Here is a 72089-nt window from a genome sequence, read left to right as displayed (position 1 = left end):
ATCTGCATCTCCTTCTCTTCTACCTGTGATGCTGATGGAAAGAGCACCAAGATAATAGGGTTTCTGTGGGGTGTAATTGGTACAAACGTTGCAGATTAATCCCTTAGTCACAGTGGGGGCCCAAACAAATAGCTTTAGTTACTATTATAATGTCCTGTCCAATTGATGGGACTCAGGGCTTTGTAAAACCCTTCCAGCGCATAGATTCTGGGCCTCTCTCCTTCCCTCTCCCTTTGCCTTTCTGCCTTAAATTCCTCAGACATGATTCCCTGCGTGTGAGTCACGCTCACCATCCCTTCAGCCTCCATGGATTTGTCTCAGTGATGCCGTACCTTGCTATTTACTTTCTTTCATTATCCAGCTGTACACTGGTCTTGTGATCATTCAGCAGTTTCTTTTATCAAAAGATTGAGAATTAGAATGACTAGCCACACACATCCCCCCAAAGGCCGCAAAGTGTTTCCAACCAGATCCAGATTATGATGTCAAACAGAGGGGGCTTCAATTGTCCTGATCACTTTATTAACTTCCATGCATCATCTGTGCCTGTGATTAAAAAAAAAAAAAAAAAAAAAGGCCAGAGAGAGAGAGGACAGGGACCAAAAAGGGTTCCAGGAGAGAAAGAATTCTGCCTTCTCCTCTACATAAACCCAGGATCATCGGGCCAGCTTCCCATCTGTGTTTTAGGGCTGCTTCACATTCCATTGGCTCTCTTGGAACCTAATTGTTTTGTAGGGTCCCATCAGCTCTACCCCAAGCAGAGAAATAAGTGGAAGCTGAAGGGTGCATGCTTTCTGTGGAGCTCCAGAATGACTCGAGTCTCCTGAATGGAATTTCATACATGTGTTGGGTGAGGTGATTTATTATGGGAGGTAATGGAAATTAATTTCACTTTGAACCCTGGGGCACCAGAAAATGCCTAAGTGCTGAGCCATTTTCTGTAAGTAGGCTTTAACACTGCTACTAGCTTCTGACTGGGCGCGAGGTGGCGATGACCACTTGTAAAACAATGAGCTGGAAAAGGAGGTTAATGGGCCCTGGCCGTCAGGCAGCCTCCAGAGCATGCCCTACCAGCCCTTGCTGTCACAGGACTCTTAGACTTCTTGGCGCCACAGATAACAGGGATGTTGGAACAGTCCCTGTAATGCAGAAGGAGAGCCAAAGGAGAAGCGAGGGGAACATTCTTCAGGGGCCAATGACCGTGTTTGACCAGGGGCATTTGGCTGAGTGGGGTGGCCCCATCCTGGGAGTTCCCTTAGTAGGAAGCAGAATGGCTCAGAGCTATAACTGGGCCCTGAGGAAATTCTGTTTCTAAAGATGGCCTCTGTTCAGGCTCCCACTGTTTAATTTGAGAAGGACAGGGTTTCCCGAGACAGCTTCTGGGCTCCAACATCTCCCACCCCACAGTCTTCTGATTTAGGATTTTCAAAAGACATCCCAGCCACTATCAGAAGGCACAAAATCCAGGGACCATTCTAAGGCCTCCAGTGAAGCCATTCCCCAGATCCTGTTGTCATATCACAATTGTGAGGCCTTGGTTAGAAGACCCTCCAGGGTTTTCTGGAGGAAGGGCTCCTCTTGGAATTCATACGGAATTCAAATATGTGCTCACTATATTAAAGGATCACTCACTGTCTGACATACTATATAAATATAAATATATACATCTATATACAAATTATCTCATTTATTGTTTGTTTCTTCATTAGAATGTTTTGTTCACTATCGCATTCCTAGAGCCTAGAACAATGCCTGGCGCGTAGTAAGCCCTCAAGAACTGCTTGCTGAATGAAAGAATGAACCATAGTAAGCATTTTGGGGAATATAAAGATGAATGAGGCACAGGACAGGCCTTTAAATAATTTTCAACTTATTAGAGAAAGCAAACACTGATTTCATGCATCCATTTATTCATTTTCCCAACAAATATTTAATGAGTGTTTACTAAGTACCAGGCACCGCTCTGGAATTTAAACAGTGAATGAAATATATCCTGAACCCTATCTCAGAACCAGGAATAGCTGAGCTTCTGAAAAATAGTGATGGTTTGATCTGCTCATTTGTGTGTATCTTATAACTAATCAGGTTTCCCTTTTTATATTTTTCACAAAGAAGTTCAGAGTTCACTAACCCAGATGTGGTCATCATGTTTGCATTTCTGCTTTTCTATGTACAAACTTTGCCCTCTGACCATTCTACACCATTTCCTTTCCCTCCAAGTTTTATTTTTCACTTTTGGTTCTAGTTTTTTTTTCTATTTGTAAGAGAACAGCATTAAAAAAATTATAACCATACAAGTGCCTCAAATCCTTTACTTGCATGAAACCATACAAGTAAAAGTATTTCTGGTTTATTCATAAATATATCACATGGGGAATTCCCTGGTGGTCCAGTGGTTAGGACTCGGCGCTTTCACTGTCATGGCCCGAGTTCGATCCCTGGTTGGGGAAGCCACAGGGTGAGGCAATAAATAAATAAATAAATAAAAATCACATGACAACAACTGTCCAGATTTTCACCAGATTTGGAGATTCTGTTTGGGATCACTAGACTCATATAGGCAATGTGTTGTACATGCAATTCACTTTTGGGAGTCATGAGGGACACTGCAAAGAGATGGGCCGTCACCCTCTTGAGTAGCTGAAAATGAGGTACCTGAGGTCTAAATTACTGACCAACCAGAAAAGATGTACCATAAATATTAAGACGCCATGGTCAGAGATAACAAACTTTAGTTTTAGATTGAAGTTCCAAATTGAAAGTCACAAACGCAAGGCCCTTCAAATCGCTGTTTCTCCCACGGCAACTCTCTGTAATATGCATTCGGGTAAAGCACAGCAGGGAGATTCATTATTTAAATAACAATTAGGGCTTCCCTGGTGGCGCAGTGGTTGAGAATCTGCCTGCTAATGCAGGGGACACGGGTTCGAGCCCTGGTCTGGGAAGATCCCACATGCCGCGGAGCAACTGGGCCCGTGAGCCACGACTACTGAGCCTGCGTGTCTGGAGCCTGTGCTCCGCAACAAGAGAGGCCGCAATAGTGAGAGGCCCGCGCACCGCGATGAAGAGTGGCCCCCGCTTGCCGCAACTAGAGAAAGCCCCTCGCACGGAAACGAAGACCCAACACAGCCATAAATAAATATAAAAATAAATTAAAAAAATAAAATAAAATAAAATAAATAAATAACAATTAAATGACTAATGATCTATCTCAGCAATCTAGGAAGTCCATCTCATAAAGAAAGTAAAATCAAGAAATATATGAGCACCTTTAAAGACACTATGAACACTAAAGAGAAATAGACCGTGAAGAAAAAGAAATTCACACACCCCAAATGCAAGGCAGAGACAGGTTGGGAAGCTAATGAAGTTTAAGTTTTATGGCTTATTTGCATCAGTGACTTCCAAGACTGTGGGGAGAACTCTAGCAACGTGTTCACGCGGTCATTTCTCTTGTAAGATTTGCAGTATGTTACACTCAACTGCACTTAGTTAAAACGGCCCCTTCCGCCTCACCCTCCTCTCTTTCACACTCTCCTGCATGTCGAGTAGTATTGGAATGATCATAGGCATTTTGGAGATCTTAAGGGGAAATTGAATCGGGGACACAACGAACTTGGGACTGGTGGTATATATTCCCATAGACGAAGGTCACTTCCCTATACGGCTAGCCATCCTGGTGCAGAGATAACTTCCAGGAATAATCAGTCCTGTGGCCCTCTGTGCTGACTTACCTGGCGTCGTGACCTGACGGTTCGAGGCCAGAGGTCATATTGGGATATGAATGTTTCCTGTGGCACCAGAAGTTTGTGGATCGTGGAGAATATGTGGAAACAAGGTTTGGGATGTATGGAGCCAGAAGCTGGTCTGTGAAGACTCTTTCCAAACCTTACAGCTTGATAAAGTTTTTGCTAAATTTGACAGTTATAAGAATGTACAGGACATTACCTAAAATTAGCTGTAAAGCTGAAACTTTTTTAAACTATCAATAATTTTAAAATTTTTATGTTAACTGTACTCCACAAAAACCACATCTGACCTTAACAATATGGTGAAACCCCTGGAAGAAATATTAGGTGGCCCTTACCCTGCATTGTAGCGGAAGCTGGAAGAGCCTAGTCATGGCGGAATTAGGCTCTCAGCCTCTAGGAGTCCCTAGGGAACGCTGCGAAGGAGGAGGGAATGGGCATTTTCACAAAAGTGGTCTCTGTATTTGGGGACTGGGCTTTCTGAAAATTGAGCAACTAGGAGTGTTTTGTTGTTGTTGATTTAAAGATTTTTTTGATGTGGGTGTTGAGCCAAAAGACATAAGCAAACCAAAGATCGGGAGAAGGAGGGATTTATTATTACTTACAGCAAGTAAGGAGAACACCGGGAATCCTTCCCAAAGCAGTGTCTCCCCTAACAGCAAAATTGGGGACTTTTTTTTTTTTTTAAAGTCTTTATTGAATTTGTTACAATATTGCTTCTGTGTTAAGTTTTGGTTTTTTGGCTGCAAGGCATGTGGGATCTTAGCTCCCCGACCAGGGGTCGAACCCGCACCCCCTGCATTGGAAGGCAAAATCTTAACCACTGGACAGCCAGGGAAGTCCCCCCTAGGGGTGTTTTAACTCTAACTTGTCATGTGAATGTTTGAGGATTATAGGTTTAGCGTATAGCTTTCTAGTGGAGAAGAACCAGTAAAATGCAAAAACTTGGGTGGAGGGAGAGGGAGGCATTGGTCCTTATGCTTTCTTCCATCACCCACTCTATTCTGGGAGAAAAGGATTCTCCTAGCAGTAAGACATGGACACCTCCACTTCCTTAGCAGAAAATGACATGTAAACTGAGGAAGGAAAAGCCTATTTTTCCCAGGCATATTTGGATCTACAACTATTTGAGGTCGTGAACCCACTTATGAAAATAAATGGCAGTAGTTCTTCCTTAACATAGTTGGGTTAAGGAAAGAAAGAAGCTCCTGGCAGAAATGCTCCTCCAGCTTGAGCTGCAGCTAGAACTGTCAGAATGCTGAGAGCCAGCCCTCTAGCTGACTCTGAGAGTGTTAACCATATTAATCAGGGTTGTCTAGAGAAACAGAACCCAAAAGACATATATACATATATATATGTATATATATATAGTACTAGTAAGAGATTTATTATAGTGAGGTATTATAAGCAGCTAGGGTAGGGGGTCCCTGGAGAAAGAGAACCAGGCATGGCTTTCTTGACATAAGCCATTTTTGGCCTAAGCCATTTAGTGAGCTAAGCCTGGCCACAATGCTTGCCCTTGAACAGGTCTCAGTAATTAATTATCTTAAGCGGGGTGGGGCCGGGGGGGCGGGAAATAATGCAGAAACAAACAACTGTTATCAGGCAAGAGAAGTAACAATAGCAAAGATAATCAGTTGTAAAGACTCCCAGTTCTGTTTCAATAGTAAAGATTAGCCTGAACCACCAGATCGACAGGAACCTAAGGGATGATGATGACCTTTTCTGACCCTCCTGACTTGAATCAACTAAAGATTGGACTCTGCCAATCGCCCAAGCCCTTTCACGGATATGCATGTACCCTTAGCTTAAAACGTCCCCAATTTTGCTGTTAGGGGAGACACTGCTTTGGGAAGGATCCCCGGTGTTCTCCTTACTTGCTGTAAGTAATAATAAATCCCTCCTTCTCCCGATCTTTGGTTTGGTTATGTCTTTTGGCTCAACACCCACCAAGAGGCAAACCCAGTTTTTGGGTGACAGTATTGGCTCTCACAGCTGTGGAGGCTAAGTCCCATGATCTGTCGTCTGTGAGCTGGAGCCCCAGGAAAACCAGTAGTGTAGTTAAAAGGCCCGAGAGCCAGTCTGGGTCTGAAAGCCCAAGAACCAGGATCACTGAAGGCAGAAGATGGCTGTCTCAGCTCAAGCAGTGAGAGAAAATTTACCCTTCCTCTGCCTTTCTGTTCTATTCAGGCTCAGTGGGTTAGAGGATACACACACACATTGGGGAGGGCCATCTGCTTTACTCAACGCCCACCAATTCAAATGCTAATCTCTTCTGGAAACACTCTGGAATCACGTATAACTAGCTATCTGGGCATCCCATAACCCAGTCTAGTTGACACATAAAATTAACCATCCAAGTACCCGATCCTACAGGCCTCGTCCCTCTGTGGATCAGAAGCCAGGAAGTGCTCAGAGAGGCCCTTCTGGTCTTGCCATGCCAATAAGGCTTGTGTTCTGGAACTCCTGGGCAGGGGTTCTAGTCACAGGCCTTCCTCTCCGAGCTGGCCTGTGGCTTTCAGGGCCAAAGCGATAGTGCAAGATGATCAGCCTGGAGCCAGGCAGCCTGGGTGCGAGCCCCGGCTCTGCTACTTTCTAGTGCTGTGGCTGTAGGCAAGTTATTATCTTCCCTGAGCCTCAGTCTCCTCATCTGAAAAGTGGAGAATAAGGCCCTCAAACGACAGATCTGTTATGAAGGCGGTGTCTGGCACTTAAAGGAACTCAAACGCTTGTTGGTTCTGCATCATCCAACCCACCTCTGGCTCTTCATTTTTCTTCCACCATAGGTACTTAATCTCTTCTAGGTGTTCCTTTTCCCAGTTTCCTACCTGGATCCTAAATCTGGTGCCTGAGCCTCCCTGATTTAGGAGCTTCAGAGTGGCCACCACTGGTTCCCTCATGGCTGGCCTTGGACAGAAATGACCTGTCTCCTGTCTTTTCCACTTACAGCTACTACCAGGGATAGTGCTTCATTAGGACTGGCCTTGCTCTATCAATAGTTCTCAAATTTGAGTAATGCATGGACCTACTTTAAAAGGAAAAATTGTCTCATGGACTTTCACTGTTGACAAATTATCTTCAGTAGCATGTTATTTAAATGTGTACGACATAAAACTAAACATAAACTCCACTTGCTTCTAGTCTTTATGACGTATAAATAGAAAACCAATTGAAAATTAAATATAAGCAAACTATAAAAGCAGTAACACTTAAATGAACATTAATATGACAAACATTAATGTGATATTATTTTAGTGAAACTAAATTGCTACTCTCTGTGTTGTGGGGTATGTTTACAGTACCTTGTACCATATAATTACTTGATTCTCTTACTACTTTATATACTGCAAGTACTATGAATCCTTTGTTCAATGTGCTTTGATGTTTAGTGTTCACTTAAACATAATGATTAAGGTATATATGAATTCTGTCTTCTGTTAATAGCTGGCAATAATTAAGCTAATACTGTCTAGTGATACCACCAAACATTTATATAGCACTTACCATGTGTCAGGCATTGTTCTAATATATTAAATCATTTAATCCTCACAACAATCCTATCAATGAGATAGTTTATCTCCATTTTATACACGAGGAAACTGAGACACAGATAGGCAACATAATTTGCCCAAAGTCACACATATAGTGAGTTGCTGATCTTGAAATCCAACCAGGCCCCCTGATCCAGTGTCTTTGTTCTTAACTAATAATAATCTCTCAAGTAGATTGTAAATACAAACACAAAGTGAACACGGGCATTGAAAATGTGTGGCTACTCTGTTAAAGCTCTTTATGGTCATGGAAATCATCCTACCTATATTATTTTTTAAGACTTCTATAGAAATAAATTTTTAAAAATGTTTTTCCATGAATAACTCATGGAATCCAGAGAGTAGGTCCATAGCGTTTGCAGAACCCAGCAAACAAAAACAAAAACACTGAAACAGATTAAACGGTGGATAATAGCCTTTTAGCACTGCTCAGGAAAGCTAAAGCACCAACCATAACAGCATCTCTTCTTAACCTTGATTTCCTTAACTTCTTTGTATTTGCAGGAAGTACTGGGTTCAATGTCTCAAGTGATTTCAAGCCTAACATGGATGACCGTTTGACAGAACTACTGTAGCAAGGATTCATGCATTGGCTGGAAGCTTATACTAAATGATCTCTAAGGTATTTTCAGCTCTGAGAAACCGTGATTTTTTGAAAGCTCCATGAGCCCTAGGGCTGGGAGGAGAAAAGGAGGAGGTGGGATTACCAGAAATTAGCTACCCAGAGAACTGACCCTGAGTACTTGGCCCTCAGACCTCTGAGAAGGGCCTGCATACTTCGGGGTCTCAGAGGAAAAGTCCCTGCTGAGCTGGTGCTCAGACTTCTGAGGAAGGTGCTCCACTCAGCTGTTGCTGGTCCCTTTGATGAGGCAGCACAAAGCTGGTCGGGACTTCCAATAGGAGCTGACTTTATCTAAGAAATTCAAGTTTGGTTTAACATTTGAAAATCAATCAAATTTATTTGTCACATTAGCAAACTAAAGGGGAAAAAATCATTGGATAATCTCAATAGATTTTTTTTTTTAAAAAAGCACTTGACAAAATTTAACACGTATTCATGGTAAAAGCCATGAACAAACTAGGAGTAGATGGGGAAATTCCTCAACCTGGTAAAGGACATCTGTGGAAAAACTTAGGCTAACATCAAAGTTAATGTCAAAATGGTGAATGCTTTTACACTCAGAACAGAAAAAAATAAGAATGTCTCTTCTCATCATTTCTATTCAACATTGTACTGGAAACCTAACATGTGCACTAGGCAATAAAAAGAAATAAAGATCATATAGATTGGAAAGGAAGTAGTGAAACTATTTTTATTCACAGACGCATAATTGTGTGCATAGAAAATTCTAAGAATCTACCATAGAACTATTGGAACTAGTAGGGGTTTTAACAAGGCCTCAGAAAACAATGTCAATATATAAGACAATTGTAATTCTATGTGCTAGGAACAAACAATTAGGAAATAACATTTTAAAAATATCATTTACCAACATCAACAAATATTGAATACTTAGGGATAAATTTAACAAAATGTATACAAGACCTGTACAGTGAAAACCAAAATACATTGCTGAGACATTGAAGACCTAAAAAATTGGAAAGAAAACATATGTTCATGCATAAGAAGATTCATTATTAAAATGCCCATTCTTCTGAAATTGATCCATAGATTTAACACAAGCCCAATTAAAATCCTGGCAGATTCTGGAGAAATTGATAAGCTGATACTAAAATTTATACAGAAATGTAAAGGACCTAGAATAGCCAAAACAATTTTGAAATAGAGGAACAAAGTTGGACCTGAAGTCTTACTATAAAGCTACAGTAATTAAGAGGATGTGGTCTTGACGTAAGAACAGACATACAGAGCAATTGGACACTAGCGAGTCCAGAAATAGACTCACAGAAATATGGTCAATAAATTGTTGACCAAGATGCCAAGGTAATTCAATGGGAAAAGAAGAGTCTTTACAACTAATAGTGCTAGGACAATTGAACAGCCACATGAGTACATAAAAACAACACTGACCCTTACCTTATACCATATACATACAAAAGGAAATCTTAAAATTAATCATATACTTAAAAGTAAAAACTAAACTACAAAGCTTTTAGAAGAAAACATAGGAGAAATTTTTTGTAACTTGTAGATATCTTTGAACACAAAAATCAACAATTATTAAAAGGAAAAATGGATAAATATGGACATCATTAAAGTTAAAATCTTCTGCTTGTCAAAAGACACCATCAAGAAAATGAAAAGGTAAGCCATAGAGTGATAAAAAATCTCAATACATATATCAGGCAAGAGATTGTTCCCAGTATGTTTCATAGTATGTTCCTTCTGTGTGTGTCTGTGTCCTAATCTATTCTCCTCATAAGGACACTAAATCATATTGGATTAGAACCCACCTAATGATCTCATTTAATTTAGTCACCTCTTCAAAGGCCCTATTTCCAAATGTAGTCACATTCTGAGATACTGGAGGTTAGGACTTAGACATATGAATTCTGAGGGGACACAATTCAGCCTATCACATTTATTCGGCCAAACATACATTTTTATGTAATAAATGTATGGTGACTGTAATATTGGTGACGCTGAATTGGGACGCTACAGGACTCTCAAAAAATGATTGATCAAAAAACTTTGTGTCCACTTTGTGGATCCTAGCCCAATTTAAAAAAGAAAAAAAAAATAAAGTAAGGAAGACTGGTATAGAGGGAGAGAAGAGTGGGAAGATAGTTGCTTGAATGGTAACCTTCAAACAAAATTATTAAGTGATAAAAAAATTGTGAGAGCTTAAGATTAGGCTTCCCACTCTTGTCCTATTGTAAGGGAAGACTTGAAGGACACCCTTGCTGAGCCATAAATTTCCCAAGTGCTTAAGGCTGACACTACTGAGGTTACACCCCCTTGAAGCTGTTTTTTTTCAGAAGGAACCAAAAAGGTTATACTTGTGTTTCCTGGCATAAATAGAACTCTTCAAAAAGGTGGTTCTTGTTCAAGAAAAATAATACGAAGATAAAAATCATTTCAGATGTCAAATGGGAAACCCAGTGAGTTGATTTTCTGTGACCACATTCCCATGGAGGGAAGAGGGATAGCATCTGAGGGGGAAAAAAAAGGTGGTGGGGTGGGGGGGGTGGGTAGCTCATAGCAGGATAAAGGAAATCTCTCTTTTATTGATAGTCTTTTCAAAAAAGGTAAGAATGATTTCACCCTCTTAGAAGAATAGTTTGGGCTGAGCAATTACCTTTATAGCAAAGGTTAAACAATAGTGAACTCTACCTTTAGAATGAAATCATTAATAAAATCCCTTCTGAACTCTGAAATATGCTATTTAAGGCCAATTAAGATTTCTCAGCCAGTGACACCAATCCTCTGGCACCTTTGAAAGAGCATTAGCACACATGGATGTGCGGGGGTAGGTGTTCAGTGCTTCCCGATAGCTGTTGGAAAGTAAAGAAAAATCAATCCACTTACAGACAGAGCAAGGATACCAGAGACACCTTCATCGCTGTTCCCATTCCCACTCCAAACCTTGGCGTCCTAAGACAGCTCACTAAAAATCAAATTGGAATAATGACCACCTAGGCTTCATAGCAGAGAAAGAGTATGAGGAACTTCACAACTGTTATTTGGGTTCACAGACACTGAGATTAGAAATATTATTTGGGAAACAGAGCTAGAGCAGGGAAGGGCTGACCTTTCTCTTGGAAGTGCTGGGAAGCTACCGTAAGGAGGGAGAGAATGGAGATGCATGAGATTCATATTAAGGAACTGGTTTGAGGTGGCAGTATTAGAAGTTTTAAGTGTGTGACACTGCATAAGACCAACCAAATGTCTTCTTATTCAGTCTCAAGTGGGATGACTTTGAGTCCTGGTTTGCCTGAGACTGTTCCATTTACTCCAGTTGTCCTAGTATAATTATTAATTTAACCCCCTTTCATGTTCAATGCAGATGATAAGGTATTATATAGTCACAGTAGTGCTAACAGACTTTTCCCAAATTCTACGATTCAGAGTATAGAAGAAATGCAAAGGCCACACCTTCTAGAACATAATAAGTGACACATAATCACCTGTAGGAAGAGAGCCCTTCTTACCCGTCTGGGTCAGGGAGACAGCAACAGTAGTTGCAGCAGCACTAGAGGCTGCAGAATGGAGTACAGCACCAGGGACCACAGAGGAAATTCTCCTGACTTCCAGGGAGATCACGGAAGCCATCTGGACATTGGCCGTAGGAAGTTAGAAGGCTTGGGTTGGGGTGGGGGGGTGGATGGGGACCTTAGCATTCCTCAGATTACTGGGTGGTAATCTGTTTAAAGCCATTGCTACTGGGATTTGCATATTCTCAGGGCTGGTTTCATGAGCGTGCAACCAGGACCCTGCCCTTAAAAGAACCCTGCTTTGGGGGTTTAATGTTCTGTGGTCACCACCTTGAAATTCTTAATAATGTTATCTTTGATACTGTATTTCATAAGTCATGTTTTGACTTAACGAAAATAGAGTATGTTCCAGGGACTTGGAGGCTCAGCTCACATTTGTTCTTCCTCCTGCTGCCTTCCTGCCTCCCCGGGATGGGTTCTCAGTAGCCCACTCCCCTGTCCCCAAGTACCAACCTGCTTGACCTCCCCACCCCTGCCCTCTGCCTCTGGCGGGGGCCCGGGTGCAAGCACAGCGGGATCGAAGCTGAGGTGAGCATGGCAGCATGGTGGCAGCCATTCCTGACGGGGCTGGCATTACCTTGACTGCCCCCATCCCAGTACCACGCGCATCCTGGGACAGAGGTTGCCATCCCTTGGACATCAGCCGTGCGCTGTGAGTGAGTTGGGACCGTGGGCCTGTGGGAAGGGGAGGATGACTTCCTCGCCCCCCAGCCTGGGCACTGTGCTTCATGGCAGGAGGGGGCGCCCTGCAGCTGGTGGGCTGCTTGCACACCTGACAAATTGCAGAGCCAGAGCGGAACCTCAGATGCCTGTGAGGGCTGCACTCACCTGGTGAGAATTCCCATGCCTGAGGGAGTGCAACATTAAATAGCAAATAAAAATACAAGGACAGATTGAGAAAGAGAACCAAAGGCGGGGAAAAGTGTTATATTCTAATACCTTTAACACCTTTTTTCTGCTTTTTGGACAAGTGGCCCACATTTTCCTTTTGCACTGGGACCCTCTAATTATGTAGTCATCCCTGTGTGTTCCCCTTAAGAAGCTGAGGTAGTAAATGTCTTTCAGAGAACAACCTGTATCCCTCGGCTGCCAGACAAGTGTGAGTCTGTCTTGATAGTCCTGTGACATCTCTCTGCAGTGGACCCCACCTCTGAATCCAGTCCCCTTTCTAGACCCAACGTCATCTGCATGCCTTGGAGATGCCTGCCTTTCTGTACTCCCGCTCTGCATCCTTGGTACCTCCCCGGCTCATTTCCAGTTATTGGCACCCACTATCAGTCTTATCTGTTCAGTTGATTCACATCTGTCTTGCAATTTGGGAACCCAGAATTCTCGCCCCTCTTCAGACATTTGTAAAACATTTTGTGTAATGCAAAGGATATGATATTTAGAGTCACATGTCCTGGATTTAATCCTGGCTCTGTTATTCACTAGATGTATAAACTTGGGTGATTTGTTTCTCCTCCCTCAGCCTCAGTTTCCTTATCTGTAAAATGGGGAGCTAAATCCTGCTCTCCAGTTCCTTGATTCCCCAGGTGGGTGGGGCATCCAGAATCAGATCCTGGTATCTTGGCGAGTCAGGTCAGTACTTCTTTAGCTGCTTTACTGGACGTACTCAAAGCCTTCATCCCCTTGTTCTTTATTTAGGTCAGAAAGCTTATCCAGGCTTCCTATCCTCTCTGTCAATTCTTTAAAAACTCCTAACCAGTTTCTTAGTCTCTGTCCCAGGGCTTAGCATATAGAGTCTCTCTCTTTGTCTACTCTTTTCCAAAAGACCTTGGAAAGTCAGTCTGGCATTGTATGGATTTTGGTTTGACCCCATCCTTAGACAGCCACTCTGTTCCACGAATTGGAAGGAGGCAATAGGCAAATGAAGTCCCCCACCAGCCCCCGAACCACCCCTCTCACTCCAACCCCCTTGCCTAGCTCAGATTCCCAGACCCTGCCAGGAGCCAAGACCCTGAGTCTTCCCTTTTCACCAAGGGAGATTCAGCATCTTTGCTATGTTTTGCTTTTTGCATTCTTTGCCCAACATCCTTTGGCCTGTGTGGATGTTTAATTACATGGTCAGCTAATCATTGTAAAAATAAAGTTTGAAAAGAAGCATTGTTTTTGCACGAGAAGACATCACATTTCCAAGAAACACCCTCTGCTAATGAGCTCAGAGCTAGAAACCGTGGAAGCATCCACACAGGCATCTATCTCCCTCCTCCCCTGGGAAGAAGACAGCAACAGCCAGCAGGCTGTCCCCATCGCTTTATAGGTGGGGAACCACAGGCATTCAGATGCTGAGCGACGCTTCTGGCGATCAGAGGGGTTTTGTGAACGAGGCACTCAAACATGGGCTGGGCTACTTCCCGCATGGTTTTACAAGGGACAGGATTTATGTCTTGGCTTTTCCTGTCAGAAACCTCCCAGTCACCATATGATGATGAGCCTAATCCCCAGGGATTTGAGTGTGAAAACAGAATGGTTTTGGCTGCCCTCTTCTCCCCTCACGTCTCTACTTTACCGCAAAGGCAGTGTTCTTGAGTCAGGCAGGATTCCGAAATGAGGTCTGCACCTGGTTGTAAAACCAGCCTGGAGGAAATCTGCCTGATTATGGGTTTTAAGAAATGACCTTCCTGTGGTTCTGGCTCTCAGCTGGAAAAACCCACAAGTTACTGGGTCAAGATTATTTGTGGTCTTTTGACTATATACAATGAGATAATCCCAGGAGAGAACAGTCGCGCTCTTCACTTGTATTGCCTAGCACAGGGCCTGCCACAGTGTAGGAACTCACAAATTTGAGTTCAAAGGATGAATCTGCTCAGTCTTATCTGAGAGACAAGACGGGGAGCTGCTTACAACGAGGGCCAAGGGCCCTGTCATGGGCAGAGGAATCCAAGAGCACTCAGCTATGTGGGTGCTTTTATGATATCCCTCATCCATCTACTCCACCATAAAGGCTGTGCCCCCTCCTCTCCATCTCCATGACCACTCCCTTTATTAAAGCCCTAATAATCGCTAGCCTGGACCATTGCAAAGTTCTTCTATTCATCTGCTTCCAGCACTCACCAGCTTCTTCTACCGTCCAGTGCATCCTTCAGACTGACACCAAAGTCCTCTTTCCCAAATGCAAGGCTCATCATGACTCTCGCCTGACTGCAACCCTTCAGTGCCTCCCTATGTCCCACTCCAACGTTCTCAGCCCCTCACATCCCCAGAGTTTAAAAAAGTCTCATTCTTGCCGAGCTTTGGATCTGCCCCATTGCCTTGCCTTTCTCTGAAGCGGCAGATCCCACTCTGAAGACAGAGTGCCTTGTGTGTCAAGAAGAGTTTGCCTGCCCTTGAGTTTGCTAGTGTGCATTATCAAAACAGTGGGGATGTATAATGTCAAATACGCTTTGAACAAAATATACTGCCTACCCAGTGATTCTGATATTTCCTTCCAGAGACACATCATGGTGAAGAATAACTACCCTAGGAGAGAAAATCCATGCCTTGCATACAAGCTTTTTCTCGATCGGGTTCCTGCTGTCATCTGTGACTTCATCTCCCACTGCTTGCCAGCTCACTGCGTCCCTTGCGTCCCCATCAACTCCCCGTGCTAGTCATTGTGAACTGCCAGCAGCTCACCCACTCTACTGTGCTCTTTCTCGCCTTTATACCTTTGCAGGGGCAATCTTCTCTGTCAGAGCCAACATTTACTGCATGCTTGCAATGTACTAGACACTATTTTAAGAGATTTACATCTTTTAACTCTTTTAGCCATCAGAACAATCCTATAAAGTACCACAACTGTTGCTCCTATTATAGAAAATGAAACTGAGGATCAGAGAGGTTAGGTAACTTATCCTAGTCTACAAAGCTAATGGTGACAGAACTAAGAATGGACCACAGGCACTTTGCTTCCAGACTGCATGTATGTAACACCTGAGCTACAGCTGCCTCTCCTACGGCTTCCTGGTGAACCCCTGCTCATTCTTCAATACTCCACTGATGCACCACCTCCTCCCTGAGGTCTCGCCCGACCTCTTCGGGAAAAGTTGAGCATACCCTCTCGTGCCCCGCTGAACCCTGCACATAACCTCTGCGATAGCTCTCAACATAATGGAAAATAATGATTGGTCCCACGCCCCACCCATGCACCCATGGGGATTTTTTTCTTTAAATAACTTTATTGGAGTATAATTGCTTTACAATATTGTGTTAGTTTCTGCTGTATAACAAAGTGAATCAGCTATATGTATACATATATCCCCATATCCCCTTCCTCTTGCATCTCCCTCCCTCCCACCCTCCCTATCCCATCCCTCTAGGTGGACACAAAGCACCTAGCTGATCTCCCTGTGCTATGCGGCTGCTTCCCACTAGCTATCTATTTTGCATTTGGTAGTATATATATGTCAATGCTACTCTCTCACTTCATCCCAGCTTACACTTCCCCCTCCCCGTGTCCTCAAGTCCATTCTCTACCTCTGCGTCTTTATTCCTGTCCTGCCCCTAGGTTCATCAGAATCATTTTTTTTTTTTTTTTAGATTCCATATATATGTGTTAGCATACGTTATTTGTTTTTCTCTTTCTGACTTACTTTACTCTGTATGACAGACTCTTAGGTCCATCCACCTCACTACAAATAGTTCAATTTCATTTCTTTTTATGGCTGAGTAATATTCCATTTTATATATGTGCCACATCTTCTTTATCCATTCATCTGTAGATGGACACTTAGGTTGCTTCCATGTCCCGGCTATTGTAAATAGTGCTGCAGTGAACATTGTGGTACATGTCTCTTTTTGAAATATGGTTTTCTCAGGGTATATGCCCAGTAGTGGGATTGCTGGGTCATATGGTAGTTCTATTTTTAGTTTTTTAAGGAACATCCACACTGTTCTCCATAGTGGCTGTATCAATTTACATTCCCACCAACAGTGCAAGAGGGTTCCCTTTTCTCCACACCCTCTCCAGCATTTATTGTTTGTAGATTTTTTTTTATACCTGTTTCTTTTTTGTTTGTTTTGTTTTAACATCTTTATTGGAGTATAATTGCTTTACAATGGTGTGTTAGTTTCTGCTTTATAACAAAGTGAATCAGTTATACATATACATATGTTCCCATATCTCTTCCCTCTTGCATCTCCCTCCCTCCCACCCTCCCTATCCCACCCCTCTAAGTGGACACAAAGCACGAAGCTGATCTCCCTGTGCTATGCGGCTGCTTCCCACTAGCTATCTATTTTACGTTTGGTAGTGTATATATGTCCATGCCACTCTCTCACTTTGTCATAGCTTACCCTTCCCCCTCCCCATATCCTCAAGTCCATTCTCTAGTAGGTCTGTGTCTTTATTCCCATCTTGCCCCTAGGTTCTTCATGACCTTTTTTTTTTTCTTCTTAGATTCCATATATATGTGTTAGCATACAGTATTTGTTTTTCTCTTTCTGACTTACCTCACTCTGTATGACAGCCTCTAGGTCCATCCACCTCACTACAAATAATTCAATTTTGTTTCTTTTTATGGCTGAGTAATATTCCATTGTATATATGTGCCACATCTTCTTTATCCATTCATCTGTTGATGGACACTTAGGTTGCTTCCGTGTCCTGGCTATTGTATACTGTTATGCATTTCTAAGAATTTGTCCATTTCTTCCAGGTTGTCCATTTTATTGGCATATATTTGCTTGTAGTAATGTCTCATGATCCTTTTTATTTCTGCAGTGTCAGTTGTTACTTCTCCTTTTTCATGTCTAAGTCTGTTGTTTTGAGTCTTTTCCCTTTTTTTTCTTGATAAGTCTGGCTAATGGTTTATCAATTTCATTTATCTTCTCAAAGAACCAGCTTTTAGTTTTATTGATCTTTGCTATTGTTTCCTTCATTTCTTTTTCATTTATTCCTGATCTGATCTTTATGATTTCTTTCCTTTGGCTAAACTTGGGTTCTTTTTTTTTTATTCTTCTTTCTCTAATTTCTTTAGGTGTAAGTTTAGGTTGTTTATTTGAGATTTTTCTTGTTTCTTGAAATAGGATTGTATCACTATGAACTTCCCTCTTAGAAGCAGTTTTGCTGCATCCCACAGGTTTTGGGTTGTCGTGTTTTCATTGTCATTTGTTTTTAGGTATTTTTTTATTTCCTCTTTGATTTCTTCAGTGATCTCTTGGTTATTTAGTAGCATATTGTTTAGCCTCCATGTGTTTGTATTTTTTACAGTTTAGTCTCATAGTGTTGTGGTCAGAAAAGATACTTGATATGATTTCAATTCTCTTAAATTTACCAAAGCTTGATTTGTGACCCAAGATATGATCTATCCTCGAGAATGTTCCATGAGCACTTCCATGAGAAGAAAGTGTATTCTGTTGTTTTTGGCTGGAATGTCCTACAAATATCAATTAAGTCCATCTTGTTTAATGTGTCATTTAAAGCTTCTGTTTCCTTATTTATTTTCATTTTGGTTGATCTGTCCATTGGTGAAAGTGTGGTGTTAAAGTCCCCTACTATTATTGTGTTACTGTTGATTTCCCCTTGTATGGCTGTTAGCATTTACCTTATGCATTGAGGTGCTCCTGTGTTGGGTGCATAAATATTTACAATTGTTACATCTTCTTCTTGGATTGATCCCTTGATCATTATGTAGTGTCCTTCTTTGTCTCTTGTAATAGTCTTTATTTTAAAGTCTATTTTATCTGATATGAGAATTGCTCCTCCAGCTTTCTTTTGCTTTCCATTTGCATGGACTATCTTTTTCCATCTCCTCACTTTCAGTCTGTATGTTTCCCTAGGTCTGAAGTGGGTCTTTTGTAGACAGCATATATATGGGTCTTGTTTTCATATCTAGTCAGCCAGTCTATGTCTTTTGGTTGGAGCATTTAATCCATTTACATTTAAGGTAATTATTGATATGTATGTTCCTATTACCATTTTCTTAATTGTTTTGGGTTTGTTATTGTAGGTTTTTTCCGTCTCTTGTGTTTCCTGCCTAGAGAAGTTCCGTTAGTATTTGTTGTAAAGCTGGTTTGGTGCTGCTGAATTCTCTTAGCTTTTGCTTGTCTGTAAAGGTTTTAATTTCTCCATCAAATCTGAATGCAATCCTTGCTGGGTAGAGTAATCTTGGTTGTAGGTTTTTCCCTTTCATCACTTTAAATATGTCTTGCCACTCCCTTCTGGCTTGCAGAGTTTCTGCTGAGAGATCAGCTGTTAACCTTATGGGGATTCCCTTGCATGTTATTTGTTGCTTTTCCCTTGCTGGTTTTAATATTTTTTCTTTGTATTTAATTTTTGATAGTTTGATTAATATGTCTCTTGGTGTGTTTCTCCTTGGATTTATCCTCTATGGGACTCTCTGCGCTTCCTGGACTTGATTGACTACTTTCTTTCCCATGTTAGGGAAGTTTTCAACTATAATCTCTTCAAATATTTTCTCAGACCTTTTCTTTTTCTCTTCTTCTTCTGGGACCCCTATAATTTGAATGTTGGTGCGTTTAATGTTGTCCCACAGTTCTCTGAGACTGTCCTCAATTCTTTTCATCCTTTTTTCTTTATTCTGCTCTGCAGTTGTTATTGCCACTATTTTATCTTCCAGGTCACTTATTTGTTCTTCTGCCTCAGTTATTCTGCTATTGATTCCTTCTAGAGAATTTTTAATTTCATTTATTGTGTTGTTCATCATTGTTTGTTTGCTCTTTAGTTCTTCTAGGTCCTTGTTAAAGGTTTCTTGTATTTTCTCCATTCTGTTTCCAAGATTTTGGATCATCTTTACTATCATTACTCTGAATTCTTTTTCAGGTAGACTGCCTATTTCCTCTTCATTTGTTTGGTCTGGTGGGTCTTTACCTTGCTCCTTCATCTGCTGCATATTTCTCTGTCTTCTCATTTTGTTTAACTTACTGTGTTTGGGGTCTCCTTTTCGCAGGCTCCAGGTCTGTAGTTCCCTTTGTTTTTGGTGTCTGCCCCCAGTGGGTGAGGTTGGTTCAGTGGCTTTTGTAGGCTTCCTGGTGGAGGGGACTTGTGCCTGTGTTCTGGTGGGTGGGGCTGGATCTTGTCTTTCTGGTCAGCAGGGCTGCATCAGGCGGTGTGTTTTGGGGTGTCTGTGAACTTAGTATGATTTTACGCAGCCTCTCTGCTAATGGGTGGGGTTGTGCTCCTGTCTTGCTAGTTGTTTGGCATGGGCCATCCAGCACTGGAGGCTGCTGGCCGTTAGGTGGAGCTGGGTCTTAGCGTTGAGATGGAGATCTCTGGGAGAGCTCTCGCTGATTGATAAGTGGGGCTGGGAGGTCTCTGGTGGTCCAATGTCCTGAACTCGGCTCTCCCATCTTGGAGGCTCAGGTCTGACACCAAACTGGAGTACCAAGACCCTGTCAGCCACATGGCCAGGTACGTGGGGATTTTCTTGTCTTTTGGGAAGTCTGAGGTCTTCTGCCAGCATTCAGTAGGTGTTTCTGTAGGAGTTGTTCCACATGTAGATGTATTTTTGATGTATTTGTGGGGAGGAAGGTGATCTCCACGTCTTACTCCTCCTCCATCTTGAAGGTCCCCCTGCAATAGGAGACTCCACTGAAGATCCCAACCTCCACAGGAGCTAGAGGTGCAGAGGCATTTTTTTCAGAGGGTTTGCAGCTTGCTTTTTTTTTTTCTTTTCCTTTGTGCTTCATGCTTATTCACAGTGTGCTTCATGCCAAGGCATCACACCTGGCACTCCAGATTAGTGTGCCTAGTGAGAAATGGCTGTGCTGACACCTCAGCTCAGTGGGCCAGGCACCCATGGGGATTTTATCTGTATGTCTCTAGTACCTAGGCTGGCACATCCTAGATGTACAATAAAGTTTTGTTGAATGGAATTTCACACTCTTAACATATGAATCATTTCCTTTTTTAGCCTCAGCTTTGTGAATCAGCTCTGCCTCTCAGTTATCCTCAGCACCCTTCTTCTGGAATATGTTTTCAACTGTAGAGAACACAAGAGCAAACTTTCCAGCAATGGGAGGACTCTTCACATTCAACTCTAGTTAAATCAGCAACATGTAAGTGGACCTTGGAATTACTGAGGCCAGCGTCACCCAGCTTCACAAAATGTGCTTTATTTCTTCAATCAGGACATCCATAACATGTTATAGGCATAGCTCCAGTCTCCCAGAGAAGGAGCTGCTTCCCTGAGTTTATAAATTTCTGTTCCCCTTATCTATCACTACGAATCAAACCACCCTAAACCTTACTAATCTCTCGTGCTCGTAAATCTACAACTGAGGCCAGGCTCAGCAGGGACAACTCATCTTACTCCATGTGAAGCCTGGGGCATCTGGTGAGACTGGCTGCGGGGTGCTGTCCAGGTACATCTCCCTCCTCCTGCATCTCAGGGCCACTCTGTGTGGCCTCTGCCTGTGCTCTTTCTAGCCTGGTAGGCTCACAGTTGTTAGACATCTTCCATGGCAATTGGCTTCGCAGGGTGAGTGCTCCAAGACTCCCAGGCCGAAGCTCCATGTCTTCTTATCACTTGGTCTCAGACTTGCAGAACACCATTGCCACTGCATTCTATTGATCAAGCAAAACACTAAGCTCAGCCCAGATTCAAGGGAATAGAAATTAGACTCTCTGTCTCAATAAGATAAGTAGCAAAGAATTTGAAGCCATTTTTAATTTACCACAATACCCAAAGCCAAAGAACAAGTCAAGCATCAATGAAAACGGACATTGGGGTACAGAATGTGGTAATTTAGAAACTTAGGACAATAGAAGACCCATATGATGTGAGAAGACCTGAACACAGAAGAAGGGACACAGCAAGAGTCCAAGGAAAGAGCTTAAGGGCTACTCCTCTGGGCTTCACATTTTCTGTGAGATTTTCTCATAATGAGAAAAACAATGAGAGCCAACATTTACTAAGTATTTGCTATACATTTTCTCTTTCAAGAGGTTTACATCTACTAACTCATTTAATCCTCTTAATTGAAAACTGGAGCCCTATGAGGTCAAATAACATAAGCCACATAGCTAGAAAGCTGTGGAGCTAGAATTCCAGCTTTGACGGTCTATCTCCAGAGCTGATGTGTTTAAGGCCATTCCATATACCTTTCTATCAATATTTCTAAGATCGAGGGCATTTTCTCCACACGTGGGCAGATGTGTGGAGAGAGCATCTTCTCAAGCTTTGGGTCAGGTCTTAGTCTTTAACTTAAACAGATATTTTTATCACATTTATCTGGGATAAGGCCTGAGCATATATACTTCCCGGATGATTCTAAAGGGTGGCCAAGGTGAAAGATAACTGGGCTAAGCCATGCTCTCTGAGACCCCACATTCTGAAAGTTAGCCCTGGTTTTGATTTGATTTGATCATGACACCGAGGGCACTAACTTAGGTTAGGCTTACTAGGTGAGTGAAGCCAGTGCTGTCCTTGCATGTGAATGAGTGAATCTCTCCCCCCACCTCTCCTCCTCTGCCTTGCAGCAGTTCATTTCTTGCTCAGCACCTTCTCCAGAGCCTGGAAGCCCCATGAGAACAGGGACTGTGTCTGACTTGTTCTGCACTCCACCCCCAAGCATCTGACACACTTCCTGGCATGTCGCAGACACCTAGTAAAGAGGTGTTGAATTAACAAGCAGATGACTCACTAGCACTTGTCTACAAGGGTCTATGTGATGGAAAAAGCAAGGACTTTGGAGTCAGGAAGACCCAGGTCATAATCTCAGTTTTACATTTCAAGAGAGTTTCAGGGATGCTCTAAAGTGTGTTAGACAAAAATAACACATCATCAGGATTACCTTGCAAAGTCTTTATAATGGTGCCTCGAGTAAGGCTAATACAGCCAGTATTTCTTCCAGAAACAGACCTCTGTTTCTCCAGTTGAGCAATAGACCAACATGGCTTGCATTTCAGAGACAAGTCATAAGAAAATAGCTACCTTTAAATCCTTGAATCATCCTCAGCTTGGCACGTTACTTCATCTCTGAGCAGCACACGGGGATGGAGACCTCCTGGGCCAATAGCAGTCACAGCTCCCTGAGGGTGGAATGAGAAGATGAATGGCCTGCACCACTTAAATTTGTGTATGAAGTCATTTTTATTACATATTTTATATTAATATACAATTTTAATATGTTGTTATTTTAAATTTTATTTTACTTCATTTTATTTGCATTCATGTACATCGAATGCTCAGATAAATTCCCAGTTTGTTCTTTGTCAAGCAATATGGCAGATCTGGTCTGAAAACAAAACAAGAAGGGGAGAAAGGGAACCACGGGAACTGTAAGAAAGAGCAAAGGAACGAGCACAGGACAAGAGAGCAGAGACGTGCTTTGGGACAGCGCACTCTCTCTTTTCTGATTTGCTCCGACAAAACTCCTTTGAGAATTCTATCCTGTTTTCTCCATTTAATTAACAAAATACTCTTGCAGTGTTAATATATGCCAGGCACTATTCTAAGCGCTTTGTAAATATTATCGCATTCAATCCTCATAATACCCCCATGAGCATATTATTACTCTCATTTTACAGAGGAGGAGACTGAGGCATGGAGAGGCAAAATCATTGGTCCAAGGTCACTAGCTACTAAAAGCCAAAGCTGGGACTCCATGCTCTTTACTGCGACTCTAAGCTGGCCCCCATTCTCCACACTGGCATTGCTCTGGACCCTCACCATCTGTCACACGCTCCATTCACTGCCTCCATACTGATCTCCCGTCTTCAGTCTCCCCCCACTCAATCCATCCTACAAACTTCCATTCTTCCCATGGTCTAATGAACCTGCTTAAATGCCAATCTGAAGATGCAGCCTCTACTGTCATACCTAGAGCAGGATTTGCCTAACTAAACTTCTCAGAACTAACATTACAGGGTGTGGGACAAGCTTTTTTGGGAAATGCTGTATGCGCGTCTTCTTCTTGGGGAGGGAGGCCTCATATAGGGGTGGGGGAGTGGGAGGTACACACTACTGGGTGTAAGACAGACTCAAGGACGTATTGTAAAACACAGGGAATATAGCCAATAATTTTTAATAACTGTAAATGGAGTGTAACCTTAAAATTTGTATAAAAATAAAAATGTATTTTAAAAAAGGTGCTGCAGAGCCTCAGAGCAAAGAGCTCACCTTAGTTTCACCCAGAATTTCCCAAATTCACCGGAGTGCAGACCGTGTCGTTGCAATGACTGCTCCCATCTCCCAATGTGAGTGTTTTACAGAACAGACCTTGAGAAATGTTGGCCTACAGGATAAAGTTTAAACTCCATATTTTGTTAAGAAAGGTCTCCTTTAAGACCTGGCCTACATTTTCACCTCATCTCTGACCTCTCTCTCCCTTCCCTGATCACTGAATTTCCCTTCTTTGAACTGCCATCCTTTTTCTTTTATATATATATGTGTGTATATATATATATATATACACACATATAATTGAAGTATAGTTGATTTACAATATTGTGTTAGTTTCAGGTGTACAGCATAGTGATTCAAGATTTTTTTGCAGATTATATTCCATTATATGTTATTATAAGATATTGGGTATAATTCCCTGTGCTATACAGTAAATCCTTGTTGCTTATCTATTTTATATATAGAAGTTTGTATCTGTTAAATCCCTTACTCCCTGTCTCCCTTTCCCCTTTGGTAACCATAAGTTTGTTTTCTATGTCTGTGAGTCTGTTTCTATTTTGTATGTATTATTTTTTAGATCCCACATATAAATGATATCATATAGTATTTGTCTTTCTCTGTCTGACTTATTTCACTAAGCATAATATTCTCTAGGTTCAACCATGTTGCTGCAAATAGCATTATTTCATTATTTTTTATGGCTGAGTAACATTCCATTATATATATATATATATATATATATATATATATATATATATACCCACATACATACATACATACACACACACACACCACATCTTCTTAAGCCATTCATCTACTGATGGGTACTTGGGTTGCTTCCATGTCTTGGCTATTGTAAACAGTGCTGCTATAAACACTGGGGTGCCTGTATCTTTTTGAGTTAGAGTTTTTGTTTTTTCCAGAGATATACCCAAGAGTGGAATTGCTGGATTATATGGTAGCTCTATTTTTAGTTTTTTCAGGAACCTTCATACTGTTTTCTGTGCCATCTCCTTTCTTTCCTCTGTGCTTTGCTTCTATCATTTCCTCTGCCAGGAATGCCCCCTCCTTTCTCCCCTGTAAACTCCTAGTCATTAAAAAAAACAGTTCCAATATTCCCCCCTCTCCACAGCCTTTCCCACTTGGCCCACTTTCCCTCATTGCACAACATGTTTAATACCAATCTCCTCTGGCTCCTCAGAAATCTTTATGATATCACTGTTTTTTTAAAGCTATCATGTTTCTATTACTCTTCCTTTATCTATTATATCACTTTTTTTTAAAAGCCATAATTATTGAGTATGCAGTATATGCTAAGCTCTGTGTTAAACATCTTATGTGAATTTTTTCATTTATGCTTCATAAAACCTTTGAATTAGATATTATAATTGTTGCTGTTATTGTTTCTATTATTTGCATCTTAGTGAAAAGGAATCTGAGGTTCAGAGAAGACAGAAACCTAAGGTCACTTAGCTCATTCATCACTGGATTTGAACCCAGGTCTTCTTAGGAACCCATCGGATTCATGTTAATTCCACCTGTCCGTCTTCTTCCCTGTAATGTGATGTTTAAGAGCACAGACCCTTCTTACTCATTTCTCTATCCTTAACTTCTAGCACAGGACCGAAGAAGAATGTAATAACTACTTGTTTCATAAATGAACAACTATGGGTGGGAAATGATCCAAGTGAGACTCTCTAGACTTAACACTTCTTTCCCCCTGACCTCCACCCCATCAGGTGAGACCCTTCTCTCTGGCCTTTACCCTCTGACCACAGAGAGAAGTAACCTGCAGAATCTTGGCTCCACAGCCCTCATCAGAGAAGGGATGAGCTTTGGGTCTCAGATATTTTGCTAAGACTGTTAAAGTTAATATTTATCAAGTATCAGTACTTCCAGTGTGCCAGGTACTGTTCTAAGTGTTTTACATGCATATTCATCATTCCCATCCTAATGTAGGTGCTGTTATGACTCCCATCTTATAGATGAGGAAACTGAAGCACAAAGAGATGAAGAGAGCTGCCCCAGCTCCCACAGCTAGTGAGTGGTACAGCCAGCATTCCAAGGCAGACAATCTGGCCCCAGAACCCACCCTCTCACTCACTACTCTGTACAGCCTCCCAAAAGCCCATGCAAAGAGAAAATAAGAACAACACCCAGATAAAAAAATGAAGTTTCTGTTCTGTTTTGGAATTTGGGTAGTCAGTTGACTGATTTCCTCAATGGATCTATTACTGGCTTGACCGCATTTCCAAGGAACCCCACTGAGGTGGGTCCCCTGATCGGTGTGAGATTATATTAAACAACAGGGTGATGTCTGTCCGTGTCTCTGTCTCTTTCTGTCTCTGATTCTTTCTGTCGCTCTCTTTCTGCTGACCCCCTCAAGACTTTCTGTTCTTTCTCCCTCTTTTTATCTCTTTTTCTCTCTCTGACTCCTTTCCCAGTCCCATAGCTCAACACACACCCTTAATAACTTGGGAGATTCACTCCTTAAAAAAAAATAATAGAATTTAGGCTTTACAAGCAAATTTATTTTGGTAGAGGTGGATGGGAGGAAATCTGCCTGTGTTTGTGGAGGGATTATATTGGAGAGGCAGAAACAGGGAGCCATGTCAGGGCAAATGCAGCCTCCAGAGCTGGAATGAGCCTGTAGCCAATTGGATAATAACTGTGTCATTTATTACCTTATTGTCTCAATTGTGTGTTTTGAATTTCCTGACTCTTAATCCAAGAAATCTCTTCTCAATGCTCAGGTAGTAAATTATTTATCTGCCTTTCTTCCTCTTTCAGTAACCTCGTCTCCCTGTGGGAATGCAGCAGTTACTAGCAACTTTCCCCAGACAGAGCACTGTAGAGCAGAGCTGGGGCGCTTAACCCTGAGCCTTCCCAGGGAGGTCAAGTCATGATGATCAGTTCCAGGGAGCCTGTGCTGAGTGGTAAGTAAGAGCCCACACTTTAGAACCAGACTGTAGATCCAGATTCCAGCTCTGCCCCTTACAGACCGTGGGTTCTGGGGTGAGTAACTCGATTTTCTCATCTCTAAAATGGGGATGATAATAATCTCCAACTTGTAAGGCTGTGAGGATTGTATGTATTACATACGTACGGCACTTAGAAGAGTTCTTGGCACATCGTAAATGCTTTATAGTGTTTGCTTTTGCTGTTATTGTGATTCTTATTGGTAGAAGGAGTAATTGTTGGTGAGAAGGGCTGGTTAAAAGGGAAAGACTTCTCTAAAAACTTTCCATTTATTTTTATTGACCCTCCTTGGTTTTACCTCATCAAACATTTCTTGATCAGTGTCTGACTTAATGCTGAGGATTCAAAAAGAAATGACCCCAAATTAAATAAATAAATAAATAAATACATAAGTAGAAAATAAATAAGTAAATAAATAAAAAATAGATAGATAGATAGATAGAGGCTGTCTCATCACCCAGAGGGTTAATCCTCCTTGAGAAGTTGGGCATATTAACAGGCAACTCCAATAAAGTGTGTTACCTGCTTAGATAGATGAATGCAGAGCATTCAGGGACACCTCATTGAGAGGAGAATGTCCAGTCTCAAAGTACACCAAAGATGAGTAAGATGGGAGTAGGTGAATTGAGGTAGGAATGGAATTCCAGGGTGAGACCATGACATGAGCACAGCATGGTACAGGAAAATAGCCCACTGTCAGTGAGGCACTAAAACCATAAGATATTGTCAGATCATAGCAGAGAGTTTAGGAGATGAGGCAGGTACGTGGAGGGCCAAATCATGGATGGAGTGACAAATATTCTTGGAGTTTAACTTGGTTTGTTCCAGGAAAAATCCCAAAGAAACTCACAGTTCTTATCTCAGGAAATAAAAACTCAGATAAATGGTTTCCCCATTCATGTCCCGAAAAGAGCTCTCTCTCTCTCTCTCTTTTTTTTTTAATATCTTTATTGGAGTGTAATTGCTTTAAAATGTTGTGTTAGTTTCTGTGGTACAACAAAGTGAATCAGCTATAAGTATACATATATCCCCATATCTTCTCCCTCTTGAGCCTCCCTCCCATCCTCCCTATCCCACCCCTCTACGTCATCACAAAGCATCAAGCTGATCTCCCTGTGCTATGCAGCAGCTTCCCACTAGCCATCCATTTTACATTTGGTAGTGTATATATGTCAATGCTACTCTCACTTCGTCCCAGCTTCCCCTACCCCCTCTGTGTCCTCAAGTCCATTCTATACATCTGTGTCTTTATTCCTGCCCTGCCCCTAGGTTCATCAGTACCGTTTTTTTATATTCCTCTATGTGCATTAGCATACATTATTTGTTTTTCTCTTTCTGACTTACTTCACTCTGTATGACAGACTCTAGGTCCATCCACCTCATTACAAATAACTCAATTTCGTTCCTTTTTATGGCTGAGTAATATTCCATTGTATATATGTGCCTCATATTCTTTATCCATTCATCTGTCAATGGGCATTTAGGTTGCTTCCATGTCCTGGCTATTGTAAATAGTGCTGCAATGAACATTGTGGTACATGTCTCTTTTTGAATTATGGTTTTCTCAGGGTATATGCCCAGTAGAGGGATGGCTGGGTCATATGGTAGTTCTATTTTTAGTTTTTTAAGGAACCTCCATACTGTTCTCCATAGTGGCTGTATCAATTTACATTCCCACCAACAGTGCAAGAGGGTTCCCTTTTCTCCACACCCTCTCCAGCATTTATTGTTTGTAGATTTTTTGATCATGGCCATTCTGACTGGTGTGAGGTGATAGTTTTGATTTGCATTTCTCTAATGATTAGTGATATTGAGCATCTTTTCATTTGTTTGTTGGCAATCTGTATGTCTTCTTTGGAGAAATATCTATTTAGGTCTTCTGCCCATTTTTGGATTGGGTTTTTTATTTTTTTGATATTGAGCTGCATGAACTGCTTGTATATTTTGGAGATTAATCTTTTGTCAGTTGCTTCGTTTGAAAATATTTTCTGCCGTTCTGAGGACTGTCTTCCGAAAAGAGCTCTCTTGACAAACAATAGATCATTCTCAGTGGCTATAATTAGAAGGTGATTACTTTACCCCAATAGGGAAGTCCATTCCCAGCTTGGGCCTGGCTTGGACTTGGAGAGAGGATTCTGGATGCTCTAGTTATCTATTGCCACCTAAAAAACCATTCCAAAACTTAGTGGTTTAAAGCAAAAATTTATTATCATGTTTCGTGATTCCATGGGTTGACTTAGCTCATCTAAGTGATTCTCGCTTAGTGTTGCTTGTGAGATTGCACTTGAACATTGGCTGAGCTACAGTCATCTGAACACTCCACAGAGTTGAATGTCCAAGATGGCTCATTCACATGGCTGGGAGTTGATGCTGGCTGTTGGCAAGAAGCTCAGCTGGGCTGCTGACCACAGCCTTTCCAGATGGCTGTGACTTCTCACAGCATGGTGGTGAGTTCCAAAAGGGAACAAAGTTTTTGCTTGGGCTGTAAGCATTCTAAACAGCCCAAGTAAAAACTGCAAAGAAGTCACACTACATCAGCATTAATCCTACCATATCCTCTTGGTCAAAACAGTCATAGGGCTCACCCAGATTCAAAGTGGTGGAAAAATAGACTCTACCTCTTGATAGAGGAGTGGCAAGAATCCATTGTAGAAGAGCATATAGGATGAGAGATATCACTGTGACCATCTTTGGAAAATACAATTTGTCACACTGGCACAAGGAAGACACTTCTCAAGAATGTGTTAAGAATATACTCTCATTAAGAATATGTGCTTGGAGTGGCCATGGTGTTCCAGGCAGGGAGAGGAGCCGAACTCACCCTGAAAGTAAGTCAACCCTTCTGAGGGCTCTTGCATGGAGAAAAGAGCACTGGACTAGGGGACCAGAAACATGGATTCGAGTCTAGCTGTTCTACTTATTAGCTGAGTGGACTTGAGCTAATTACTTCCTTCTGAACCTCAATTTCCTTGTCTGAAAAATGGGAACATGGGAAAAATAATCTCAAAAAATCCTGTTTTAGAAACACCTGGGATTGCAACTATACTATAAGGGGTTTGTTTCCCCACAACTGTGTCCAACCTCATTAATTCTTTTATCAACTGGCTCTCTTTATGGAGGTAGTGTGACCATAATAGCCCCAGTTTGTCCAGGACAGTCATGGATTAAGCCTGTTGTTTCAGTGCAATTATGAATAGCACCCCCTTTCACTCTGAAAATTGTCACAGTTTGGATGATAAATTATATGGTCACCCTTGCAATAGGGCACAGGTTAATGGCTGTTACCCTCTGTCATTACATGCTAACAATGGCCTAGTTCAATACTGGAACTTCATTAGGGATGAGTACTAAATCTTAGTCTAGATTCTTCTGATTGTAAGCAACAGAATTCAATTTAAACTAACTTAAGCCAAGAATGGAATGTATTGGATAGATACTAAAGTATCTTGCAGAAGTTAAGGACAATGAAGCCTCTGGGGGTCTGAAACAAGGGAAAGAAATGTTGTCAGGTGCCCAGGCAATACTATCTTTAGGTCTTTGAGTTTGCGTTTTCTTTCTTTTCTGACTGGCTTTCTCTGCTTCTTCAAGTTCATGATGATCAGAAGATAGCTATCTGTGGTTACCATTTGTTACCCTCAGTTACAGCCATACACAGAGACTAATTTATTACCAATTCCAAATTCCTTGAAAAGAAAATGTGATTAGTCTACCCCTCATCCATTTTGCTAGGAGTGGGTGAAGGACAAAGAAGACTCTTGGGGCCCACCCAATGGTATAGAGGAAACTCAGAGAAAATGGTTGTTAGTCCAGGTCCTGCAAGAAGTGGATGCCAAGACTAGATTAAATAAGATAAACTGTATGATGGGAAATGTTTGTGAGACAGAATGGTAAGGGAGCCAGGAGAGAGCCATCAGATGTAAATATGACCACAAGTGAAGGGGAGAGGGAAGGAAGGAAGGAAGGAAGGAAGGAAGGAAGGAAGGAAGGAAGGAAGGGGGAAGGGAGGGAGGGAGCGGAGGGAAAGTGTTTTAGACTGGTTCTAAGTTCAAGTTTGAAGTTCCAAGGAGATTTCAGCAAGGCTACTGAGGAGTCCTCATGCCAAAGTTGCTCATCAGGGGATACCCATGTCTACCAGGAAGAGGTCTACCTTAGTATCTCTGCCGGACTCAGTCATTGGCTAGAATTAGCCTTTGGGAGAAGAGGTCTTAGAAAACACGGCAATGCATTTCAAAGCTCAGCAGCTTAGGTCTTTGGTTGACCATACTATCATAGGTGAACATCTGAGAGGCGCATTCCCATGGTCACAACAATGGTCATGATGAACAGAGTGAATGCCCAATAGATGTCTAGTGGAGCTAATTCTCCAAAGTGACTCAAAGGTCACCCAAAGCTTGAGTCAAAGTTTCTATTCTAGACCCAATGAGAAGGCAAGGGAAGTAATAGAAAGCAGAAGAATGAGACTGGAAGCTGGAACTGGGAAACTCTAAGATCAGTCATACTTTCATTCAACAAATATCTATTGACTATGTGCTACATAAAGACAGTGTTCCAAGTTCTTGGAAAACAGTGAATGAGGCAGGGATTCTGTCTACAGCCTAATGAGGACTTAATGGACCAGAGAGGCAATGACAATATTCTATGAGAAGTGTTATTACTGGAATTAAACACAAGATGCTGACTTCACAGGAGTTGGACACTTAGCCTTGATGAATATTGGGCTATCAAGGAAGGTTGATGGGAACCTAAATACTGTGTAGTCTAACTCTACCCTCATGTTACATCTGAGGTTGCTAAAGTGTCTTGTTCACAGTCAGGTCATCTTGCTGGTTATTGAGGGAGTTTTAGAACTCAGGACTCTTGAATTCTACCTTATTTCTGTACTCTGCATCTGATGGCAATTAATTATTGCCAGCCCTAGGAAGGCATCCATTCCTGCCAGCAGAACCAGGGGTTGTTATTATTTGCTTTCAACCTATCAGCAACACCACCAAAAATATAGATGATTAAAAACCAGCTGATGATGCTGCCTTTTAGAACTCTTTGAGGGTTTCTGAACAATCAGGAAACTTTTAGCCTGTATTTTCAGAATATGCTGTCAGGGAAGGTCATCTGAATCATATCCATCAAATGTTGGGGATGACTCACTGTCAAACAAATATCACTTTAAAAAACTGGTCTTTATAACTACACAAGAAGAAATCACTTCTGTTGCTTTTGAAAGTGTTCTTCATTTCCTCTACTTCCCCTTCTGGCCCTCGCTCTGAGCCCTTCCCCCGAAACAAAAGGCCTGCAGGAGAGGTACATACACACCTCCTAGCTGCCCACAACTTGACTGGCTTCAGGTACCCAGGATCCCCCAGAGCAGCTGCCCTCCCCTCATTTTGTTCTTCTCTGGCCAGATCAGGGCTGACTCACTAAAGCCTGAAGGCTTTGCCTCCTCAGGGTTATGGCCAGTGGGGAAGGGAAAGAGCTGCACTCTGGGACCAGCGGGTAATTAAAGATATGCATGTAGCCCAACGAGTGGCTTTTGCACCGAAAAGGTCTTCAGTCAATTTAGGCCAAAGAGTGAAATTTCCCAAAGACAAGCCTGGAGGCCGCCTTTCCCTTTACTGGGTCATCAGCAGAGAGAGGGTCTTCCAGGCCCTTGCATTGGGTACACGTTCTTCCAGACTCTTCTTCTGAGTGTTTCCTTTACTTGAAATTCTCCTTGATAGAAGGCGGGGGTTGCAGAAACAGCCCAGCTTACTCATCCTCCAGCCTTCAGGTAAGCTTTGTTCAATTTTACCAGAAATATACACGCGCTAAAGGAGTCACACCAAAGGTCAAATTATGGCATCTCTTTGGAATATAACTTCAGGAGCAAAAACCAATCAAATGAACATAAACAAGCAAATCCCCACTCTTTTGGCCTAAAATAGCACACCCCTCCCCTCCCATATCCACCTTTAAAAAAAATGGTATATTCTTGTGTAAAATTCAGAAACAAAGGAAGAAAAGCCTATAATTCTTCCCTCCCTTAGATTTTCACTGCTAACATTTTGGTGTATATCTTCTCATACTTTTTTGCCTAGGCCAAATATGTACAAACATATACACATACATACTTTTAGAAAATTAATCTGGAGGACAATTCCATGTTAATATATTTTTATACTATTATTCTTGAGGGATATGTAATATTTCTTAATATAGGTATACCACGAATAATTTGACCAATCCTCTATTGGATATAAGTAGGTTGTTTCCTATTTTCAAGAAAGCCTGCTTGAACTTCACCCCAAATCCCTCCTAATATGGCGGAAGTTTAGTTTAGCAAAATGGAAAAAGGTTGGCTACTTTCCTCTAAATTGGTAGTTCTCAACTAGTGGTGATTTTGCCCTCCAGGGGACATTTGGCAATGTCTGGATAGATTTTTGGTTGTTAAAACTAGAGAACTACGGCTGGCATCTGGTGATAGAGACCAGAGATGTTGCTAACCATTCTACAATGTATAGGACAGCTCCCTACAACTGAGAATTATCCAGTCTAAACGTCAATTGTACTGAGGTTGAGAGACTGATTTGGTCTAATTGTAGTTATAAACTCCAGTGAGCTGTCCATTAGATCTCCATGCTAGTCCCTTTCTTCATGTTTCTTATCGCCACCTTTTCACCTCAATTCATCAGATACAAATAGAGCATTGTGCTGGACACAGAAGTGGCAAAGAGGCAGCTCCTTCCGTGCGCTGAATCACACCTTGCCTTGCAAAAGCTCTTTTTCCAGATCAGTGGAAACTGCTTTTCCTTATCCATGTTGCTCTTAGCAACCAAACTCTCAGTCGTTATTCAGTGACTCAGTCTGCAGTCATGTGCTTTTGAGCTACATGGTCCACCTGAGAGCCACTCCATTCTCTATCCTGGCCTCCAGAAAAATTCCAAGACCTTGGCTTTCCTTACTAGTCACTCTATTCCCCATGTTGGCTTAATTTACCCTGTTCCCCTCTGTAATGGGGACTCTAATTTCTACCCTCCCTTCTTCCTCTGAAGGTGTCAATGGCCACATGCATCCTTGCCCCCTCCCCTTCTGAGAATTCAGAGTCCATTCTCCTGTCATTGGCTAATCCTTCCACATGTGTCTTGGACTGCACCCCTTCATGCCTCTTTACAGCCATTGCCTCAATGCTACAACTTCGCTCACTGCAGCATTCTCAGGCGTCCTCCACTAAAGCAAAACTACCTCCTTTTATATTCCCTCCCCTTCCATGCTGGACCGGGTTTTGTCAACTTGGCTGAGGCTGGAAGCCATGTTTCCCAGGATTCTCTTCCTCATATGGCTCTGGTCATTGTTTGCCAGTCTAGGAACTGACATAAAATTTGGAAGGCAGAGGTGAACCAGAAGGTTGCTGCAGTTAGGCGTGGTGACAAAGGAATAGATGCAGAAGTGCTCAGTGGACGCCAGCTTGTTCTAGCTCACCTTATTGGCTACTAACCCTGCTGACCAACAAATTTCCCAGGCCCCCCAGCAGACCACAGAGCCAACAACTACCCCAGAGACAGCAGTTTCTGCAGAACTCTCCATGAGCTCCCCTCTGTGGCCCCACTCAGAAGCAACCAGACCCGCTTCCAGGATCGCCCTGCCAGTTCCAACTTGTCCACCTGCACTGGCTCTTTAGACAGTTTGTTTAGTGACTGCTTCTCTGACCCTCCAACTCCCTCCTTTATATAGGGACCCAGCTCCTCCCACATTTATATAGGGACAGACTTCTGTCATAATTTCCACAGTACTCATAGTGGCTCTGTTTTCCTGAGTGGACCCTGTCTGATAAACTTGCACCGACCATCTTCTTCAAAGAGTGGTCTGCGCTCACTGCTTGTCAGACCTCACTCCATAATCACTCTAAGCTCCTGGTTATGGTCTTCTCCTCCGACTACTGTTACCAAAGTCACCATCAGCCTCCCGTTTGCTAAAACTGTGGGACACTCTACAGTTTGACTCGTACCTTGTACCTTTGCGGGCTCCGACCCTAACATTCTCTCTCTTATTCTTAAAGGTCTCTTATTTTTGACCTCCATGAACTCACTAATAGCAGGCTTCCTTCCTCTCCGAATGTTCCTTCTCCATCTCCTTTATAGATTTTCTTCTACCAGACCCTTAAATGTTGATATTCCGTGAGGTCCTCAAACTTTTCCGGTTTGGTATTGTCTCATCTCTACTTATCTCCTTTCAACTTCTTCTTCTTAAATAAGCCCTCTCACTCATAAGACTTCCTTCAATTACTACTTGTTTGCTGATAATCCCTAAACCTATGCCTGCAGCTCAGACTTCTTTCTCAAGTTTCAGTCTTCCATATCTTACTACTGATGGAGGAGCTCTCCTTGGATAATCTTGGCAGAAACCTAATTTTTTAGCTCTACTGGAAAGCTGAGCTAATTCCAGATCCCTCTTGGACCTTAACATGGTTAATTCATGCCAAGGTAAATGAGACTTTGACTGCAGGTACAATCATATCCTCACCTCCTGGTCCTTGGCCACCACAGTAATAAATGGCCCTGGGCAAGTTTGTTAACCTAGCTGGTTTTAGTTTCAGTATCTTTAAAATGGGGATAATGATAATACCTACTTCCTAGTTTGTTGTATTAGAAATAGTGCCATATAAACATTTTACAACTTGTTTAGAATTTTATGTAAATGGAATCGTAAACTATGTACCAATGATTTTGAAATTCATCCTTGCTGTTGCATATATCAATAAGCCATTTCTGTAATTTTCTTTCTCTTTCCTTTTCTCTCTTTCTTTCTTTCTCTCTTTCTTTCTTTCTTCCAATTTCTTTCTCAGATTTTAATATCAGGTTCATAATGGCCTCATTAAAAGAATTGATCAGTCATCCCTTCTCCTTTATTTTTTGAAAAGATTTATGTTAAATGTGTATTATTTCTTCCTTAAGTGTTTAATAAAATTCACCAGCAAAATTAAAAAAAAAGAAAGAAATAGTGCCGTATATTATGCTACGAAATTGTTTACTATCATGATATTATTATTATTATATTTTCAAATGTTACTGCTCTTCATGTCCACTGACATTGCCTTAGTTTAGGCCAGTATTACTCTCAACTATTACAGGAGCCTCTTAACCAATCTTAACTCCAATTTATCCCCATAAAACTCATCCTTCACAGGGTTGCCAGAGCAAGCTTCCTACGATGAATCTTTTCTATATAAAACCTTTCAATGGCTCTCCACGACCTAAAGAATAAAGTGCACAGTCCTTCGTTTGTTTTACATAACCTTGCATGTCCCACCCTGATTTCTCCACTCTTACCTTCCCCGTGTATATCTTCTGCATGGTCTGTGGGTACTTAATGTTCTGTATTCTTGTTAAAAACACCTCCTCCGATGGCACCATCCCATCATCACTTCCCCTGTTTTAATTGAAAGACTCCAGTTTGAAGTTTATTTTAACATTATCCCCTCTGAAAGACTTTCCTTCGAACTTCAACCCATCCCCCTGAGGCCTATCACAGTCACCCCTTCTTATACACTCCCAGACCTTTGGTATACAGTTCTAAGAATAATGACCTGTTTACTATCTATCTTCCACATTAGACTGTGAGCTTTTCAAGGGAAAGGACAATGTCTTATGGATCCCTATATCCCTGAGTCAACTCAGCGCCTTCATAAATGGTGAATGAATGAATGACTGAGTGAAAGCCCTTTGGAAATTCAGGGAAAGTGTGGGGTGCTTTCAGGTAATGCTATCCAATGCTCATAGTGAGGACTAAGTCTTGACAGGGAAAGGCCCCTTCAGAGTAATGTTCAGTGGAATTTGTCTCAATACCATGCAAGATCAGGAAGATCTCATCCTGTTTCCTACCTGCATTAGCCAGCTTTAGCATTTCCCAGTTGTCAGTATTTGTCTCACTAATGTTTATGGGAAATTCTCTGGAAATGCCCCCATGTAGCCACAAAGACAATTCACCTTACACAACCAAACCCACATGTCTATGTAGGTTTTGTTTATTTATTTTCTGCTGGTAATAGTATTGACAACTGAGGTTAGGGCACTTCCAAAAATTAAAAACCAGTTATGGGTTGAGGTTTCCAGAGATCAGTTCAAAAATTTCTTCTTTTTTCCTACATTGAGGCCTACCTCTCCCCTATTGGCTATAATGGCCAAGCACCTGCCCAATGCAGATTTGACCCAGTTATGGTTGCTTGCCATCTCTCAGCCCCATGAAGACCACATCCAGACAAAGTAAGCAAGGACCAACCTTCTTCCTAGTCATCAAAGGGGTGAGAGTGAAGGGTCTTGCAGTATGAGTGGAAGGGTCTACAAGCATAATCTGCAAACCTCATAGTGCCTCTCAATTGAGATATTCTGCCACTAGAAGGTCTTTGCTGATAATGCAAACATGTTCCTTGGAGGTACTGCAGAAGAAGGGTGAAATGGTACCTTTGCAAAAAGGAATGAAGCTTGAGGACACTTTTAAAGGATAAAGTGCAGAGAAAAATCCTGGCAAGGAGAAGTTTGGAGAGTGGAGGGTGGACAGAAAATGGAAATAAGATCAGAAGCAGTTGGAATAGGAACCAGAAATTAGAAGACCATTTCAACATAGAATGACTTTTGTGCCCAGATGGTTAAAAAAAAGAAAGCAAATGTCCACCAACTCCACTAGGACTACTATTGTTTCCAGGTCATGGTGGTTGTATTAACAACAGCTAGCATTTTGGGAGCATGATATGTGTCAGGCACTATACTTACAAGTATTATGTCTTTGGATGCTCATTGCAAATTTATAAGGTAGGATTATGATTATTTCTGCTTTAAAGATGTAAAAATTGAAGCAAAGAGTGGTTAGGGAACTAGCCCCAGGTCACACAGCAAGGCAGCCATAGAGCCAAGTTGTAAACCCAGGGTGTCAGATGCCCAACTCAGCAGCTCTCAAGTGCTAAGCTCTACTGTAAATTGAGACTGGAGCCTAGTGGTGAAATAAAAGATCTCCAAGAAAACTGAGTCAAATCCCTCCCCTGGCCCAGCTATAGTTAGAACCTAGCTATAGTCCTGCCATGCATTCTCTCCCTCTAGCAGCCAGCACACAACAGCAAACCCTTGCCTCTTCAAATAAAAGAAGTTAAAAGAGGGGTACAAGTGTTGTCCAGCTTTTTGACCTGCCCACTCTATTTTTGCTGGCTTTCTGAAATTTTGAGCTCTGCCTCAACCCATCCCCACTTCTCCTCAATGCGGGAGAGACCAACTTGTCCCATTTTGCCCAGGACTTTCCCTGTTTTAGCACTAAAAAATCCTTGGTTCCAGGAAACCCCTCTGTCCAGGACAAACAAGAACAGCTGGTCACTCTACCCCCACCGTCCACTCCAATCCCTTGCTCTTCCTTCTACTTAATATGATCTGACTTCTTGTCCCCTGGTTTGCCCATTTATTGGCAGACTTTGGTTCTACTTTCACCACCCAGAATGCACCTTCAAAATTTTATACAGAAAAATTCCAGTCTCTTAATATCTCTATAAATATATTCCCAGGATGATAGGTATGTGAGTGTGTGTGTCGATATTTCTTTTTGCATAGCTACAATTCCTATGCATGCACCTGTGGTATTCCTCTGTTCTTGGTTAGCATTCTGTTCCCATTTTGTCCACAGACCCACATGAATTTAATGTGTCACACTACATCTTATTGATATTTCCAACTGGCTTATCCTTTTGTTGAGAATTTTGGCACTTCCACTGTACCATTCGCTCATGGTGCAGGGGAAAGAGTACTGGCCTTAGATGAAGTCCCAAGAATTGATACCAGTTATGCCCCTTACTAGCTCTGTTTTCTCTTGGGTAAAAGTGGATGACGAAACTATTTTCCTTGCTCAACTTCCTGAGCTGTTACATGGCTCCAATGGAATCATAAGTGTGAAAGCTCCAGGTAAACTCTAAGTCACATTGAAAAGGATATTATTATATCATAAAAATATCACTGTAGAAGACAGGCAAAAAGAAGAAAATGAACAATCAAGTTTATATCTTAAAGAAAAACGCACCAGTTGATACCATGGTATGAGTTCTTCTCAGTGTTTTTCTATGCATATAGAGATACATATTAATTTTATAAAAGCTCAATCCATATTGCTTTGTATCTTGCTATTTCTTATTTAACAAACTATTGTGAATGTCTTTCCATTTCATATTAATAAATACTAACCTACATTATAATTGATAATGGCTGCATAGTGTTTTGAAGCATGAAAGTAGTGTGATTTATTATAACAATACCATAATTTTGAGCATTTAGGTTATTTTTAACATTTTCACTACTATAAACTATGTTAGAATGAATACTAACATTCATAATTAAGAATAAATATGTTCTTAATTATTTCCTTAGGATACATTCCTAGAAGTAGAATTTCTGAGTCAAAAATCACAACTTTGACATATGTTGCCAAATTTCCTTCTAGAAAGATTGTAGCAATATATATTTACACCAAAGGTTCATGTGGAGTTTATTTCTCCATACACTTGCCAATACTAGATATTATATTTTTTGTTTGTTTTGTTTGTCAATTTGGTAGGACAAAAGTGGCTTCTCGTTATTGATTTAATATCATAGATCTTTTCATTGAGGGATACTTCCTGGTTTTGATTTTGTTTTTCTAATGGGGAGATCTATAATATTAAAAGGTCTAAAGTTTCCTCTGCCTATTTTGTGTTACTCCAATTACTTTAAGGAAATACATATTTACATTCAATTTTTCAGTGGTTACTCTCAAAATTTTAATATGCATATTCAAATATATTTTTCTAAAGTGTAGAATTAGTAAGATTTATCTCCTCTGATAAGCTAAGAACTTTAGCTTACTTTTACATTCCTCTGACTTTCCCACTTCCAACCCCCAATTCAGTAGGTTTTTTTCTAGCTATAGCTATTCAGTCTATAATCCATCAACCCACAGTGAAGTTCTTATGGTCCATGATGAAACAGGATGAGCTGAGTGGTGAACAGGAGAGAGCAAATTACCACGCAAGTTATCTCAAAAGAGGCTATTTAAGCAAAATAAAGGAGGCTTTATTATTTCATCATCTCATCTACCCAAAATGTGTCAGTCAGTGTGATTCTCTGGAGAAACAAAACCAATAGAATATATATATATGTACATATATATATATATATATATATATATATATATATATATATATAAAGGTTTATTACAGGAATTGGCTCATGTGGTTATGAAAACCAAGAAGTCCCACAGTCTGCTGTTTGCAAGCTGGAACACCAGGAAAGTCAGTGTTATAATTCAGTCCAAACCCAAAGGCCTGAGAATCTGGGGACTGATGATGTAAGTCCCAGTCTGAGTCTGAAAGTCAAGAGCCCAAACGCCAGTGTCCAAGAGCAGGAGAAAATAGATGTCTCAGCTGAAGAAAAGAGGGTGAATTTGTCCTTCCTCCACCTTTTTGTTCTATTCAGACCCTCAGTGGACTGGATGATGGCCACCCACATTCGGGAGGGTGATCTTCTTTACTCAATATACTGATTCAGTTGATTCCAGAGATATCCTCACAGACACACCCAGAAATAATGACTTACCAGCTATCTGAGCATCCTTTAGCCCAGTCAAGTTGACACATAAAATTACCCATCACATAAGGGCATGAAGGAAACCAGGCATCCCGAGGGACTAGAACCAAGAAGTCAAGAACAATTGAGAACTCATTGTGCACTCTCTCCTCTTTTCAGTGCAACAGCTTCATTCTAACATTTTTCTCTGTTCCCCAAACTTACCATACAGAAATCTCCATTGTGACTCAAGAGAATGCCCAAGATTGAGACTGGAATCTCTTTGTCCCAATTCCAAATTCCCAGGAAAGAGACTATAATTGACCTGTTTTGAGTCAGGTGACAACCCCTAGATAAATTAGCTACAGCTAAGGGTGGGAGTCACAGGGCAAGCATTTGGCTACCAACCTCTGTGGAGTGTGACCACTTTCCAGAAGAAAACTCACCTCAGTGGACATCCATCACACAGCGTAACCCCCAGGAAAGCAAAAGACCATTAGAGGGCGAATGAGATGTAGAGATCAACAAGTACATTGATTCTTATCTGAGTAGCTTTTTCAAAATACACCGACCTGGGCTCTACCCACACCTACTAAATCAGAATCTCTGGAGTAAAAAAAAAAGGGTAGATAATCCCAGCTAGATAAATCGAGGCCTATGGAAGAGAAATAATTTGCCTTGGGTCACTTAGCGATCAAAGATGCAACTGGGATTAGAACCAAGGACTCTTTCCAATAAAAGCCCATCTGTATCAATTTACATTCCCACCAACAGTGCAAGAGTGTTCCCTTTCCTCCACACCCTCTCCAGCATTTATTGTTTGTAGATTTTTTGATGATGGCCATTCTGACCGGCGTGAGATGATACCTCATTGTAGTTTTGATTTGCATTTCTCTAATGATTAATGATGTTGAGCATTCTTTCATGTGTCTGTTGGCCTTCTGTATATCTTCTTTGGAGAAATATCTATTTAGGTCTTCTATCAACTGTGCCAAAGCCATACATGCATGAGCCAGGGCCTGGATAAGGTAGAGGACTGGGAAGTCCACATGCGTTCTTGCAAAAGGGAAATGAAGCTGGAAAAATGCAAATGTCCTGGGGATGCAAAATTGCTCCAGGAAGAAGAATTTTCCTAGATTTTATTATCAAAATGCTCTAAGCTTCTGTGGCTTTCCTAGGTCTGTACAGTCTGTTCTCTGGGCTCCAACCCATCAGCTATGGCTAAGGGAATAGAAGGATGTGGAGTGTTTGGCTTCCTTCATATAAGCACAATCCCCGTTGCTAGGGCTGAAGGCCGTAGGTTTCGGCGTGAAAGTAGAAGTTCCTCTCTTCCACTCTCCAATATCTCTCTACTTCCTACCTATCAAATAATCTTTAACTTTTAAAAATGGGACCTTAAATGCATAGAATTGGATTAATCATAATCAATGGTTCTTGACTCACTCTCACCAGTGGTACAAGCATAGCCTTCTTTTACTTCTTACTTTGTTTGTTTTTAACAATAAAATAAGCCTCTCTGAGCCCACCACCCAACACATACACCAGGAACTTGGCAATAACTTATATAAACCTGTGCATTCCTTCCCCTCTCATCTCCCCACCTCTCCACCTCCTTCTACCAAATATAGTTGCCAAGCTGAATTTTGTGTTCATCATTCCTTTGCTTTCTTTTTTATGTGGTTTTGTCTCATCTATATATATTCCTAATAATCATTTTATAAAATTTTAGTTATTTTTAACTTTATAAAATGGCATTATACCATTTAAAATTTCTGGACTTACTATTTTTACCTAAAATTATATTGCTGAAGGAAAAAAGGGCAACTTCATAGCAGGTAAGCCTGGCAGGCACCGTCTTAATCAAGGGATCAAAGTGAACTTAATCAGCAATGGAACAAATCAAAATCATGTGCTTGATAGGATGCAGTGAAAAGAGTACAGCATTGCTTCTGGGATATTCTTGCCAAAGATACATAACCTGAATCTAATCATGATAAAACATCAGACAAACTCACACTGAGGGACATTCTATGAAATAACTCTGCTGTAATCTTCAAAAGTATAAAGGTCATGAAAGTCAAAGAAAAATTGAAGAACTGTTCCAGATGAAGGAGACTAAAAGGATATGACGACTAAGTGTAACATGTGATTCTGAACTAGACTCTTTTGCTCTAAAAGGCATTTTGGAGCAATTGATAAAACTTAAATGAAGTTTGAGGATTACATGGTGGTCAAATATTAATGCAATTTCTTGATTTTTGATGGTTGTACTGTGGTTATGTAAGAGAATGCCCTTCTATGAAGAAAATATACCCTAAAATATTTAAAGGTAATAGAGTATCAGATTGGCAAATTATTTTCAAATGAGTCAGAAAAAAAAGAAAGGCATTTGGACTGTACTTGCAAATTTTCTGTAAGTTTGAGTTGGCTTCAAAACGAACGAAGTAAAAATAAACACAAAATGTATATTACTAAGATCCACCCAGATTTTTGCATATCACTGTAATTCTTATAATTTGACTACTGAGTAATATTTTACCACAGTTCATTTATTGTCTCCCATTGATGGGAGGAGGAAATAAACCTGAGAGTTTAGGTGACCATCGTCAAGTCACGCAAAGAGTAGACATCAGAGCAAATCATCAGCCTGAGGCTTTTGCTTCCCCAAGTCAGTGCTCCTCCCACCAGGTTGTATGGAAAAAGCTTAATGCTGTGATTATCATCAATAAAAAACCTTGATGGTAAACTGCACTCAACTCCTGATTGACCAAGAAAGGGAGAGGGAAGGAGATCCTCATGAAAGTCAAAGAAAGATTGAAGAATCATCAATAGCCTAAATCAGGCTTAAACAATTCCACAGTCAAACTCCCATTACCTGAAATGGGAAGGGCTGGGGAATCAAGGAGGAAGCAGAGTATGTGGGGTTCTAGACCCTGTTGCTATTCAACGAGAGAAGCAACTCTTCATTTTCTGAACCCCTTTGGATAGGAGAGCTCATTTCAGGTCCCTATTGCACCATAGCCATGTGTCACACACACCAGACAACCAAGCTTTGACTGCACGTGCAATGACAAATTGACCCAATCATTTGTCTAGGTCTAGAAAAGAGATAAAGCTTCTACCGGAATAGGAAGGCAGGTCAGTCAAGATTGCCCAGGGCCAGAAGATGGGAATGTGTAGTGTCAAAAAGACCAGTGTAGATGCAGTAGGTGATACAGTGTCTAGTACAGAATTAGGACAAAATAAATGTTGAGTACACTCCCTCAAACCCTCAGGAAATCATGAAGAAATTCAGGACAGCATAAGAGGGTCTTGTCTATTACAGGTGGCAAAGAAGCTAAGCTACAGGAAGCCCCAGACATTCACAGATGTGGACCAGAACCTAGGCTCTGCCCAATATCAGTAGGCCATTTTTTTATTTCTGATCATTTTTTTTCCTCATCTCCATATGAGAGAATTTAATCGCTTGATCTTTTAACAATCTTCCAGTTCAGATATTCTATGAGTACTTCTATACAGCACAGAATGGGACCAAAACTATCCAACTCTTCCAAAGGCTAAAGAACGGTCTTCCTCCTCCCTTTCCTCACACGGTCTCTGGATGCTCTGTGGAACTGTAATTTCCTCATCCAGGACACACACTGTTTAGAGCACAGAGGATGCACAAAATGGAGTAGAATTTCCCAAGGTGGTCCTACAGACCACTAGTCTCTTCAAAAAAAAAAAAAAGCCTCATATTAATAGCAGAAAAGACTATTTACAATAGCAACAAAATATGAAATATCTAGAAATAAATTTAACAAGAAATATGTGAGATCTAGATAATAAAAAAAAAACTCTTTTGAGGGATTCAAAAAGGCTTAAACAAATGGGAAAAAAAGCATTCTATTTTGTTGGACAGGAAACTGCAAACTCAGAAGATGTCAATTCGTGGTAGGTTATCTACAAGATTAAAACAATCCCAGAAATATACCAATTGAAAATTTTTTAAACAATCAGACAAGCTAGTTCTAAAGTTCATCATAAAAATAAACAATAATTTATAGTCAGGAAAATTCTGAAAAACAAGAGTGACAAGGGAACAAGCCCACCAGACATTAAAACATACTATAAAGCCTTAATAATTAAAACAGTGTGCTATTGATGCATGAATGGAAAGTGATCCATGTAACAGTTAAAAGTTTGGAAATAGACCTAAATATTCACAGGATCTTAATAAATAATAAAGAGTGGTATTTCAAATCATTGGAGGCAAGATGGGTTATCCAATAATTGTTGTTGGCACAAATGGTTGACCATATGGGAAAAAAATGGATGTATAAACCATACTTTATCCCAGTATAAATTTCAAAAGAATCAACTGTTTAAAAGAAAGAATGAAAACATAAAAGTACTGGGACTTCCCTGGTGGTCCAGTGGTTAAGAGTTCACCTTCCAATGCAGGGGGTGAAGGTTCGATCCCTGGTTGGGGAGCTAAGATCTCACATGCCTCATGGCCAAAAAACACAAAACATAAAACAGAAGCAATATTGTAACAAATTCAATAAAGACTTTAAAAATGGTCTGCATCAAAAGAAAAATAAAATCTTTAAAAATAAAGTACTAAAAGAAACTGTGGCAGAATTCTTGTGCAATTTCAGAGCAAAAAAAGCTTTTAAACTATGACTTCTTAAAATCTAGATGTCTGTAAAAAGAAATTAATAATTTTGTTAACATTTAAAAAGTCTTGGATGGCAAAAATACACCAGAATCAAAGATAAAAGGCAAAGAAAAAAATAGGAAAAATATTTTCAACTCATCTAAAAAAGGGCTAATTTCTGTAATACATTAAGAGCTCTTACAGATCAATAAAAACAGACCAACAATCCAACAGGAGAAGAGCAAACTTCATAAAGAATTCACAGAAAAGTAAATATAAACAGCTCTTAAATATATGAAAGAATGTTCAACATTGTTCTTAATAAGAAAAAAGCAAGTTATTGCTACACCAAAAAAATCATTCTTCACCTATCATTTTGGCAAATCTCCAAAAATTTGATATGGCACTCTCATACACTGTATTATATATACATTGATGTGAGGATTTCACTTCTTGGAATCTGTCTCACATATGTAAAAATATCTCTATATGAGATTATGTATTGCAGCAATGTTTCTAATAACTTAAAATTAGAAAAAAATTGCATTATCACAAAAGAACTGGCACAGCCATGAAATGGTGTCATTAAAATATAAGGATGCTTTTTAATGTACTGACATGGAAAAAATATTTGGTAAGAGAAAAATTAGGGATATACTGACTGGTGTTTATAATATGATACCATTTGTTTAGAAGTAGATAGAAAAATATATATATTTGCTATATACAAATAAAGTATTTCTAGAAAGATATACAAGAAAATAATGTTGCTTGTAGTGAGATGAACTGGATGAAGAAAATAAGATTCTTGAAGTGTATACCCTTTTATACATTCTGAGTTTTGAATCATATGACTGTATTTCCTACTCAAAAATTAAGTTTATGAGACTTCTACAGAATTATCCTTTCTCTAAGAGATCCATAATGAACACTACCAAGATAAAGGCTCTGAGAAGTCCTATCTGTAATAAATAAACTTCTTTAACTGCTTATTCCAGCATTTCCCAAATGTATTTGATTCTGAAACTCATCCTACTTAATACTTGTGCACATCCTGTGGTGCCAGCTATAGTGGGAAACACTGTCTCCGAGCCTTGAACTGCTCAGGGTTGCCCCAAGCCCTATGTCCTGAATGGAGAGCCCTGCTCAAAGTATCCTACTCAGGAGAACTAACCCTTAAGGGAAATCCTATGCAGAGGGAACCAATTATAGTTTCATCTTAGCCTCTGAGTAAAATGGGAGAAAATCTCTTTCCCCTATCTACCCTCTCTTTTCTGAACCAAAGCAGAATTTTCAGCTGTGTTTTTTTAAAAAAAATCAAATGTACCAGATCATTTGATAAGGAGAATGCACATATAGCCTTTGGCTATGTGAGTTTATGCATGCATAAATAAAGCATCAGGGGAGAGGATTGTTAAACAACAAACATAAAGTGGCCAAGTAAGTGAACGTCCTCTTTTTGACATTATAACCCAAAGGAAAAGGAAACATGACACTTCTAATAGTATTTCCATATTTACTTTCCCTGTCGTGCAAGATTTCCATATAATTTACAAACTTGACATTCCCCTTGGAATTGGGCTTAAATGAGCTTTTCAGGTTGAGAAGTCAACTTATTTTGGAGCGTGCCTAAATAGAGTCATTCTTTGGTGCCATTTGTGTTGACTCTCAAAGGGAGATTGTTTTCACCATTTGGAAAAGTCAATGTCAGGAAAAGCCAACTAGAGACCATTCCTGGCCCTAATTAAGAGCAGAAGGTCAGCAGAAGGGAGAGTGGAGAGCTTCCCAGAATCCTAATATAGCGGCTAAACTTCAGCAATGCAGAAGTAAAGAGGTCTTCTAATAAAGTGGTTCTCAGAGTGGTCCCCAGACCAGCAGCATCAACATCACCAGGGAACATGGTAGACATTTTAGAAACTAATTCTAATGCAAGCTAGACTCTGAGAACCATTGCTCTAGCAGAAGAGCCCCCAGTCATCATTCCCATGTAAGAGTGCTCAAGGGCCAAGAAATGCTTCCTGGGAATTTAGTTCTAAGTTTCTTTTAAGTCCTGGTTTAGAGATTTAGCGTTTAGCCCCATGTTAGCCATTATAGTTTTGGAGGAAATGGCAGGGATTTCTTTCCAGAAGACCCAGCGATACAATTACTTCTATTTTAAAAGAGGAAGAAAGATGAGGAGGAGGGTACAGAGGAAGAGGAGAAGAGGAAGAAGAAAAAGAAGAATCTGTGCTTCCTGGCTAAGAAAATTGGCTTGTAGAGCTGGTACCTAAAAGAGTAACAATAGTAATAATATTGCAACAGGGGAAACAGCTACCCTGGAACTGATATTCAGGGGTGACTAGAAAGTGGACGTATGTAACCACCTCATCACAGTAGCTGTACCATGAGAAGTTACTTGGAAGCTGAAGAGCCTCCTAGAGAGAAATTGACTCTCAGTTCCTAGGGTCAAACACCAGTGGACACAAGTTTCATGTGGAAGTGTGGATGGGTGGGACTTATTTGGAGCAAAATTGCAAATGGTCCTAAGTAGACACCAGAAAGATAATTCATCACAATGGCAGGAGTCTAGCCTAAGGAACTGGACGTTGTCACTGGGCTCCAGGATCAAAGGAGAGCTGTTGGTCCCCAACCCTCTCAGAAACTGGTTCTTAACTCTATTCTCCCTGCTTCTCTGTTGGTGTGGGATCCCCTTGTGGAGAAAAAGGGCTAAGTGTGACATTACAGAGCTGTGTCTTTAGTATCTGAGGTCTGGAAAATTCTACTGGGGATCTGCTCAGTTTATTAAGAAGGGAAAAAATTCTCCAACGTATTGCCAAGCTGCCCTGGATCCTCAGGCATAAGGATGACAGGGAGAAACAGAAGCCAGTGGAAGCAAGGCCAGAGGAAGTGACGGGAAGCGGTATAGGAGAAGTGGGCAGAGGTGGGCAGGGAGCTCAAAGCAATTGAAGCCAATGGTGAGTTTCATCCTGGACTAACTTTTTAGCATGCGCAAGCACACCTCTTTCTATGAACTTTCACTTCTACACAAAATTTTGTACCCATTTTCCCTTAAATAAACTGTGTTGCCCCATTCTCTTTAAGATGTACTGGGAAAGGCATGTACTTTGGAGTCAAACAGATATGAGTTTAAATTTCAACTCTGCCATTTACCAGTTTGTAATCTTGGATAAATTACATCTTTTCCCTCATTTTCATCTGTGGAATGGATAAGCCAGCTTTGTGGGTCTGTTTTGAACTGCAGTAATAATAACATGAATTATCACTTTTTGAGAACCAGCCAGGTGTTCCACATACATGATTATCTCATTCTATCTTCATAACCACACATTGAGATAAATATCTTTTTCCCTTTTTACAGATTAGGAAACAGCCCCACATGGGTTAAGAAATTAGCCCAAGGTAAGTGGCAGAAACCAGGATTTTCAAAGTCAGGTTGAATCTGGCCCCAGTATGCATGGTGTTTCCACTACATAACACTGTCTTTCAGCAACATCAAGAACAATGTCTGAGAGGAGGTGTCTACAAAGCTTAAGCTTTCTTTTTCCCCTTCTTTCCTGCAATGCTCTTCCTTTTATTCTCCAGATCTGGCTGGCTTTCCACCTCCTTCCAGATCATCTTTGTCAAAAGTGATGTTCTTCTGCCTTCCAATAATGATGATCCACAGCATTCATGAGCTGTCTTTTGATTTCTCATCTACAACCCATCTACTGAGGCCAGGGAAAGCTACTTAAAGCGTTCATTGTCATCTCTCTTTTATCCAGTGCATGCCTCTTCCTCAACCACCAGCTCGTAGACTTCTCATGCATGGATCTTATTTTCTGTGTTCTCTACCCTGGAGCCTCGCTGCTGTCTGGCACACCCTGGTCGAACTGAATTTGTTTAGCTCCTCCTCATCTTGTGTATTGAGAGCTGTGGTGGTTGGGAGGACCTGGAACCTCTCCAGCTGCCTGACTTGGAGAGAATGGCCCCTGTTCAGGGGTCCCTAGTCCCCCCACCATGTGTTCTGGTTTTTCTGCCTGGAGGCCCACGGTGACAGATCCCCTCATTTGTTTTCTGCCTCACAGGATTCACTGCTCAGACATACCTGGTAATAAATAACAACCTAGATGATTGTGTCTGGTAGCTAATTGACTGTGTAACATAGGCTACCAGCCTCTGGGGCAGCACAGCGGGCCACTTGTAATTAATCACCCTCATCCCAGCCTGACTACCCAGCTATGCCGAATCACAGAACAATTAGGCATTTTCAAGTGGGTTTCCCTGCCTGGGTTGGGGAGGTAGAAAACATCTTATTAATGTAGCTTATTGTAGGTTCTCAGAACCATATTTATTCTATGGGAAATCAGCACTGTGCTGGCACTGTGGTAAATGCCGTAGGAATTGGCAAGATCTGGAAGAAATAATCTGTGCCGTCCAGGAACACATAACTAAATTAGAGATATAAGACAAAACTAGCAACTAAGCCCGTGAGCCACAACTACTGAGCCTGCACTCTAAAGCCTGTGAGCCACAATTACTGAGCCCCTGTGCTGCAACTACTGAAGCCCGTGTGCCTAGAGCCCGTGCTCCACAACAAGAGAAGCCACCACAGTGAGAAGCCCGTGCACTGCAACAGAGAGTAGCCCCTCTTCACTGCAACTAGAGAAAGCCTGCACGCGGCAACAAAGACCCAACACAGCCAAAAATAAATTAATTAATTAATTATTTTTAAAAAGACAAAACTAGAGTAAGAATAATATGATAGATGTTGTATGAGAGGTACAGATACATTCCTATGACGTAAAAGTGTGTGTGGTTTTCTTAAATTCAAGTATAGTTGATTGCTGATTTACAATGTTTCAGGTGTACTGTGAAGTGATTCAGTTATGTATATACTCTTTTTCAGATTCTTTTCCATTATAAGTTATTATAAGATATTGAATATAGTTCCCTGTGCTATACAGTAGGTCCTTGTTGTTTATCTATTTTATACATAGAAGTGTGTATCTGTTAATCCCAAATTTCTAATTTATCCCTTCCCTGCTTTTCCTCTTTAGTAAGCATAAGTTTGTTTTCTATGTCTGTGAGTCTGTTTCTGTTTTGTAAATAAGTTCATTTGTATCGCTTTTTTAGATTCCACATATAAGTGATATCACTCATCACTTTTTGTCTTTCTCTGTCTGATTTACTTCACTTAGTATGATAATCTCTAGGTCCACACATGTTGCTGCAAATGGCATTATTTCATTCTTTTCTATGGCTGAGTAATATTCCACTGTGTATATATAACCACATCTTCTTTATTCATTCACCTGTTGATGGACGTTTAGCTTGCTTCCACGTTTTGGCTATTGTAAATAGTGCTGCTATGAACATTTGGGTGCATGTATCTTTTCTAATTAGAGTTTTCATCTTTTCCAGATATATGCCCAGGAGTGAGATTGCTGAATCATATGGTAACTCTATTTTTGGTTTTTTAAGTATCCTCCATACTGTTCTCATTGGTGGCTACACTAATGTACATTCCTACCAACAGTGTGGGAGGGCTTCCATTTCCCCACAGGTAAGGGTGTGTTTTGATTGGGAAATGGGGAAGTTTGCACCATGAAGGACAGAATCACAGTGTAGTACGGTGGTTCGCGTTAGAATCACCCAGGAGAGTAATTCAAAAATATAAATTTCCAAACCCTACACAATACCTATGGAATCAGAATCTCTGAAGGAAAAGCAAGTCCAAAGTCTCTATCCAGGTGTTTGAGAAATCCTCATGTAAACATGATTTAGGGCAGCTACCCAGCCCCGTGTTCAGAAAGCTTTGACCCACTCTTATAAGGATGGGTCATGACAGCTTCCTGAAACATGGAATCCCTCCATCCAAGCCTGCCCTTACCAGCTCAGTGAACCAAGGATGAGCATTCTACTCAAGCTTAGTTCCTTGGGACTTGAAAGTCAGAAGTTCTAGCTGAGTAGCTAAGTGTGCTGGGCCTGAAATGTGACCTGGAATCTAGGGCATTGGAGAGTCAGGCACAATAAGGAAGAGAGAGAAATTGCTTCTATGCCTGAAAACATTTTAGTTTCCAGTCCCAGTTCCTTATGAGAAATTTATACTGTTTGCAGTAAGTTTCATGAGCATCTGTTTCCTTCTAAGAGAACTCCATTAACTAAAATTTGCTTACGTAAGTTTTCCTTCCTCATAGACAATATAGTTTACAGGAGACAGAACCTCAAAATTAGAGAGACTTCAGAGGCTAGCTATTCTAACCTCCCACCCAGTGCAGGATTGATTCTCTCTATGCCACTCTGTGAAATTGACTAACATCATATATGACAGAGCAGATGCTCAAAAAAGCACCTGGGTCTTAACACCGTCTGAGAAAGAAAACTCAGTACCTCAACTTTGGATGCTCTATTAGAAACTCCTCTCGTTGTTGGGCCCAGATCTTCCTCCCTATACATTTTTATCATTGGATCTCCTCTCTGAAACCAAACAGACTAATTCCATCCCCTTTTCACCATAATAGTGTACAGTATTTTAAGATGGCTCTCTGCATCCTCCCTCCCCATCTCGTCTTTTTTGAGTTAAATGTCTAGGTTTACTCAACGGTTCCTTCCATGTCCTCTATTCCAGATCCTTCATGATTCTGGTCCCTCTCAAACTGGCTACTCCAATTTGCCAATGTTCCTGTTAAAGTACAATGTCCAAAATCAGACAAGGATTCTGCATATATTACCATTATCTCTATGTTTTTTACAGTCTTGGGAGGCAAAATTTTCAGGTCCAAATGTTGGCACAGTTACCTTACACAACAATCCTCCAGTGAGGTAGGTCTTTTTCTTGTTCCATGTTACAGACAGAAGAAAATTAAAGACTGGAGCAGTTATATGTCTTACCCAAAGACATACAGCTAAAAAGTGGTGGAGTTTGGTTGTTATGAGCTAAATTGTGTCTCTCCAAAGTCCAAATGTTGAAGTCCTAATACTCAGTACCTTGGAATGTGACAGTATCCCAAGATAGGGCCTCTTTAAAGAGGTACTTAAGGTAAAATGAGGTCATATGGATAAGCCCTAATGCAATATGACTAGTGTCCTCATAAGAAGAGAAGATTAGGACACAGACACACAAAGAGAAAACCATATGAAGACACAGGGAGAAGATGGTCATCTGCAAGCAGAGAAGCCTCAGAAGAGACCAACCCTGTCAACACCTTGATCTTGTATTTCTAGCCTCCAGAACTGAGAGGAATAGTTTTCTAAGTCATCCAGTCTGTGGTACGTAGTTATGGCAGCCCGAGCAAATTAATACGCAGGGCTTGAGCCTCATCCTTATATTCCAACTGCCATGGCTTCTCTACTTTACTATACGGTCTCTTGCCCAAATTTCCTTCCTAGACAGTCTTCTTTGTAGAGCATACTGAAGGCATTAAAAGGGCCCAGCTGGAAACTATCCTGAGCAAAGTGTCTCTCCACTAATACAAAAATAACACACAGCCTCTGAGGGTTGATAAAGAGAGAGCCTTAGATTCAGGTCCAGATGCAGGGCAAACCCAGACAGGAGACAGGAGATAGTAGTTGACCTAGCAGGTGAGCCAGAGTCTGAGGCTCGGGGTCATTTGGGTCTCCCGTGATGGAACACATGCTCAAACAGAGCTGCAGCCCCAAGGAGGGTGCCAAGTCATAAAACATCTAGATCATAAGCACGGCAAACAGAGAGACCTCTACTGCTCACCAGGTAAAGGCAGCAGGGTGACATGGTTAAAGTGTCAGCTCTGGAATTAGGCTATTTGCATTTGCCCCTTGGCTTTACCATTTAAGAAAATTGCTTGTTTGTTTAGGGCTTTAGATTTTTCACTTATAAAATGGGGGAGTACCTATCTTATAGGGTTGTTGTTACGATTACATGAGTAATGTATAAGGAGTACTTAGGACACTGCCTAGTACATAGTTTTAATTTAAACACTTATTATGTGCCAGAAAGTCTTCTAAGCACTATACAAATTAACTTATTTACTTCTTATGTCCACTCAAGGTGAGTGCAAATATTAACCCTACTTACAAGTGAAGAAAATGAACCATAGAGAAGTTAAGTGGTTTACTCAAGGTAAGAGGCAGAGTTGAGATACAAACCCCAGAGCTCTTGGCTCTGGAGTTCATCCTCTAAACTACTATACCATGTAGCATTAAGTGAGTCTTTCTTATTGTTATTATTAGATGTGTAATCTTAAGCAAGTTCTTTGGTCTTTCTGAGCCTCAGTTTCCTCATCTGTAAGTTGGGTATAGCACCAATAGAAGTCATAAGATAATGCATGAGGACAGTCTAACACAGTATGTAAAACATACAGAAGTATGCAAAAGATGTTTTTCTTCTCACTTCTTTAGATCTCCTTAAACTTCTTTCTGTGTTTACAAGAACAGCCTCAGCCTAAGGAGGCAGAGACTGATCTAGCATAAATCCCGATTGGCTCCAGTTTTTCAGGCGCTTGTAATTTAGCTTCACTGTCCTGAGGTTGTATTGTCTATTCTTTAGCCCCTGAACACTTTGTTTCAATTTCAGGGGGTGCTAAGTATTACTCCACTCCTTTCCCAAACAGGAATGCCCCCAAGGCCCACTGGCAGAAAGACTCTTCTAGTTCTAAAAGGGGAGTCTTTCTATTTATTGAGTTTCTGTTTAGATGGGAAACTTCTGAAATGACTGGAATGTTCTTTAAAACTTTCAGTTCCCACTTGTCTGCTCAAATTTTTTATCCTGTGGACACACCCATGTCTTTCCAAGTGGTTTTAATGTTGGTAATTTACAAAAGACGCCAGAGTCACTCATTGCCACTTTTATGGTTGTCCAGGCTTTCATGGAATGGTTTAGAGAAGAAAACAATGTGCTAGTCACACCATTTGTTCTAGATTTTGCTAGTCTGATCTAGTCTGAAAAGAGTGAGGGCCAGCTGCAGATTTGAGGCATGACTGTATCACACCTACAAATGTACTTAGAGGCCACGCTTCCTCATTTCCCTTCCTACCTACTGCCTTCAAGAAATTGATGGTTGGAAGACTGGGATTCTAGTTCCCTTGTTACCCTTACAAGCTCACTGAGGATTAAAATCAAGGGTCAGCAAACTTTTTCTATAAAGGGTCAGATAGTGAACTTTTTAGGGTTTGTGGGTCATACGGTCTGTCTCTCAGTTTCTCAACTCTGCTGTTGTAGCAAAAGCAGCCATAGATAATATGCAAATGAATTTTACATTTACATGTAAATTCCAATAAAACTCTACTTACAAGAAAAGGCAGCAGGATGAACATTTAATTGAAATCGTAATAAAAAGCATCTTCATTGCAGAAAGTTTAGGGAAAGATAGAAATGAATACCAAGAAGAAGCAGGCAGTTTATCGTAGTCATCAAATGCAAGGACCCTGGAGTCAGCCTGCCTGCATCAGGGTTGTGGGACCTTAAGCAAAGAACTTAATATCGTCAGACACAAGCTTCTTTATCTGTAAAAGTAGGAATAATTGTAGTATATTCCTCATAGTGCTAATGGGAGAATGAAATGAGATGATCTAGGTAAGAACTGGAAACCTAGTACGCATTCTGTGGTTCTCAGCTGTCAGAGAGAGGCCAGCAGAGCAGTGTGCGTGAGTGTGGGCTCGGAAACCAGAATGTCTGGGCTTGCAGCCCAGCCCTGCCACTTACGGACTGAGACCGAGGGAAGTTACTATGCCTCAGCTTCAGCTGTAATAATAGTCCCTGTCTTACAGAGATATTGTCCTAGTCAGTTCAAGCTACTGTAACAACTATACCATCGACTAGGTGGCTTATAAACCACAGAAATCTGTTTCTCACAGTTCTGGAGGCTGGAAGTCCAAGATCAGGGTACCAGCATGGTCAGGTTCTTTCAGGTTGCAGACTGCTGACTTCCCATTGTGTCCTCACATGGCAGAAAGAGGTCTGGAGAGTCCTCTGGGCTCTCTTTTATAAGGGCACCCATCTCATTCATGGGGGCTCCACTCTCATGATCTAATTTCCTCCTGAAGGCGTTGACATGTTGGTGGTTTCCAGTTGCTGTCATGTTGCAGGAAAGGGGACCCCCTTCCAGGGCCTGAGAGCGGGCTCTTGTCTAACACTCGGAAATGAATTGCCTGAGGAGACACACGTGCTGACAAAGCAAGAGACTTTATTGGGAAGGGGGGCCTGGGCGGAGAGCAGCAGGGTAAGGGAACCCAGGAGAACTGCTCTGCCACGTGACTCACAGTCTCAGGTTTTACGGTCATGGGGTTAGTTTCCAGGTTGTCTCTGGCCAGTTATCTTGCTTGGCCCATATTCGGTCTGATTCAGGGTCCTTCCTGGTGGCGTATGCATCTCTCAACCAGGATGGATTCCAGCAAGAAGGACCCTGGGAAGCTGGTCGTCTCCTCCTTCTTTTGGCCCCTCCCGAATTCTCCTGGTTAGTTTTCTGCAGCACCAGGCAAGTGGGCCTTGCCAAGGCGGTGGTTTGGTCAACAGTTCCCTAACAGTTATTTCAAATAATATTGTTATAATTGTCTTTGGGCACACAGCTTTTTGTTTATTTTTGTGTTCTCTCTTTAGGACAGTTTCTCCAAAGTGGAATCTCTAGGGTGAAAGAATAGGCATAGTTTTAAGTTGCTGTATATGTGTGCTCAAATTACTTTCCAAAATGAATGCACCAATTTACAGCACTGCCATAGCATTTGCATTTACCAGACATCAATTTCCTCATCTGTCAAGCAAGGGTACTGAAGCTTGCTTGGTCTTACCTTACACAATTATTGTGAGAATCCAAATATATGTAGACATGCTTTGGAAACCGCCACGAGATATATCATTGTAGTCATTTTTCTTTGGTGACAGTGTCTGATTAGGCCAAGTGGCATCAAGAGAGAGGGATGGTATTTTAAACATGACCTTCCTCTGGGCGGCTGAGACTACTTGTGGTGCAAACTGCTGACACATCTAATTCAATTAAGGGTACGGTACATTGCGGCCCTGACCAGCCTTTCGGACTAACCACAGTAAGCAAACGTTGCCATGATTTCATGACTGGAAACTACTGTCTTAATAACTACTTAATAACTACATTTCATAACTACTGTCTTAATTTGGGCTTTCCAAAGAGGAGCACTGCTCACTTAATAAGAATGGTGTGGAGCCTTTTTCCAAATGGGAAAAAAACTAACACAATGGCCTAGGAACAAGGCCACCCTCTCCACTTCCAGATGTATTTGATGTTTATGAGTTTTGCATGCTTCATTGTGTGCCAATATAGAAATCCTCATCAGGTCAGCCAAGACACTGGAACAAGCACAGACTTTGAATAAGGAGACCTAGGCTTCAATCCCACGACTATGGCTTATTTGTTTGACCTTGGGCAAGTTGTTTCTTTTCTCTGAGCTTCATTTTCCTGACATTTAAAATAATGATTCTTATACTAACCTTTCAGAATTCTTGGGAGACTTAAATAAGATTAGCTATGTCAAAGCAGAAGTTGAAAATCTAGCAAAATGCCACATAGTAGGTGTTCAATAAAGAATAATAAAAGACAAGTATGTTAAAACACCTATATATTGCAGATCCCTTGGCAGTTGCTCAAGATTATTTGTTAATGCTGTTTCTGGAGTAATTATTTGTTTATTGACCCAAAATTTTGCTTACTTGTCAACTCTTCCAGGAAGCATTTCTAGAATCCACCTCCAATCCCTACCTCAGGTAGAACTGACCTAATTGAGTAGATGCAGCATTATTTTTTAAACAACTTAGGGTTTTTTTTTAAAAACAAGTTTGAATTACTTTTGTTTGCTTTTTGTAATAAATAATGTTATGATAAACATCTTTTGCATCTTTTGAATGTTAAATATCTTATGGAAACAGCTTCTTCCATATTCAGGGATTTATTTTTTCTTCCATCATTTAGGATCGATTTCCCAAAGTAGAATTACTGGGTCAATGTGTATGTCCACTTTTAAAGCTTTGGCTATATAGTTTCAAATTGCTTTCTAAAAAGTTTATATTAACTTTCACTTATATATCACTCATGTGCCTAGAATTTTACCTAACCCTAATATATGTACCTCCTACATATATCATTTATAATACTAATAATACTGTAGCATAGTTTTCCCATATATTTTCCCCCATGCAGTTGGGATCTCTTGGGGTCAGATTTGTTGAAGTTCATTGAGATGTGAATGAATGAGTGAGAAGGAACAAATGAAAGAAAGAAGAAGAAAGAAAGAAGGAGGGAAAGGAGGGAGGGAGAGGTGGAGGAAGGAAGGGGAAAGAAAGGAGAGAAGGAAACAGATAAAAGAGAGAAAGAGGAAGGAAAGAAAAGAGATAACTGAAAAAATGAGAGATAGAAAGAGAGAGAGGAGATAAAAAAAGAAAAGAAAAGATGAAAAGAAAGAAAGATAGACCTAGGACACTATGCAGAACAAGAGAAATTAAATATGAAAAGGATAGAGTTTCTGGCCTTAGCTGCCAGCACTAATTAAAGCCTCCTATAGAACACTTTTCCTCGAAGAGAGGAAGGGCAACATGTCACATACCATAAGGTACATATACAAGAGTAAATAAATTGCCAACCAATACATTTTTAAAGGGAACCCATTATGCTTATTTATTGAAGCTTTCAAGTGTTATGTTGGATCCTGCAATGAAGTAAATTATTAAGCATCTCTGTATCTACTCTGAAAAATATCATGGCTCCTTCTTTTGAGCTTTCTTTCTATTTATTTCTTCCTATTTCTCCTCTAAGTCCTTCTTTTGGGGTACTTGGAGCAATTCTTTCTATTTATCATTTGAGCTCCTCTTAAGAAAATGCCAGAGACCCCCCACTCCCAGTTTTTGCAGGAACTTTAGTACCGGAATTCTCTGTGTCTGGTTGATGTGAATGTTGAAAATCAAAGTTATGTTTAGCCTATGATTTTCCTGGGTCCCTTTCTCCCAGTTCCCCCATTTTCCTACCACAGTTTCTTAATCTCTCCTCAAAGAAGATTGCTTTCTTTCAGAAGTCAGACATTGGAAATAGCTGACCTGGACTTTGAATGCAACTGGAGTTGTCAGTCGTATGATTGCTTCCCCAACCTGCAGAGATTTCACTTTCAAAGTGAAGGCAAAAATAACTACACGACTCAGTCAAATGAAAGCAAATGAAAGGGCTAGAAAATTAGAAAAGGGCTCCAATTCTATTTTTATAAATGCTCTAGCTTATTGATTTCAGTGAATTCAAGTTTACTTTCCAATTCTATCAAACCCAGCCCCCCGGCATAGAACTCTGCAGGGCAGGAGAGTGGGTTTCAAAGTTCCACAACCAGGTTCTGGGCCTGGCTTGACCACTTTGGTTCAGGATGTCGTGTAGGCAGGGAACTCAACCCCACTGAACTCAGTTTCCTCAAATGCAAAGGCGGATATTAGCCGGACTTACCTGATTAGACTCTTGGGAGGATGAACTAAGATAAGGTACACATGTCAAATCATAGTGTAGTTCCTCACTTTTCCCCTCTGTGCTCACACTTTTCCCCATAGAGAATTCTATACATCCTTCAAGGCACAGTTCAAATAGCACCTCTCAAGTGAATTGTTCCCTGACCCACCTCTGACATCTCATCAGTTACCTACACATCTCATGTGGCTTGTCACCTATTCTGCCCTGGGGTTCTTTGTGACAGCCCTAGGCCCTCAACACTTTTTATTTTTAACCCAGAGTGATGGAAACTTAGGTCCATTCTAATAAATCAATGTTCCTAGCCTAACCGACTCATTTAGCAGGGCAATGATACTAAAGAACTGGAATGGTGAATCTGGCAAAAGCTTGGTGCCGGGGGAGAGGATAGGCTGGATTGTTTATCAACAATGAGACCTAGCATCTCATTTTCTCTGCTTGGGTGCTGCTACCGTGATCTTTTTGGTGGATCGAGGCTTTATCTCTTCAACTAGAGGATGAGCCTTTGAGAGCAGAGATCAAATCATATGCCTCTGTCCTTCTCTCGTTAGTATCTGTCATAGTGTTTGCAGATATTTATTAAGAGCATTCCAACCCAATTTTTAGAGATATCTAGAATGTCAGAGGAAAAAGTACTTGTTAAGCAAGGAGGAAAACTTGGATGCAGTGCCTAGGATTTATTCCGGGAGACAACCCCAGCACTTGTCACAATATAAAAACAATCTCAGGCAAATGTTTACACTGAAGGAAAGTTACATTGCCTTTTCATTCATGCCTTCATCCAGTGATAGCCTTCTACTATACAGGTCTCTGATCTCAAAAAGTTTACACTCAAGTTGAGGAGATAAAGTCTCTAGATCCACAAAAATGATCCGGGCAGCAGTCTCTAGATTAATGAAAATGAAATGCCAGCTCTTGTGCTTGATAAATGGTATGACTCATCTCAGATTAGGTAGTGTTCTCATTAACTGCTCACAAATCCGTGTCCCTCATTCATCTAGAAGCTATTCAAGGGCAAGAGTCATGCATTAATCATCTTTCTATTCTAGTGTGTAGAACAGTCCTTGATGTTCATTCATTCATGTATTCATTCACTCAACACATTCTTAATGAGCAGCTACTATAGGCCAGGCTTAGTAGGTGTCCATCTTAGCTTAACTTTTCCAAAGCCTCTCTCCTCTTAAAGTACATCAGGGTCTACATCAAAGGAATGTCATTTTAATTTAATTCAACTAAACAACACATTTGTAAAGCCCCTACTGTGTGCTAGGCATTGGGGATACAGCCGTGTTTCTTGTCCTTAAAAGGCATTCAGTCTAGCAAGACAGATGCTGAATGAGCAACAGGTATCCTAGGGAACCTCTGTATTTACAGACTAAATCCAACTGTCCATTACCTGGCCCATTCTTGAGACTTGCTCTGCTGTGTGATTCATCTCAGTTCCTGCCCTCCTTATTCCTTCCAGTCTGACCTACCTTCTGGCCATGGCCCAGCTCCATGTGCAGGCAACTGGCCCTGGCTCCCTCTTGGTTTGGCAAATTATGAGCAGTCTTTTGGGTAATGCAAGTCAGTTCAGCTTGGCTCTGAAGGCCTCCCCCTCCCTTTTACCTCCAGGGTGTGGGCCCCAAGTCTGCCTATGAAACAATGTGTAATAAAAGACATTCACTTTGTAGTTGCTAAATGAAGGCATGAATGAAGAGGCAGAGTAACTTTTCTTTCAGGGAAAAGGTTTGCCAGGGGTCAGCCTTCAAGTTTATAGTAAGTATAAGTGCTGCAATTGTCTTCCGGGCAATAGAACCCCTCTAGCACTCATGGCGAGGGGGGAGGAGTGCTTAAAAAACCATTTTAATTAGGCAGTTATGACAACTAAATATTTGAGACGCAGAGTTCCTAATCCTTGTTTGATTTCCACTTTAATTACCTAATAATGTACGTCCCTGTTCTCATTGTAATCTTTGCCTTTGAATTTGTGTGGAATTCATTTGCTCAGGATAATTGCTTCTCAATAAGGCTCTCTCTTGTCACATTCACAATGATCTAACAGTAAGGGGGGGGGACATTTACTGTCATGAGGGAAATTTTTTAGAGACTGGTGAATGCCAGCTTTCTCATTATGTCCCATTAGAGACGACGAAATAGGTGACAAGAGGAAAGTCTAACTCTGACAGTTTTGATCAGAAATTACATCAGTGTGCTGTCTCTTTGTCAGGGTCCCTGAACTCAAGATAGAACTAGAAGAAGCCAAGAAGAGGAGAAATGGGAACAAACTATTATCGAGCAAGTACCTACGAAGCATCAAACTCTGAACTAGAAGCTTTGCAGACACAGCTCATTGGATTGTCATAATAACCCACGGAGGTAGCTCTCGTGTTCCTTGTTCTGCAGATAAGGCTCCAAGAGTGTGTTGTCCTGGGTGAATCAGCAGATTAGTGACCAAGCCCATAACCTATATCCCCTCAACCCCATTGTGCCACTTCCCTTGGTCTTGACTTCAGAGGCTGTGTCACCTCAAGCAAGTTATTTAAGCCCTCTGAGCTTCAGTTTCTTCATCTGTAAAGTGGAGGATGAAAGAACCTTCTCGTGAGAATTAAAGTACATAAAACACTTGGTACTAGATACCCAACAGCTTTATCATTCAAATGATAATCATCGTTATGATGATCCTTTATCAGGACAGGACCTTGCCACTCCATAGACTCCTGAAGCACTAGGAAGTAGCAATCTGACGTTGAGACATCGTGCAGGCATCTCAAGAGTGGTGGCCTCAGCCAGGCAGCAGTCTGAGTGCCCCAGGCCCCTTGCACCTGCAGAGCCTCGATGGCACTCAATTTAAGTTATCCGTGTTTGCCATCCGCCATAGGCTGGGAGGCAGGGGCAGTGGTTCGGCTTCTGCAAGAACTGGTGGAAGTCATGGAGGACACTGCCTAGTGCCCAGAAGGAAAACCTGGGGTCGCAGACAAGTCACTCCAGCAAGGGTCTAGAGTGAGGCCGTAAGACGGGGATCTTGGTATTAAGGCTCTAGGGTTCAAGGAAAGGATTGGTTACAGCACCAAGGCCCTAACTCAGAATCTGGCCATCACCTGGGTTCCAGGTACTGGGCTAAGGCCTGAGGATACAGCAGTAGACAAGCTAGAGTTCCTGACCCTAAAGAGCTCCAGGACTAGGAGGCAGGAGAGTCAGGCACATTCACAGATTTCTGTAATACAACATGATGAATAACTCTCATGGAAGCATATACATCAAAAGCCTCAGGAAGAACGAGAGGGGAGCAGTTGCTGGAATCACCAGCAATTAGTTATTAGAACTAGGAGGACATTAAAGCCTGACACTGATGAGTAGCTAAGTTGCCAAACACTGCATCGAGCTCCTTAAAATCGCCCCTCCCTGCTTCAGCTGGAAATCGGCCCACAGGGAGAGGAGCCGAAGCCCCAAACTGCGGGGTGAGAGCGATGCGGGGGAGGGTGGGGTGGGGGGTAGTCTTGGTAGGTGATCCTCTGGCCCCCACGCCCTTCTCAAATAATGTTTCTACAAACACCCTCACACCTACTTGGCTGCATCCCTTCCTCTTACAAATACCACGGCAGAGGATGCCTTTGATCTTCGCAGAGCTCTCAGTGCCCATTGTGACTGGAGCCCTGAAAATATTTACAAAGCCAACGGGTTGATGGCTCCGCGGCAGGTCTCACTCGATCAAATATGGGAGGCTGGCTTTGTAAATCACCATGCGTAGCGCCAAGAATGGACAAGAAGCATGCGTGACATCAAAGGCATTTCCTGCGTCTGCAAATCATGCGTGTTCGCTGGAGTACAGGATGTGATGGTAGCACAGAACACACAAACAGATGTGTGTGTTCACGTATTTTACGTGCACACACGATGTGTCGGGGCCCACACGTAAACCTTTGCACTCACGTGCCCATTATTTCCGACGCACACAAGCGCATGCGCACACGTACGTAAAGACCGTCCCAGCGATCCCGATTGTTCCCGCGGCATTTGGCTGGGCCTGGCAGCTGGAAGTCCATCCTAAACCCAGCGGCCATCTTCACTCAAATGCTGGGTTCAGTGCGACTTTAAAAGCACAGCGGGGGGCTTCCCTGGTGGCGCAGTGGTTGAGAGTCTGCCTGCTAATGCAGGGCACACGGGTTCGAACCCTGGTCTGGGAAGATCCCACATGCCGCGGAGCAATTAGGCCCGTGAGCCACAGTTACTGAGCCTGCGCGTCTGGAGCCTGTGCTCCGCAACAAGAGAGGCCGCGATAGTGAGAGGCCCGCGCACCGCGATGAAGAGTGGCGCCCGCTTGCCGCAACTAGAGAAAGCCCTCGCACAGAAACGAAGACTCAACACAGCCAAAAATAAATAAATAAAAAGGAATTATATTAAAAAAAAAAAAAAAAAAAGCATAGCGGGCTCGTTACAGTGCTATTACCCGGCGTCTGTGCAGAGATGGGTGTGATTAGTCAAGCCACAGAGGCAGTGGAGCCTGTCTGACTACCTGCCCTGACTCGCCCAACACTTCCTTGGAGGAAACGGGCTGCGCTGTGTCTCCACACCTGAGATGAATTCTCCCTAGCTGCCTTCCTGTTTTGACATCTGAACTCCACTGATCAATCTGTGGATTTGGGGCAAGAGCCTCAAGCCTCAATTCCAGGACCGTGAGTTCTATTCTTTCCTCTGTCCCTGCCTGGCTTTGTGGCTTTGATGGGCCATTTCCCATCTCAGCTCTGCCTAATCTCTAAAATGAGGACATCAGTCTAGATCTAAAATGTCTGTTTATCAAAAACTACTGGGGAACATATAGAATTAAGTAAAATGCAGATCTGTGGACACCAGACCTCTTGAATCCAAATTTCCCAGGTAGGACACAAGAATATATATTTTCACAAGTTTCCAAAGAGATTCTGATACAGATCTGTGAGCCAGGGGTTAGGGAACACAGGATTAAATGTTTGTTAACACCTCTTTTCAGCTGCCTGTCTGATTCTAAATGCAGCCCCCTCAATGTCGAGTGCTTTCCACTAACATGGGAGCATAGGTATGGCGTTTTCTAGAGATGCTCTATATTAGTTCTTTATTGCTGTATAAAGATTATCCCTAAACTTAGTGGTTTAAAACTACAATAACTATTTATTAAGGTTGTAGTCTCACAGTTTCTGTGGGTTAGGGATTCAGGAGTGGCTTGGGTGGGTAGGCAGTGCTGGCTCAAGGCCTGTTATGAAGTTGCAGCCAGTATGTGGGCTACAGTCATCTGGAGGCTTGACTAGGGCTAGAGGATTCACTTCCAAGATGGCTCACTCACAGAGCTGGCATCTTAGTGCTGACTGTTGGCAGAAAACCTTAGTTCCTCTCTGTATAGGCCTCTCCAGGGCTGCTTGAGTGTTCTTACAATATGGTAGCTGACTTCCTCGAGAGCAAGTGATCCAAGAGACCAAGGGGGAAGCCATGATGCTTTTTATGACCTAGATTTGGAAGGCACACCTTATACCTCCACAACAATTCATTAGCCATACAGATCATCTCTGGTTCAATGTAGGAGGAGGCTACACAAGAGTGTGAATACCATGAGGATCACTGGGGGACTTCACGGCAAAGAAGTTTTGTGAAAACAAGGCCTTAGGTAGGAGACATGTGAACATCAATGCATTAGTGGAGTTAAAAAGGTGATACTGGGGCAACTTACCCATGCTGCTCCCTAAGCTCTGAAAATCCCCACATCTGTCACAGGGCTGCTTCAGGGGTAGCACACAAGTTCCTAACCTGTGTTTATCAGCTTTTGACTCTCCATACACATCCAAGAGGTCAGGGCCTCCTGTCTGCAAACATAGCCCTTGTTAAGAAGGTCATTCTGAGAAGTTCATTCTGCAGACTCCTTAAAAGCTGTAGGCATCAACAATGAACCTGAGATACCGACCCAGCTATCTTTACAGAGAAGGAAACCAAACACTGCCTCTATTGCCCCTGCTATCCTGACAGTCTTTTGCTCTCACCTGGTCTCATCTAGAGATTTTGCCCTGGGGCCCTTACGCACAATATTTGATTTGTCATGTAGCATGATTTGTCATGTTAACTTGACAGCTTGATATCTTTATCCTCACTTACAGACAAGGAAATTGAGGCTCAGAGAGACTAAGTAACCTTACAAAGTCATACAGCCTTTTGGAGGTGGAACTATAGGCAGCTTGACTGCAAGCCCCAGGAAGAGAAGAGGAAGTCCAGACAAGGCTTTCAGCTGCCTCGACATCGACAGACCACCCACCCGGCATCTGACAGGAGCTCTGACGTCTCCCCAACACGGAGGTCCACCAGAAGTCTCTCCAGGGCCACGGGTCATTAGGTAAGCCGGGGGGGTTTAGACTTCCTCCAGGGCAGTGGGGCCTCCCCACATAGGTGAGCCCCTAGACCTGGCCGCTGGAGGGTCCTCTCGGTTGGCCGGCTTTGAGGGGGCCAGGGCGGAGGTCATGCCCTCTTGTAATCAGAGAGCCCTGCTCTGCCGGGGCCACGTGTGTCAACGTGCTAATGTTTCACGATTGCGACTCAGTCTCTCACTTCGACACAACCTTCCAGAGCAATCATCGCAAAGCGATACCTGCCGGCTGCCCTCCGATTATTTTACAGCCCTCCCTCCCTGGCTGCAGCTGCACCAGCCTCTCCTCTCTGGTTTCTTTTCCCTCCCTGTTCCTGGAAGGTGAGGGGGCTTAGGATGGAGCGGTAGGGAAAGAGGAAGGAATCACGCAGCAGCACCAGCAGTGAGAGTCAGTTCGCACTTCCCCCGCGCCTGCCCTGTGCCAGGCCTCGTGCAGAGTGCTGGGCGTATGTGATACACCAAATCCCCAAGCAGCCCTGGAAAATGAGGGCATTTTCCAGCCACCTGGTTGTCACTGCGTGCTCTGGAGCCAAGCTCAAGGTGGCAGAGTTGAAAGAGACCCTAGAGATCACTTTGGTCCAGTGACCTCATCTTACAGTGGTGGCTGGGAGTCTCCTCGCGCAAAGTCAGACAGCTTTGTGGCTGCACGGTCAGGTTCAGGGTCTCTCCAACACAAGTCAGACAGCTTTGTGGCTGCACGGTCAGGTTCAGGGTCTCTCCAACACCCCGGGCTGCTTGCCGTCATCCCTGTCATTAGAATCACATCTGTGGAGAACAGTGAGGAAAGTTAAGGGCAGCAGGGGCACGCAGATAAATGTATGAAACATTTTTTTTGAACATATACTAGGAAAAGTAACCAGTACATCAAACCTATGATAATTTTAGATTTTTGGTTTAGGATGGGGCAAGATGTATTAAAGTGGAAAAATAAAAGGGGGGGGTTATTTGAAAAAAAAATTAAATTATAAATTCAATGTATGAGGATATGGCAAAAACAAAATCATGTAAATAGAAAAAAAAAAAATGAAGTTAGGTAAATGCTGCTGCAGGGCATGGAATTTGGACCACACGACTTGTGTTCAAATTCCAACTGTTTACCAGATGCCTGATATTGGGAAAGTCTAACCTCTCTTTCTGCTTCTGTAAAATGAGAACAATAGCAGGATTATTATGAGACCCAGATTGCATAAGGCATGTCAAGCCGGGTAGATTTGCTCTCTCTCCAGGGGTGTGCAAAGAGTGAGGCCAGGCTCAGGTGGGTACTCAGGGTCCAGGGTGCGGTGGATCTGGAACATCAGGTTTGCACCTGGTGTAACCTGAGCTATGGGAGCCGCAGAGGTGGTGGTAGGGCTGCTCCTGAGCTGATCTCGTTGCCATGGAGCTGGCGGAGGATGAATCTGGTACTGCACACGGGAAGGAGCAGGGTGGGTGCCAGAAAGCTGGTGAGCGAGCTGTGACCCTCATCTAGAGGGAGGAGGTGAGGGTCTGGACTATGGTCTACAGGCCTGGGAAAGGATTCAGCTAGGAGGTAGGGTGGAGATGGAAGCGAGGGGGCAGCAATCGGATGTAGATGTCTCTATGGGAAAGAGGCAGGAGTACCAGGTGCCCAGCCAGACCTTGGAAAAGACATCCCTCCTGGTAGCTGATGCCTTGGACCAGAGCGAACTACATAGTGTGATGCCAAAGAACAGGAGTTCTGAGGTCAGACTGCCTGGATTCAAACCCTAGGCCACCTTCTCTGTTAACTTCTTTACCTGTAATATGGGATAATAATTTTACCTACTTGTAGGATTGTTGTAAAGATTAAATGAAGCAATGCATGGGAAACACTCAGTGGCAGGCATATCATAAATACTCCACGAGTGTCATCTCTGCTTTATCCTAAGTGTCTAGTACCATACCTGGCAAATAGGAGGCACTTAGTAAATTTTGTTTCATGAATGTCTAAGTTAATTCTTCACCACTGACCGCATCCAGCCTCAGCCTTGCTTAAGCAGAAGTGCTAATCATGCTGCAGTTTGATGTCAGAGAAGAGAATGAAACTGGCCAGGATAGCAAAATGTGTCCCAGTGTCCCAATCACAGCTTCTCTGAGATGCCTCCCAGATGGCCTGAGATCCTGCTTTTCTAGAAGCACAGGTTCTTGGAAGGGGGCAGTATCCTTGGAGCTGTTGTTTAACCACTAATGATACAGATGGAGCTCAGAGACGCCAGTGACTTGTGGGAAATCCATGACAAGAGCAAGGATTAGAACCAGGTTTGCTCACTCCCATCCAAGCCCTTCTAGAAAGCCAAACGGCCTTCCTTCCAGGCCATTGGTCGTCTGCTCCAGAGAGCTGGGTTGGGGCCTGGATTCCTCCATTCAGTAGCCCCAGACAGCTGAAGCCCCTCCCTCCCTGGATCTTTCCAACGGGGAGCCTTGTTTGTTTTCTGATTTTGAGTAGACTGGACACCCTACTCACAGACCTCAGGGAGGTTAGGGAGGAGAGAGAACGTTTTGCAAATGGAAAATACCAATCCAGGCCCAGCAGGGAGCAGGTCCATGCCGCTAGTCCTTGTTCTGTGGGGAAAGGGGAGGAGAGTAAAAGGCCTGGACTGCACCTGCAAGAAAGAGCTAGTGAGATGCCTGGCAGGTCCTGGATCTGACAGAGAGCTGACTGGGGAGGCGAGATGTGGAGGAGGGGAAAGCTGCAGTCAGTAAGGCAAGAAAGTATATAATAGGTTCCTACATTTCAATATTCATTAAGAGTCCTCAGGACCACTCCCCGTAGTAACTTGATCTAGGATGGGACAAAGAATCTGCATTTGTATCAAGCACCCTAGTTAACTCTGATCACCGTGTTCTACAGAACACACTTGAAGAAACACAAGGTCTGACTCTGCTACTTATTAGCTGTATGACCTTAGGCATGGTTATTTAATCTCTGTGAGCCTAAAATTTCTCATCTGTGAAACTGATATAGCAGTAATACATTTCTAGAAGGATTGTTGTGAAGATAAAATGCAATAACAAACTAGAAGGACTTAGCACAGGGCTGGCATGTTGGAGGCCCTCAAAAATGGTATTTATTAATACCATTACAAGTAGGAATTTTGTTTTCCAGACATTCTCCAAGAGAGTGCCTCATTTAGAAATAGTCAAAACAAGAAAAATAAACTTCCTGGATGAGTATGTGTCTTCCTTGGGGTGTCAGCAAAGAACAGAGGACCCAGAGCCGCCAAGTCCCTCAAGGGTCATGGAAAGGGATCTCCAAATGCCACTTCTGGGAGGAGAGTTTTGGAGGAGAGAATGAAAAGTGTAAACTGGGAAAGAGAGAGGAACCAGAACACTTTTGAGGCATAAATAAATTAGGGAAGAGAGACAAGAGAATTTTTAAAAGTCTGTGTGAGTTAAGAAATGGATCCCGTTTAATTTTTTTGGAGAGGAACAACTAAAACTTCAAAATGTATTTATAATTATTTTTGGCGTTGGACTGTACTTCTTTGTATATGACTGGACCACATGGGCCCTCAGCTATATTAAGGCTCTATTATGCTTCCTGGAAGCATCTGCCACATATTCCTCATTTGGCTATGGACCTACTAGAGATCTCTGCTTTGAGCTTCTTGGATAAAGTACTTCTAAAGCAATCCATGAGCTCCACAGGGGCCCTGGCAGAGAAGGCCTCAGCTTAGCTCAAATACTTCCTCCCAACATATGAAGAATTTTCATAAAGCATCTACTGCATTTTTGCCAATCCCCCAGGCCAATCCAGAGGAAAATAACATGAATTTAGCTATAACAGTACAAGAATGAGCTCAAGATGCAACTCAGTGTAGAGGCTAAAAGCACAGTTCTGGAGATAGATTGTTGGGGTTTCTGTCTGTTCTCTGCTGCTCACTAAACATGACCTCGGGAAAGTTCCTTAATCTCTCTGTACCTCAGTTTCCTCCTCTGTAAAATGGGAATAACATTAGTACCTACCTCATAGTGTTGCTGTGTTGGTTAAATGAGTAAGTATTTCTGTGGTACTCAGAACATTGCCTGGAACACAGTAAGCACTTTATTAGTGTTGGCTGTTAATTTAATTGTCAAGGATAGGAAACCATGAGATAAGCTCTTACTGGAGGTCACAGTTAATGAATACTCTGCTGACCTCTAAGAAGTAAAGGGAGTGGTTTAGACCAGGGTTTGGCAAACCATTGTCCATATACCCAAGGATGTGATTAAAATATTATGGTACCTATTGACCAGAGCTGTGGGGAGGGACCTGCATAACCACAACTTTTTTTTTTTTAATTATTTTTATTTTATTTATTATTATTTTAAAAAAAAAAATTTTTTTTTTTAATTTAATTTTATTTTATTTATTTATTTATGGCTGTGCTGGGTCTTCATTGCTGTGCGAGGGTTTTCTCTAGTCGCGGCAAGTGGGGGCCACTCTTCATCGCGGTGCGCGGGCCTCTCACTATCGTGGCCTCTCTTGTTGCGGAGCACAGGCTCCAGACGCGCAGGCTCAGTAATTGTGGCTCACGGGCCCAGTTGCTCCATGGCATGTGGGATCTTCCCAGACCAGGGCTCGAACCCGTGTCCCCTGCATTGGCAGGCAGGTTCTCAACCACTGCGCCACCAGGGAAGCCCCATAACCACAACTTTATGTGCACAGCTTAGCTATGCTAATGGCGGAGGGAGGGAGCCTTCTACATTTTGTGCCCAAGACCATGTTTACCCCTACTTCCTTTCCTTAAATCAAGTAGTACGCCCATACCCTAGTCAGCTGGTAGCCAAGAAAAAGCAGTTAGGAGGCCCCACGCTCTGTTGCTATTGTCTCACTCCACCTTCTGTTCATATTCTACCCGACTTTTTTTTTTTTTTTTTTAATTAATTTTTATTTTTGGCTGTGTTGGGTCTTCGTTTCTGTGCGAGGGCTTTCTCTAGTCGTGGCAAGCGGGGGCCACTCTTCATTGCAGTGCGCGGGCCTCTCACTATCGCGGCCTCTCTTGTTGCGGAGCACAGGCTCCAGACGCGCAGGCTCAGTAGTTGTGCCTCAGGGGCCCAGTCGCTCCGCGGCATGTGGGATCTTCCCAGACCAGGGCTCGAACCCGTGTCCCCTGCATTGGCAGGCGGATTCTCAACCACTGCGCCACCAGGGAAGCCCTCTACCCGACTTTTGACTGCTTACCTTTCCATTCTGTTTCCAGCCCTGCTTTTCCCTCTTAGAATTCAGCCTCCACCATTCAGACCTGCTCAGAACAATCAACTTTGCTCACTTGACGTTTCCTCCTGCTCCTGGCTGCCTTATTAACATGCCCTCTTAACCCCTGAGCATCGAAATTTGCTTAGGTCTACACCGTCCCCCTAAGTAGAGATCAAAGGTCCACTGCCACCTCCCTCACCCTCATTCCAGGCAGAGGAGGAAATTGAGAACCACTTTGGGAAGTTGCCCTCTGCCTGACTGAGATGCCCTCATGCCTTGCGATCTTAGGCAGGGCCAGCTGCACCCTAGTGGCTCCAGGGTTGGGTGCAACCCACTCCCAGACTTCATCACCACTGCCTCACATTAAACCTTCCTACATGCCTCCCACTCCAAAGAACCCCCAGCTACCGCATTCAGTTCATAAACTGTGGTGCCTGCCTTCTAGGAGCTCAGGGTCAGGGCATCTGTGATCCTAGTGGTCTCCACACCCAGTGGTCTTGGGCAAGTCACAGAGGCTCTTGGCATCTAACATTCCTCCAGGTGGTCAGCTCCCATGCCTCTGTTGCTGTTGCCAGTGGGAATTGCCAAAACCGGTGGCTCCCATAAATGCCCCTTTGAGGCAAACACCTGGCATTACAGGATTGTGAAGGGCATCTCAGTTCATTCCAGGATTGGGTGGAATCCAAGGCCTCATTAACTCTTTTCTAGTGGCTTTGAAGATGCTGAAACACGCTCTGATTTGACTGGGGCCGCCATCTAGCCACAGCTGCCCCAGAAGAGCAGCGCTTCGTCGCTAGCTCCCCTCCTCCCCCAGCTCTGGGTTTGCACCAGCCGGAAGGGGCCTCAGGAGTTTTTCCGTTTAGCAGCACTAGGAGTAGGGGGAGCTGGTGGGAGTAGAAAAGGGGGTGACCAGCAGCCCACTTGGCCCCATCCCAAATCCCGGAATGCCATAGGTAAGACCGAAATAGGCGGGGTGTTTTCTCATTCTTACAGAAAGCAAATACTGTAACTAGGGCCTGCTCTCCATGGCAGTTACAACTTGTTTGACATTTGAGTTAGTGGTGCTGAAAAGAGGAAAATCCACCCTGGAGGAAGGAATGCTGTTTCCGTGACTAATTGACTGGCTGACACCTCCTTCCCTGGGTCCCTCCCTCCCGGGTCCTCCGGGCAGCCAAGCTGGGTTATTTGCCACGGATGATGGCCTCAGCAATTTATTGCACCAGCCCAGAGGGACTGCCAGCCTGCCAATTCTGCAGTGTGCTCGCTGTGGTTTACGGGAGCCACGCTCCAGCTCTCCGTGGGCACATTCGTTCCCTAGCAAAAGATGGTCTGATGGCAGAACTGGCATCATCCAAAGTAGGCTTTTCAGTAACTGGTACCAAAGTGGGCACTGAGCATTTGCAGGGAAAAAGCATGGAAAGGCAGCTCTTGAGGTTGTTCCTTTCTCTTCTTCTTGGGGGACATGTTGTCAAAGGACTTGTTGGCCCAAGTGACAGGCCACCACGGGGGCCTACGTCCTGCCCCTGGAGGCATCAGCCCATCCTTCTCTGCTCTGGCTGGGTCTGTTCACTGTCACTCTCTACTGATGCTGATACTGCAGGACTTTGGACCACTCTCTGAGTAGCAAGGATCTAGAGCAGTTTCCCAAATCTATCCTATCACTGGCTCCAAGATTCTGATTTAATTAGTCTGGGATTGAGCCGGAGGAGAGTTTTGGTTTGTTTTAAATCTCCCTGGTATATACTAGGGAGACACACCCATGCTGTAGGTTTGAATATACATCAATTATTTCTGTAAAGATACAGAAGAAAAAGTAGCAGTAGTTGCTACCGGGAAGGGAAACTGGGGGACTGAGGTGATTATTCACTATACACCATTCTGAATTGCTTGCATTTTTTGAACAAGTGCATATGTTACATTTCCAAAAGCATTAAAACAATTTTTAAAAAAAGAAGAACTCTTGGAGCCATTCTTATAATCACCAAGTGTTATGGGCTGAATTATTTGTCCTCCAAATTGTTGAAGTCCCAATCCCCAGTACCTCAGCATGAGACTGTATTTGGAGATGGAGTCTTTCAAGAGGTAATTAAGGTTAAATGAGGTCGTATGGGTGGGCTCTAATCCAATATGACCAGTGTCCTTATTAGAAGAGATTAGGACACAGACATGCACAGAGGGAGGATCATGTGAAGACACAGGGAAAAGGAGCCTCAAAATGAAATCAGCCCTGCTGGCATCTTGAACTTGAACTTCTAGCTTCCAGAACTGTGAGGAAATAAATTTCTACTGTTAAGCGACCAGTTTGTGGCATCTGTTATAGCAGCCCTAGCACACTAATACATGGAGTTTCACCATCACCAATCTAGTGGAGGAAGGAATAGACCTGGGATAGTGGAAAGACTAAATCTGATGAGTCACCAACTTG

At 42.2% G+C, this 72089-nt stretch overlaps 1 long non-coding RNA gene across 1 annotated transcript; it reads left to right on the top strand.

Annotated features, from left to right (window-relative positions):
* The first annotated feature begins 35886 nt into the window (after window positions 1-35886).
* On the top strand, window positions 35887-62529 carry LOC309667935. The gene is made up of 2 exons (XR_014268005.1): window positions 35887-50245; window positions 60334-62529. It is a non-coding gene; the product is annotated as an uncharacterized lncRNA (long non-coding RNA).
* Window positions 62530-72089: the final 9560 nt, after the last annotated feature.

Source organism: Balaenoptera physalus, assembly GCF_965194825.1.
Source record: "Balaenoptera physalus genome assembly, chromosome: 10".
NCBI lineage: Eukaryota > Metazoa > Chordata > Mammalia > Artiodactyla > Balaenopteridae > Balaenoptera > Balaenoptera physalus.
Note: the sequence above shows the minus strand (reverse complement) of the source record. Positions and strands in the feature narration are given on the sequence as shown.